The following is a 72089-nucleotide window of genomic DNA, read 5'->3' as shown; positions in this document are numbered from 1 at the left end:
AAATTTTCTCATAATAGAAATGAGCCAGTCCCCAAGGGTGCGATTATCAAAAGATAATCTCACCCCAATCTGATTAGAGGCATAAGGCTCATGCCTCAAAATACTCTAGGGTGTGATTATCTTATAATAACCTTACCCTGTATCATGTCTTATTGATTAACTAATAAAGCTTCAGTATTATTATTCAGAGGAGGAACTAAGATCAACAAGAGATCTGATTCTGGAATGAGAAAGGTTCTTTGAAGCTCTCCAAATAACCTCTCTTGTTCTGATTATAGCATCTCTGAAATTATGGGGTTACCAGATGCCATTTTTTCTTAATTGATGATTATATCAATGGTATATTAAAACTGAACCATACCCAGGTATATACTTATGTAAAGACACATTTACGCTAAACTGTTCTCTTTGTATTTATATTGCAGATTTAGGTTACACGGAAGAATATAATTATGTTCTCTGGAGAGGATTTTGTAGTCCAGACACTAACTGAGCACTTCATTCAGGGCAGCTCTAAGTTTTGTGTATGGTTATGGTGTGGATGGATCTCTTTTACTAGGGGATCGCTCCCTCCATGCTCACACACTATATGAAAAAGGACAATAAAGCCAGCCCTACCAGTCCTTGGGCTCCCAAATCTCCCTGAGTCATCCAGAGCTACATGCTTAGCACAGGTGTTTATCCCTTAAATCTCCTAAACAGTAGCACAAAGAGGCCTTAAACCAGTGCTGGAGCTTTAACTACAAAGCTACACCCCCCTCTCAGCAGTGTAGTTCTGTATAAAAAACTGCTTAATGATGCTTGAACAGGCAATCTGAAGGCTAATGTCATAGCCAGCAGATTCTGATCTCCTCTGCATCAGTGAAAAGCTGGAATTATTTCACTTACTTCAGTGGAGCAAAACCACATTAATAGATAAATTAAGAAGAAAACATGGCTGGTATATACAAAAAGAACCTCACTAAGAATTCACTTGCAGTGCAACTTCTACATATTGATGGCAAGGGAGGCAATACGTCCCCCTTCTTTTAGAGTTAAATGCTTTTTTGGAAACAAAGTCAGTATTTACAACTGTATTGCAATTTCATCTTTAGATGAAAATCTAAAATGATGAAACATTTGAACATTTGATCAAGCCTCTCATGTAGGGATGTGCAGCTTACACCTAACAAAGGGTTCATTACACAGCAGTGCAATCCATGCCACAGTAATCCACTGTAATGAATTCTTTGGCAAATGTGCTGTCTGTTGTGTTGTCATCTGCTCTGTTAATGGAGAATATTAATTTCTGAAGCTAGCTGGAGAGCTGTCATCCTGCCCTTTCATGCTGTATGGCAAAAATAGCTTGCTGTTCCTGCTACCAGCACAGCTCCCTTTCGGCTAGTTACAGAGAGAATGTGGGTATAGATCAGTCTCTGAAGACCACAGGCATTTTCAGTATCACGTTACCTACAACTTCCTGAAGCAGGTTCACATGACTAGTAGCCAAAAAAAAAGGTTGTTTTCCTTCAGTATTCTTGCAGATGCTTCCACCCCTGTGGTAGTGCTGCCATTTTTAATTGGGAATTGCTAAAATCTATTGAGGAGACAAGGTGTTAAGACTGTAACTTGTCTCTATTCAAAATTCCTTTCATAATGTGAATGACATTGTTCTAAGGCAGGGGTCCTCAAACTATGGCCCCCCAGGGTCCTCAATCCTGCCCCTGGTATTTACAGACACCCCCCCGCCAGGGGTTGGGGGGTTTGGGGGGGGGAACCAAGCAGCCACAGATGACTTCCTACCACTTAATCCGCGCACCGGCCCCCTGTTTAAAAAGTTTGAGGACCCCTGTTCTAGGGCATGCACCCATAAAAGGAAGGATAAATCACCCTCTTGAGTGTGTCTCTCACCACTGACAATAGGGAGAGTGCCAAGATTACTAGTTTGGATGGGATGCCTATTTTTTAATATAGACATGTGAGGTTGAGGGGATTCCTGCCTTTATTATAACCAAGTCTTAAATGGACCTTGGGTTATTAGTATACAGTCTTCACTGTTGCACCTCCTTTCCTGATCCACATAGTAAATGCTGTTTTGCCAAGCTGCACACTGTGGAGCTCTGAGCAGCAGAACTGCCAATCTTCTGCATCTAAGGTTTAGGACAAGATGCCAGGCTCGCTTTCAAGTTTCATCTTTCCCTGTACAGTGGTTCTCCTGAAGAGAAACATACAGTTCCTGCCAAAGACATATCCTAGCAAGGAGAGAGAGAGAGAGAGAGTGTGTGTGTGGGGGTGTGTAGGATGGGGGGTGGGGTGTGGGGGTGTGTGGGTGTGTGTGGGTGTGTGTGGGTGTGTGGGTGTGTGTGTGGGGGGGTGGGGTGTGTGTGTGTGTGTGTGTGTGGCTGTATCCAGCCCGCGGGCTGTAGTTTGAGGACCCTGTTCTACGTAGAATGAAAAGCACACCTTCAGGACAGAGCAAATGGGTGACTACTAAAGCAAGGGTCTCCCATGCTTCTCACTGTACATTGCACTTTTTACTCATCTTAAGCAAAAGCCTGCTGGCTGAAATACATGTAGTAAGCACTCCTGCTCCCTGTAGTGAGATGGGCAAGGAACCTGACTTGTACTTGAAGAGCTTTGTAATAGTCCCAAAGTCCTTTTGAAATTTAAGAACTGATCATCTGTTTCCAACAGAATTACTTTACATGCAGAAAAATTTTAGTTGAATATAAAATCTTCACTCCTTCAAAATCTGAAGCATATCATGAATGAATAAAAGTCTTGGGGCACTCCTTGTCAAATTCAGGATTATATTCAGTGGCTGGGCTGTTTTTTTTCCAAGCTGGTCACAGATATACAAGCCAAAGGAGATGCTGTAAGAATGTCCATTTGCCTTCCTTTCTCTGCATATTACTTCCCTCCCCTTGCTCTTGTTGCTTAATTGCCCTGGCCCTCGCTGTGGGTTCCTGTGTGGTATCTGCTACAGCAAGGCCAGGGATGCCTCCGCCATCATCTGCTTCCTCTGAAGACTGAGCGACTCATATTCTTTTCTATGATTTTCAAGTCTAGATTATGATTGTTATATTGATACAGAAAACCATGTATTAAGATTTGACTCGATCTGCAGAGGGTCCAGGTGATTAGAAATCATAAGTTAAATTAGGATCTAGGTGATTAGAAATAATAAATTAAGCTGTATTATAAATTCTGTATTATGCTGCTTATAAATTGTACTATATTGATTCTGCTTGTAGAAATCCTGTGCCATTCTAATCATAAATTCTGTGCTATACTAATTATAATATCCTGTTAAGAAAATAAAGCTTTAACTATGATTTAGTGCCACCATCATTCTGCCAAGGATTCCTAAAAGAACCTGTCTGTCCCCTTAGTGTTGGGTGACAGGAGTTCAGAACCCTGTGCAACCTGTGGAGCATTTCTAGTAGCTACTTAAGATTGCTGATCTTCTAGCCCCCTTCATCATCAGCAACCAAAAATGTCATTTCAATGAGTCAAGGATAATACATCTGAACCATGGTGATGCCCTAGAACAAGCCATTCTACATTATCACGAGCCTAAATGTGTGTGTCTGTGTGTGTATGCAATCTTCAGAAACTGGTAAAACCTCATTTTAAACTTCAAATTTCCCTGACTTCTTGACCCATTTCCCCAAAATGTTAACGATATTTTAAGCATCTTGGAATAGCAGAGCATGTAAACAGACTTTAATTTTCTGCATAATATTTTTTTTTAAATTAATCATTTCATTAAATCTTTGTATAAAATAAAAAAATAAAAGATGTCATGTTTGGAAAATATTAATCCAGGAATTCATGTATAGTTTGTTACTCATTTAAAAGTATAAGCATGCAGTTAATCATGAGGGAGAAATTACTGTTTTTTTGCGAATTTGTTTAGGGTTCTTTGTTAGCATTGTCCTAGGCAATGTATTGGGTTTGGTACATGGCTACAGTTACAGAGGCGCTGTTGTAATGAAGGGTTAAAAGTCAGTATCCCAGTATTCCCAAATGGTGCATTATTCCACAGATAGTTTTACTGATTTCAGTAGGAAAACTTGCACAGTAAATATTCTTCAATACCAGAAAAGGAATGAGAACTTCGTCCTGTGCCATTTGGGACACAGTTTTGTTCACTGGAAGTTGGAGAGTAGTTTTAAAAAATATATGTCTTATTTTCATCCCTGCAACAGGAAATGCAACTACCTAAATCAACACATAAAAAGGCATCCCATGGAGTTAAGCGTGATGCCTAAAAGCAGTAATGCAAGAAAAATGATATTTTAAATGCTGTACAGTGCTATTTTAAGCAGAGGTTTTGGGCAGATATTAATTTTTTGTAAAGACTACGAAAGTGTTGTTATTGTCAGATAAAAATAACAGCTGCAAGGGACAATGACATTCTTTCTGAGATAACAAAGAACAAAGAAAAGACTTTGCATCAGAATTTGTGTCAGCTTTAACAGTTAAATTGTGCGCTTGGCTTGGTGGGCAGGATCACCACTGAAGTAATTTTGTGACCACGTTAGGCCATGCCCAAGGGGCATTTGGCCCAAATGAATGACCAGATCCAGGGCTGAGTACCTATATTTCTTCTGAAGAAGTGGGATATACCTGAATGCCATTTTCAGAATGCAGATTGTTTTTGCTACTGCTCAGAATATGAATAATATCTCTAATTGAAGCTTTTGTTTTCAGATCTAGGACAAAACAAAACACAGTACAGTCCCTGGTCCCCTTAGCCAGAAATGGGCCTTTGTGTATGATGTGAATCAATCTGGAATGTTTATTCTGTGCAAACCAAAGAACATCAGGATAAAGCAGATTTTGCTCATTCCTGAATAAGTTAGTACATGTGCCCTGAAGAGGTTCTCATCTTGCAGACTTTGGTCTACTGGCTCTTTGGTCTACGGCTTTGGAAAATTATATACTTTTCTAAGTCTTTAACATCCATTTTTAACAGATAGGGCTGGCTCTGCACATTTTGGCAGTGCAATGTGGAATGAAAAATGCAGATATGAATGCTCCAAGAATTTATTTTTTAAATTATTTGTATTGGATCTGACTGAGCTACATAGCAGCCCTCATAGTGCTGCGCTTTTATTGGTAGCTAGAAAGGTGTTGATAACACACCAGTGTTTTCACTACTGCTGAGCAGTGCTCACACAGCATCAAGTCTGTCTCTCCAACCTTCCCGTCCCCCTCTCACCAGTAGGCTGGGGATGGGCAAGATCTTGGGAGGGGACATAGCCAGGACAGCTGACCCAAACTGACCAAAGGGATATTCCATACCATATGGCATCTGCTCAGCAATCAAAGCTAAGAGAAAGGAGGGGAAGAAGGGGGGGGCAGCATTCGTTATTTACTACATTTGTCTTCTGGAACAACCGCTATGCATACTGAAGCCCTGCTTCCCGGGAAGTGGCTTAACATTGCCTGCTGATGGGAAGTAAAGAATAACATCTTTTGCTTTCCTTCACTTCTGCACACATGATTTGCTTTTGCTTCATTAAACTGCCTTTACCTTGACCCGCAAATTTTTTTCACCTTATTTTCTTCCCCCCCCAACCCCCCCCAAAAACAAAAGACAGAAGGGACTAAGCAATGTGGAATACCCTCAGAGGCTGAGGCTAAGATACAATACATCATATTCTGCCCTTGAACAGTGGCCCTGGGTCCCACTGCACAGAGGCAGTGGCCAATTAAGCACCACTTTTACTGGGTGTTAGGCTGAGTCAGAAGGATGCAACTCCCATCAGGGACAGCCAGTGCCAGCAGCCACTCACATGTCACCAAAGTCCTAAATATCAAACTTATTTGGGACCTAGATTACTGCATGGGCCTGTGCATTATGGTTCTCTTGAAAACATGTTTTCTCATTTTAGGAACTCATAATATAATTTGCTTCCAGTTACAGTGGATGTACAATGGCTTTGCTTGATTTAAAAGCTTTTCTCCATTTGGGAATGAAGGACAGGATAGAATAACTTAATGTTGGACTCTTTCCCATTCTGTGGGTGACTTACAAGTTATATTTTAAGCACAGCCTCATGTTTTCCTGACTTTTGCCTTGAGCTGGCCAATATGGACCCCTGTGAGATATAAATCCAAGCATGTAAATAAATAAATAAATAAATTACAGCTAGATGTTACCACTGAGCAATGCACACCTAAAGACAGGATAAAGGGAATGGGGAGATGTACAAATATTCATTTGAACATGAAAGAAATGTTTGTGGTCTTTTTGTTTGCTGCTTACAAATATTTCCATGCTCTCTGATTACTGCAAAAAGATTGAATAGTAAGCTAGACCTGAAGGAAATAAACCCTTGCACCAAGTCTGTAAAAAGTGTATGAGCCCCTCATGATTCACTAACACCTCGCTCCTGTTCCTCCAGTCTGAGCCACCAATGCTACCAGGCCATGGATGACAGGAGGCAAGCAGGTAGGGCTAATGAGGTAGGGTAATGAGCTACAGTTTTTCCCCACCCTGCCGCAAGTATGGGCTAATGGAAAGCAGCCAGGCTAGTCCTAATGCCTTTCCTCTCCAAACCTAAACTGCACTGTTTCAGTTGTGGTCTCCTGTAAGGGAGTCCTCCAGGATCCCATTGCACTCAGCAGTATGGCTCATTTGAATTCTGTATACCTTTGGCCCTTGTTCTTAATGTAGCACCTGGCCTATGGATCTTGTAAAACTGAAATCTTTTTTTATTTCCTTTATAAAGATGTGGACTTAGTATTCAGTGTGCTACAGATTGGAAACTGGCAGGTCATGATCTGAGGCAGCCTAGAAAGAAATGTCCTATTGCTATCTAAAACATATGTTAACAGCCTCTCTATTTCTCTTTCTTATAAGACTCTTCAGTGTTTTCAGTCTATAGCCAAAAAGAGACTTGGACATTTTAATAGGTCATAGTTCCTGAGTTGTAGGCACTCAATGGCATTTCTAACATTCAAATCTGATCCATGTGTATGCTGGAAATTTGGCACCTTGGAGTGGGATTTGTGGAAGGCAGTTGAATGGGGAGCTGCCAAAGCTGGAAAATATCACTGCCAAGGAGAGAAGGATATGTTTTAAATTCTGTCCTTTACAAAGAATTGAAAGTCTTACTCTGGGCAACAAAATATGCCATTTTGGAATCAGTCTGCTGAACCTTCTCCTTCTTTCTCTGAAGGAGTAGAGAACTTCATGTTTGGCTTTGAGAAAGCCCATGTTGGCCTGGTGTTCTGGAGCCCACTGCAGGCCTCTGCAGAAAGCCAGCTTGTCTTCATCAAGCTCTTTTCTTCCATGACGTTTGCAGAGGCCTGAGTAAGCCAGGCTGCAGATGTGCAATGTGTACTACCTGACAAGCTGTCCGTTACTGCCATTTTTCTTGTACTCCCTGCTTATTGTCTCTTTTTTATATTAAGATTGTAAGGTGTTTAGGGAAGGATATGTCATTTTGTTCTTTGTTTTGCTTTTTGGTCTTTGTATGACATTAGTTCATTGTGGTCCTAAACCAGGAAAGAAATGCAGATCTTACTTTGTGTGTGTTCTTGCATCTATTCAGGGAATAGATGCAGTGTCACCTGATGTGTAACCAAGAGAGCAGAAATTAGGACTATTGGCAGTGAGCTTTTTGCAAACAGTTTGTTGGTAAGGAATTACTTGCTGACTACCATCACAGATAAGTAATTTGGAAATCTGGAGTTGTGGGTACGTTCAGACAGTCTATATACTATGCACTGTATATTTACGTAAGGCCAGCCACCTTTACATCTGAGCAACTCCGCTGTCTGCTTAAGCAGCAAGGAGTGGAAGAGAGAAATCTTTGAGAGTCTTCCTCTGGGATGTTGTGGGCTCTATGGTATCTGTGATCGACTGATTAAAAAGCTACCATGGCACAATATGAGAATGGTGTATCAGTTGTCTTATGAGGTAACAAAACTACTGCTAATCAACAGGCATATCTATAATAGCTGGTTTGACCTGTTTAGTAAATAAATAAATATTTGACTTCAAATAAGAGTTAACATTAAAAAAGAAAAAATCAACATTAACTTTGTAGAAGAACAGCTGGGGGTGGTATCCAAAGGAAACTCTTATGCCCTATGTTTATTTTTATCTATATTGCATTGAACTAATCTCATCTTATTTTTGCCATCTGAAGGTTAGACACCCAGTTGTGTGGAGTGGCTAGAAGACAACAGACATATTATGAGCAATCCAGACCAAGTAACTTTGTTGTAATAGCAGGCTGAGCAGGCCGAAGCTGTAATGAGCTGCAGCTGTTGTGAAGGACATATGCAAGGCCAAGAGAGACAAAGAAACTGTGTACTGGCAGAGAGATAAGAAAGTTGGACTATTAAGGAACTATACGTGGGAAAGAGATGAAGGAGTTGGACTGAAAAATAAGAAAATAGAATGTCGAAACAGCATATAGGTGAGGAGCATGGATACCACGCCGTGACCAATCATAGAGTGCAGGAGAGTGAATAGACAAGCAGCTTTAGCCTATTAGCAATCTAGAAGCAATGTGTGTGCTTTGCACTAGTGTATAAATTGCTGTGTATCCCTTAATAAAGTGGCACTAACTTGATCACATTGGTCATATAAGTTGTGTTCAAACCTTCTGCGTCAACACAGTTGTCTAGACTCCCTCTCTAGTCTGTGGAGAAAGTGCCAGATGGGATGAATTGCCTGCCAGAGGTGCTCTCTTTAGATATCTGTCTCAGATATCATGAATGTGTCTCTGGAAGTTCCTGTTTGTCTGTAGGTGGAGGGTTATAAGTACCCCAGCTAAATGCTTAAGTTTTAAATAGACACAACTAAGAGCAACCCCACACTTCCTTGTATGTGCTACTCACTTTTTCATCTGCACTCTCACTGGAAACAGAAAAGCTTTTTAAGTCAGGAATTGTCTTCCATGCTAAAGTGATGGGGTAGCACTATACTACCCCATCTCTTGCCAGCTCATTGTAATCACCAAGTCTGGGCAGGGAAAGGAATAATGAGACACCTCATTTCCCATGAGAATCACTGGGAAGTGCCAGGGCTCCTAGCTGTGCTGGGTGAACCAGCACCTCACTGACTCATAGGGCTCAAGGTGGAATCAGCAGGGGTTCTGCAGGTTACTTGTGGCTATGGTGCCAGCTATATATGCATGTGCCACAAGAGCTGAATGGGCTAGAGGAACACATGCCAGATTTACCTAGGGAGTAGGAAACAGATTTCCATGTGTAAACAGTGAGACAGACATGGAATAGATGTGGTTTTTCATAGGAAAGAAAGACTAGCAGAACTGCAGCTATGTCCCCTCCTGGAGAGCTCTTCCTTTGCCCTAAGTCCATCTGAAGCAGACGCCTAACTTGGGTCCCTTGTAGGAGGTGTAGAAAGGAATCAGATTGTGGCTGCCTCCTGCTTCTGCTGATAAAACAAGAGTTGTTCAAGTAATTCATGCTTGTGCTCCATACAATAACAATCGATTGTGGGCAAGCTGAGATGTAAAGGGCCCTTTCTGAGAAAAGGCTTTGTTCATTGTCTGGGTGCCAGGTTGCAGAGTGATTATGCCTTAAAATGTAGTGAGGAAACACTAAATCTGGCTCTCTGAACTCACCTGCAAATTAATTCTGTGCACACCTGTCTAAAATGAGGGGTGTGCCCATAATTCTGTACACACCTGTCTGCAATGAGGAGTGTGCCCAAAGCCTCCCACATCTTAAGTATCGGGGAAGAAGGCATCTCCTCAGGTAAGTATGGAGGAATCAAACAGTTTGGTGGTGTGTGAAATGGTTGTAAGGGTGCTTTGCTGCATTGTATATAGGTGCATTTTGGGGCAGAACTTGGGTGGATAAACAATTGTATGTAACCTAACCAGCACTTATGTATGCAATAAAGGATCTCACATGGGGTCTGTGCCTTCATATGCCACAAATGCTGCCTGAATAGGTGCTTGAGGGGACAAAAAAAAAAAATGAAAAAAAAATGGTGGCATAGCCTAGCCGAACCAGGGAAGATGGATATGCAAGCACTTTCATCACCACTGCAGGATGGTAGGTGAGTAGCTGGGAACTATGAGACAGTTGTTAATACAGGAATAGAAAATTTGGGAACAGAAAGATCATATGGATGTTTTGGACTGAAACAGCTGAAATTGCCCCCACCCACAGATTCTGCATTTTTGGGCAAAACTGGCTGAGTCAATGCATTCCGGTGAGTCATCTGAAGTATACTACAGTGCCTTAGGTCAGTGCAGAAAGGAGGCTATGTGAAAGGGAGATGTGGAATTACTCAGTGTGTTCCCTGTCTGGTACTAGGTGGGGTGACTAGCTGTGTAGGAGCAACTCCTGTATGAAGCTGTAAAAGAACTCAGATGCTCAGTTAAAGATTTTGGACTCTGATTAGTATTTACTATGAACTTGTACACTGCTATTGCAGAAAACCCCCACAAAACTAATTTTTAATCCAAAGGCACCCACACCCAGTCATTCTGACAAAATGATACTCCCTCAAAAAGCAAAGCTCTCATGACTTGTGATATTAACGCAGCCTTGGAATGTGTGCACAGCCTTATTTGCAGCATTACTGGGTTTTTTTCATAATTGTATTAAATAGTTGATGGATCACATGCTATCATAACAAGAAAAACAGGTTTGATAAATATGCCGGTGAATGGAATGTGTATTCATAATTATTTCTAAGAGATAAATTAGGCAAGCATGAGATTTAGGGCCAGAATAAGACTAAATGTGCTATGGTTTCTTTAATTCTGTGGACACAGTTTCATGTTCCTCAAAGGTGGTACAAAGAATACACACAACCCTGTCCTGGTTTCAGCTGGGATAGTGTGAGAGACCATATCTCAAACTGACTGCCTCAAAGCTTGTTAGCTGAGCTCCTGCAAGACTTAACAGTTGTGAACAGATAAGGAGCCAACAGCTGCCTGACATCAGTTTTCGGCCAGGGTCAAGGAAAGGCCACACCACTGTGAGGGATGTGCCTAGAAATGGATGATCACCCCTACCTATGCAGTAATCATGTGTGCCCCATGGAGGAATGCGGTATGTGCCATTGTCTGGGAAACAATGCCCCTGAACACCCTATAAAAGACTGTGCCACCAAACAACAAGTGGCAATCTGGAGACCCCCACCACCGATGTGAACAGAGACTACAGACCAATGAGACACCTCTGGATCCATGGTGGTGACTCTCTTGCAACTCTATACTGACTGCTTGCTAGATTTCCTTCTTTTGCTATATTTCCCTCTCTTTCCTATTGCTATTTTCTCACCATGACATGTGAATGTTTTGTTTATATAAGTGCACAATAAATTACCTTGGTTAGTGGCATTTGACCTTGTTGCTGTCTTAATCTCACTCTGGGTATAACAAAGAATCTTCCTGGACCAGAAGAGATAGAGTTAATTTTCTTCTTAGTAGCTGGTACAGTGTTGTGGTTTGGATTTGGTGTGAGAACAATGTTGATAGGACACTAATGTTTTCAGCTGCTGCTAGGTAATGTTTATACTAAGTTAAGGGCTTTTCAGTTTCTTGGGCTTTGCCAGTGAGAGGGCTGGAGGGGCATGGGAAATTGGGAGGAGACACAGCCAGGTCAGATGACCTGAACTAGCCAAAGAGGTATTCCATACCATATGATGTCATGCTGAATATGTAAAGTGGGGGAAGAAGGAAGGGAGGGAAGTCTGGCTTTATGGCTTTTGTCTTCCCAAGTAACCATTACACATGATGGAGCCCTGCTTTCCTGGGGATGGCCGAACACCTGCCTGCCCATGGGAAGTAGTGAATGAATTCCTTGTTTTGCTTTGCTTGCGTGGCTTTTGCTTTCCCTATTAAATTGTTCTTATCTCAACCCTTGAGTTTTACATTCCTTTCTAATTCTTCTCCTCATCCCTCTGGGTGAGGGGGAGCGAGCAAGCGGCTGTGTGGTGCTTGGTTGCTGGCCACAGTTAAACCATGACATTCTCAAAGCAGTTTTTCTTTGCTGCATGTTGGGCAAAGCAATGCTCATGGTTCTAACCCAGGCTGCAAAGGGAGCTCTGACTCTGGTGGGCCAGAGAGCCCTGCAATATGCATTTATTCCCTTCTATAAGCTCCCCATCACTTTCAGTGCAACCTGAATTGTCCTTTTTGTATCAGGAAGAGGAGACCATCTGAGAAACTGAGATATTCCTTTAAGGGTAATAACCAATAGAGCTGTCTTGCCTGGGCAATACAGGGTACCAGCTGCAGATTACTGATAACTCTTGGTGAGGAAGGAGAATGGCAACACCCAGTAAAGGAGAAGGTGTTCTCACTATGACCAGACTGGAAGAGTGAGCAGGAAGAGTTATGCTGCCTAGGTGTGCTGAGGATCCAAAAAAAGACATTATTTTTTGCTCAGCTCTTAGCTCTCTTGGGTTTTACCTATGAGTGAAATGGGTGGCTGCACAGTAAAAAGTTTGTTTGTGAAGGCTGTAAATGCTCTATATCTATCATGCAGTTCTCAAAGTTAAACTGGGAACTGGCACAGCTATGTTGTTGACTGCATAATCTCCAGAGAGGGCACCTTTGCCTGAGGAAGGTCTGTGAAGGCATATGAAGGCTTCCAGGGGTCCTCAAACTACGGCCCGTGGGCCAGATACGGTCCCCCAGGGTCCTCAATCTGGCCCCCGGTATTTACAGACACACACACACACCTGCCGCCGGGGGTTGGGGGGGGGAAACCAAGCAGCTGCAGATGACCTCCTGCCACTTCATCTGCGTGCCATCCCCTGTTTAAAAAGTTTGAGGACCCCTGCCTTAGACACTCTGTTGGTGCAATACCAGCTGAGTTGGCTTGAAAGCAAATAAGGTCTGAAAGGTGGTTCCAATACATCAGTCCTGTGACTACTCACAGAGGGGAACTCAACTATGGCTATAACAAGCTCCTATGGGTAAAGGACTGTGGCTGAAGGTGTCAGATGGTACCAAAGGTAAGCCATTCCAAGTTTTGTGGGTTTTCTTTTTGGTTTAATTATCTTCATAGATTAAGTTTTTGGGAGGTATGGTTTAGATATCAGAGGTCATACATCAGCAATTATACACTTGATTAAAGTTTATTTTTATGTAAAAAAAATGTGTATGTAAAATTATGTTTTACCACATAATTTAATGAACTGTCAGATACTGAGGGTTTTCTCCTGTTTGGTTGGTGCTGGTAGCCATAACTTTGGGCTAACATGGTGAAGGGACTGGAGGGATCCAGCAGGATTGGAGGCTGGGTAGAAGCATTGTTATCACCACGTGAGGTATCCACTTTGCACAGAGTTATATCTGTAACTAGCTATTTAAAGAAGAAAAGAGAATAGACTGTTCCTGGTCAAGAGGTCTTGCTTTAGTGGCTAATCAGAGTCTTTCTGCCAAACTCATGAAGAGGATAATATATTTACCCTCTTACCTGGGGAATTATGCAGAAGGTGGATTCCAAGAATAGGATCTGCTCAGGATTGCTGAGGAAGATCTGAGTTTGTAGATTTGCCTCCTAAAGACAGTGGTGCTGAGTTGACTGGGCCAGGAAGCTGAATTCCTTTAATGTGTGGACTTTGCTTTGATATTTCTTGGTCAATAGTTGACCTTCTTGCCTGACACTCAAAGGAGGTTTTACAGGAACAGCTCTGCTGAAGGTATAGGTTTTAATGTGGAAGACTCTGGATTTCCTTGTTTGCATCTGTAACTAATAAAGGAAGGGGAGTCACTTTGAAACCTATGTGCTTTACACTCTGTTGCTTATTATTTATGGAGAGACCTGGGATAACAAATGACACACTGAGCAGAGCCAGCCTAACTATTTGGAAGAACATTCACAGTAGGAAAAGCAGGGGGAGTGTGGGAGAGCATGGGATGAAAGAACAGCCTCACTCCTCAAAACTGCTTTTGTAAAAAACACTGATTTGTTTGTTTTTTCTGAAGGGAAGTAAGCTACAGCAGAGCATACTGACTACCAGTGATTGCTAATTATGCCAAGCAATGGGATATAAAAGAAACACATTTAAAAGACATTTTTAAAAAAGAAAAAATTTAAAAGATATCATGTTTGTTATTTTCATGTGAACAGATCAATCTGAGGTTTGTCCTTTAAAACAGGAATACTGTATCTAATTAAGTCCAAATGCATTTTTAACACATTTCTAGTTTTCTGAGTCAAAGATTTAACATGGCACTCTGATGACAACCTGAGAATATGGCTTTTCAGTAATTTGTAGTAGTTTTACTTAAGCTTCCTTAGATGTGTTAGAATGTATACACACATGAAGTAAGAGTAACGTTGGGATTGAGAGACCAAATACTAGAAGTCAGAAAATTCTCCAGTGCAATATTAATTTTTCAGTGCACATCTTGTATGTTTTACAGGAACAAGCTAATAACAAACTGCCCTAGGCTTTTATTAGGAGTGTGTGCACCATATGGTAAGAGTACCTTGGGCCTTCCCAGGTGTATAGTCAGCCATCTGAACCATTCTGCTTATCTTAGGGGGAACGTCGGAGCACACTTGAGACCGAATGGTTTGTAGATCTCCCTGCTTGATGTTACCTCTTTCTCCTCTTCATTGCTCCCCACCCAACTCCTTGGCTATGATTTCCCTGCTGGAATTTTTCTCATTGCTCCTTCCTCAGCTGCTCCACTAGACCCCACGGCTCCTCAGCCTTCCTCCCTCGCCTGCATACCTGCTCTAGTCACTTCCCCAGTTTCTGTGACAACCTCACAGCTCCTGTGGGCTCCCCCATTCCCACCTTTAAGTTTCATTGCCAAATCAAGAAAATAAAAATATAAATTGAGAATCAATAAATGAAATAAAATGTGAAACTTGGGGCAGAATTGTGAATGTTTTGATGCTGATCATGCAAAAGATCTCAGCATGAGTACAACTGTTATCGATTTGTTAATAAGTTAAGATTGATTGACTTTATTTGATTGATTAATTGATTTTATAAAATCATTTTATAAAATTGAAAAATAGAAGGATAAGAAATATTTTTAATGAAACTTATAGTTGCACAGTAAAAGCTGCTATGAGATCTTCTGTACATCCTGTACCAAGGCTAGAAGAAGGGGCTAGAACCATTGTTAAAACTTAGGTAATAACTTTAGGGTTTGAAAGGTTTCTTTGTATTTGACCAGTCTTCTGTATGTAGAAGTGTATTGAAATGTCAGAATATGAGATTAATGGAAACTGGGGAGAGTCGACTGGAACAGCTGCCAAGAAATCGTGGACTTTAGTAAAAGGTAATTCCGGCAGGGGGAGATCGCGACCACTGACTCATATACCACCTACCCAAATCGTACCCCAGACCCATTTCTAGACCTTTCTAAGCTCTACTGTGCAGAATCGGATATAGGAGGAGAATATGATAATGATTTACGGGAAATATCATGGTTATGCATGAATATTTAATGAATATGTATGAACAAGTTCTATATATGGTGTCTGATTTTGAGACCTGGCGTGCGTTGATCGTGAGAGGACTCGCTCACGCACCCGGCCGTTAATAAAGAAGTGTCTGCTTATCTACATCACATTGGTGTCGATAAGTTCTTCATTCTGAGATTTCGGTAACACAACCACATAAGCTGCCTTCTGCAGTGTGACTGGGTATGTGTGTATCTGCTAATCCTGTCTTTGCCTGCATCCAAGGCTGTGTCTATTTTCACTACAGAGCTATTATTCCTTCCCTTAGTCTTTTTTTATCTGTCCCTGCACAGTAAAGTAGCAGGCACACCTTAAGCTTCATAACAGAACAGTGTCAAGAGAGTAACAGAGATTAATGTTGACTGGAGTGAGAGTGAAGCAGTGACAAGAGAGCATTAAAAATTCACTATTTGTGATGCATATTATGTTTTTTTCAATATCTGAGAGACATTTGGAGAGGTAGAACATTAGGTCTTTATTGATGCAGCTCTAGAGAGATGTAAAATAGTGCACTCAAGCAGGTAAAATGCTGCTGAAAATAATGTGAAAAATTTGTAAGGGGATCAAGACCTCTTTTCTGTGATATGGACGTTGCTGCCATTATCAGTGACACTTAGTATTGGCCAACATGACTTACAGTGGCATAAACCTTGGTGTTAAAATAAGCTGCAAGTCTTTTTTGAGATGTCCCCCAACTGAAGCTATTTTCTGGGAGTGTTACCCACCTTCAGCTGTATCCCCAGACCTGTTGTTATTGCTACAAAACTCAGCAATGACCAAGTGGCAGTGGAAGAACTGAAGCATTCTGCATAGCTCCAATCTCTCTTCCCCAAGCCTCCCTTCCCAACTCTTCTGCTCCTTGCCCAATAACAGAGGTGATTTGAAGACTTATTTTTAGGTAGGACATATTCTCATCTCTGCTTAAGAAATTAGTAGTCCTAATGGTTTCTTTACCTCTGTTCTCACAGTTATAAGCACTGGGAGGAGAAGGCTGTGAATTCAACCCTCATAGGCTGAGATAAGAATGCATAGGGAACAGTTGGAAATGGACAGAGCTGGTGTTTTCAGCCACACATGCAGTCAGCTGCTTCTTGACTTCAAGTGCTTCCCCCACAACCAGTGATGTGGGGACCTCAACAAATTGATAGTGCCAAATAATTCAGTGTCATGCTATTGGGTCAAGTTCCATTCTAAAGAAAGCACAGGGATACATACATGTTACACAGGCAATGAAAAACTTTAATCCAGGTGGGGAGTCCTCTCTCCATTCCCCTTCTGCTTACTCGTGCACTGTAATTTGCTTAGGTAATTACCATGCAAATATAAACCAGTGCTGCAACATGTATGGCACCTGATATTTGTATTTATGCAAAGAAATGTGACACTAGGAAAAATGTAGCTGCTTATTCTAATAGCATATTATGCAATAACATTAGGGTTTAAATTCCCTGTAAGAGACAGGACAAGGAAGTCCAATCTTGTTCTCCCCTGACTAATTACAGTGTGTGCCAGGATGCAGCCAGACACTGTACACCCTGCAAGCCACAGCAGACCACCAGAGGGGGTGAACTCAGATCCTTGGCTTGCCACTGCAGGTAGGTGCTTTCTGTTTCTCCAAAATGAACCACTTGTGTACTTGGTCTTTAGGAGAAGACCCTGGTCTCTGGACACCTCTCTCTGTATCCCACCATGTTTCTGGAGAAGCAGGACTCCAGAAGGGTAACACCAAGTGATGGAGTGAGAAATATGTGGCGTATGACGCACGGACTCCAAGAGTGGATCAAAGACACCTCAAAGACACTTTATTAAAATCAAGCAAGCCTTTTATACTTTTACAGGGGGCTGACGTGTCAGCCTGTAACTATGCTGAGTAATTTTCCACTCTTAGCTCTTTTTTTCCATTGCAGACACAGCAACTTAGCAATTCCCTTTATCTACAAGGCCACAAGCTCTGCAGACTACTCCATATCTTAAAGTTTCTCTTCTTGCTCCCATGGCTTCCTTCCAACAAGCATAACTGTGTCTCTCTCCCAAGGTCGGTTTTCGCTCACTGATGCTGTCAAGCTAGCTCGAGAAATACCCACAGAAATATATTATTAAAATATTTGTTTGGGGCAATAGAGTACTTGTTTCTCATATACACCAAACATCAATCTCACTTAATTTACTACTGTGATTGCACAGCTAGGTGAATGTTGGTGATTTTCAAACTTGAGAAAAGGAGCATAAAACTGTTTCTTAAATATATATATATGTAAGAAAGAAAGACAAAAGACACTGAGACACCACTGTAAGGTATAGAACAGTGGGGTAGCCCTGTATGTTAGGGAGCATTATGACTGTCTAGAGCAGGAGTCCTCAAACTACGGCCTGTGGGCCGGATATGGCCTCCCAGGGTCCTCAGTCCGGCCCCTAGTATTTACAGAACACCTCCGCCGGGGGTTGGGGGGGGGAAACCAAGCAGCCACAGATAACTGCCTGCCACTTCATCTGCGCGCCGGCCCCTGTTTAAAAAATTTGAGGACCCCTGGTCTAGAGCTTGATGATGGTGATGAAGGGTTGAGTGTTTATGGGTAAGAATCAGGGAGAAGGCCAACAAGGCAGATATCATGGTGGGAGTCTGTTATAGACCACCCAACCAGGATGAAGAGGCAGACAAAATATTCTTTAAGCAGCTTTAAGCAGATTCTTTAAGTCTGACAATTTCTAGCCCTTGTTCTTGTGGGGGACTTCAACTTACCACATGTGTGCTGGAAATACAATACAGCAGAGAAGAAACAGTCTAGGAGGACCCTGGGAGGGTGTGGAATATAACTTCCTGACACAGTTAGTGAGTGAGACAACTAGGGAAGGCACCCCGCTGGACCTGTTTGAAAACAGAGAAAGACTTGTGGGTGATGTGATGGTTGGAGGCCATCTTGGGCATATCAATCATGAAATGATAGAGGTTTTGATTCTTGGAGAAGTAAGGAGGGGGGTCAGCAGAACTGCTACCTTGGATGTCTGGAGGGCAGACCTTGGCCTGTTTAGGAACCTGGTTGACAGAGTCACTTGGGAGGCAGTGTTGAAGGGGAAAGGAGTCCAGGAAGGCTGGACATTCTTCAAGAAGGAAATCTTAATGTCACAGGAGCAGGCCGTCCCTATGTGCCGAAAGACAAGCCAGCGGGGAGGAAGACTGGCCTGGCTGAACAGATTGCTTTGGCTGGAACTCAGGGGGAAAAAAGAGAGTTTATGATGTTTGGAAGAAGGGGCAGACAGTTCAGGAGGACTACTGCTGCGGGCATTTCGGGCGAGCGGGAGTCAGATTCAAATACTCACAGAGTTCAAGATCTGATCCGTTTATTGTACAAACCAGGTAGACTTTTATAAGGCATTCTATAAGCGTGCAATAATGTGGTTGGCTATTTTACAAGCGTATAATAATATGATTGGTTAACAATTGTTTACTGGGAAGATTTCTGTTTCTGCTTGTTCTGGCATGTAGGCTCCTTTCTGCGGTTTCCCAGCTCCTCTTATCACGTCCCGTTGGCCTTGCTTTTGAGCAAACATCTGCAATTTGCTCCTTTTTCTTCATCCCACTGTTCTGGCCGTAACCTCGTCTTATTTCTTCAGTATTTTTCCACTTGCTTCAGAGTTCAGTATAATCATTCAATACAGCAAGAGCCCCAACACCTCCCCCTTTCTTTTTAAATACAGCATTAATACTGCGTTCCACACAGCTCTGAAAACATTGTAAAAGACAAGGCACTAAAAGTAACAAAAGAGTAACAAACAACAATATAGACAGACCTTGTTTCAATAAATCCCTCAACCACCCTCAATTCTTGTTGAGGTAAATAAATTGATACATTTAAACGGTAAATCAACTGTTGCAAAAAATACATATTTTTAACAAGTGTAGTATTCCACCAGGTACAGTTATCACTAAAGCCAAAATTCGTGTCATTATACTTCTTATCTAACCAACCCCAATATGATTGATTTATAGCCGTATAGTTTACTCCCAAAGGCTCAAAAGCTAGTTCAAAGCAGAAACGCATTTCTTGTAGGTGACATCTGAAGCACTTTTTTTCCTTTTTTTTTTTCTTTTTTTTTTTTTCCTTTTTTTTTTTCTTTTTTTTTTCTTTTTTTTTCTTTCTTTTTTTTTTCTTTTTTCTTTCTTTTTTTTCTTTTTTCTTTCTTTTTTTTCTCTTTTTTTTTCTTTCTTTTTTTTTTCTTTTTTCTTTTTTTTTTTTTCCTTTCTTTTTTTCTTTTTTCTTTCTTTTTTTTTTCTTTTTTCTTTTTTTTTTTTTTTCTCTTTTTTTCTTTTTTTTTTCTTTCCTTTTTTTTTTTCTTTCTTTTTTTTTTTTTTTTTTTTTTTTTTTTTTGGGGGGGGGGGAGGGGTTTGTAATCAAGTCCGTATTTTTCCTTGAGAAGCTTAAGCTGTTCCTCTTGTTTCAGGAGAGTTTCCAACTCTGATTTGTCGAATAGGTCCGTATTTCCCAAATAAATCATACATTTCCTCCGCTGTGATTTTATACGGCAGGTTCCGAATATAAAGGATCCGATTGACCTCTGGGGGCAGCCAGATGTTAGCTCGCTTGGCCGCTTGCACTGCCATGGCGCCGATCGGAGCGGGGGGGGGGGGTGGAGGGGGGGTGCCGCCTTGGAGAGAAACCGCAGCCGGGACGGGGCCTGCCGGGCCGCACGCCGCCGCTCGCCGCTTGTTCCTTTTCAGGACACCAGGGTGGTAATTGCGCGACCATACCCCGTACAGCTCGATACGTGCGAGCCAAAGTCTTTACCCCCTTAGTCCCAACTTGCACAGATTCCCATAAGTCCTCTCCTACTTTCTTCCATGTTTCATTATTATATATATCTTGCGTAGAAGCAAGGTAACCACGGCGGCGACTCCAACATAGCAGATCAACTACTGCCTGCCGTGAGACTGGCGTTTCAGTTTTTTCTGCCAGTTTCATCAAACTGTCTACAGTTGCTTTTTCCACCACTGATGCAGTGATTCCCATCCTGCTTAAATTTCCTGACTCACCGGTCAGCCGTGCACGTTCCGCCTTTCTTCGGGCGCCCAGCTCTCTCTCCGCTGGCAGCAGGATCCTCGCCGGCTCCGCAGCTTGTAACACGATCCTTAATGAATCTTCCTGACTTTTAACCGATCCTGTCGACCCTCATCGGATCGTCGGGGTCACCAGATGCTGCGGGCATTTCGGGCGAGCGGGAGTCAGATTCAAATACTCACAGAGTTCAAGATCTGATCCGTTTATTGTACAAACCAGGTAGACTTTTATAAGGCATTCTATAAGCGTGCAATAATGTGGTTGGCTATTTTACAAGCGTATAATAATATGATTGGTTAACAATTGTTTACTGGGAAGATTTCTGTTTCTGCTTGTTCTGGCATGTAGGCTCCTTTCTGCGGTTTCCCAGCTCCTCTTATCACGTCCCGTTGGCCTTGCTTTTGAGCAAACATCTGCAATTTGCTCCTTTTTCTTCATCCCACTGTTCTGGCCGTAACCTCGTCTTATTTCTTCAGTATTTTTCCACTTGCTTCAGAGTTCAGTATAATCATTCAATACAGCAAGAGCCCCAACAGACTACAAAGGTGTTGTGAAGTTATGTGGGGAGAAAATTAGAAGGGCCAAAGCCCAACTAGAAATTAATTTAGCTACTGTAGTAAAAGACAATAAAAAATATTTCTATAAATACATTAGCAACAAAAGGAGGGCTAAGGATAATGTCCATGATTTATCGGATGTGGGGGGAAACACAGTGCCAAAGGATGAAGAAAAGGCTGAGGTACTTAATGCCACCTTTGCCTCAATCTTTAATAGTAAGACCAATTGTTCTTGGGGTACCCAGCTCGCTGAGCTGGAAGACAGGGACGGGGAGCAGAATGAAGCCTCTGTAATCCCAGGGGAAATGGTTATCAACCTGCTACACCTCTTAGACACACACAAGTCTATGGGGATGGATGGGATCCACCCAAAGGTACTGAGGGAGCTGGCAGAAGTGCTCACCAAGCCACTCTCCATCACTTATCAGCAGCCCTGGCTAACAGGGGAGGTCCCAGAAGACTGGAGGTTAGCAAATGTGACACCCATCTACAAGAAGGGCCAGGAGGATCTGGGGAACTACAGGCCTGTCAGCCTGACCTCGGTGCCAGGGAAGTTTACAGAGTAGATCATCCTGAGTGCCATCACACTGCACATACAAGACAACCAGGTGATGAGGCCCAGTCAGCATGGGTTTATGAAAGGCAAGTCCTGATTGACTAATCTGATCTCCTTCTATGACAAGATGACTTGCTTAGTGGATGAGGGAAAGGTTGTGGATGTTGTTTACCTGGACTTTAGTAAAGCCTTTGACACCATCTCCCAGAGCATTCTCCTGGAGAAACTGGCTGCTCATGGCTTGGATGAGCATACTGTTTTCTGGGTAAAAAACTGGCTGGATGGCCAGGCCCAAAGAGTGATGGTGAATGGAGTTACATTCAATTGGCAGCCATCCACAAGTGGTGTTTTGCAGGGCTCAGTATTGGGGCCAGTCCTGTTTAATATCTTTATCAATAATCTGGATGAGGGGATTGAGTGCACCCTCAGTAAATTTGTAGATGTAACCAAGGGGGGGGGGGAGGGGGGAGTTTTGATCTGCTTGAGGGTAGAAAGGCTCTACAGAGGGATCTGGACAGGCTGGATCGATGGGATGAGGCCAATTGTATGAGATTCAACAGTGCTAAGGGCCAGGTCCTGCACTTGGGTCACAAAAACCCCATGCAATGCTACAGGCTTGGGGAAGAGTGACTGGAAAGCTGCCTGGTAGAAAAGAACCTTTGGGGTGTTGCTCAACAGCCAGCTGAATATGAGCCAGCAGTGTGCCCAGGTGGCCAAGAAGGCCGATAGCATCCTGGCTTGTATCAGAAATAGTGTGGCCAGGAGGACTAGGGAAGTGATTGTCCCCCTGTACTCAGCACTGTGTTCAGTTTTTGGCCCCTCACTAGAAGAAAGACATTGAAGTGCTGGAGCGTGTCCAATGAAGGGCAACAAAGCTGGTGAAGGGTCTGGAGCACAGATCTTATGAGGAGCGTCTGAGGGAACTGGGGTTGTTTAGTCTAGAGAGGAGGAGGCTCAGGATGGACTTTATCACTCTCTACAATTACCTGAAAGGAGGTTGTAGACAGGTAGGTGTTAGTCTCTTTTCCCAGGTAAAAAGCAATAGGATGAGAGGAAATAGCCTCAAGTTGTGCCAGGGGAGGTTTAGATTGAAGATTAGGAAATTTTTTTCACTGAAAGGGTAGCCAAATGTTGGAACAGGCTTCCCAGGGAAGTGGTTGAGTCACCATCCCTGGAGATATTTAAAAGATGTGTAGATGTGGTGCTTAGCAACATGGTTTAGTGGTGGTCTTGGCAGTGTTAGGTTAATGGTTGGACTCGATCTTAAAGATCCTTTCCAACCTAAATGATTCTATGATTCTGTGATCCTACATGACTTGATATCCACATTGTTTCAACATCCAAAGATGAAGTGGGCCTGGAATCTAGCACAAACCAGCCACTACCTGTTCATTAAATAGGAAACCTTTGAAATGACAGTGGGTCATAGGAAGCATGCCAACACTTGCTTCTGCATTGATTCAAAACTAGCTTGATGCACAATCAGCTTGTGCATCTTTTTAAAATATTTTATTACCAAGAGATCCAATTGTGGTAGAATGACCTTGGCTGGATGCCAGGTGCCCACCAAGCCTCTCTAATACACCACCTCCTCAGCAGGGCAAAGGGGAGAAAATAAGATGAAAAAGAACTTGTGGGTCAAGATAAAGGCATTTTAATAAAGAAAAGTAAAGGCTGCATGCAGAAACGAAGGAAAAAAAAATGTTATTCTCTGCTTCCCATCAGCAGGTGATGTCTGGCCACTTGCTGGGAAGTAGGGTATCAGTACCCATAGCAGTTGCTCTGAAGACAAACACCTTATTAATGAATGCCCCCCCTTGCTCCTCCTTTCTCTTAGCTTTTCTGAGCAGACATCATATGGTATGGAATATCCCTTTGGTCACTTTGGGTCAGCTGTCCTGGCTATGTCCCCTCCCAAGAGCTTGCCCACCCCCAGCCTAATGGTGAGGTGGGGAATGTTGGAGAGACAGACTTGATGCTGTGTGAGCACTGCTCAGCAGTAGCCAAAACACTGGTGTGTTATCACCACTTTTCTAGCCATGAATACAAAGCACAGCACTATGAGGGCTGCTATCAGAAAAAATAATTCCATCTCAGCCAGAGCCAATACAAAGCATAATACCTTTCATCTTCTGATAACTCATTATGTGGTGGTGCCTCTTAGGCATGAGCCACCTCCTCAGGCAATGCTCCAAAATCTCTGCCTTCTGGCCAGTCTATGATCTCTTCCAGGATTCCTGGGCGGTTGGGTTTCCCCAGTTGAGCTCATTACATGATCAACACTACCCACTTACTCCATGTAGCGCTCGTTGCATGATATGTAGAGGGGGTGTTTCCTTTGAACAACCAGTGTAGCATGGGCAATTGTGGTGCCAAAAAGAAGATATACTTTAGTCAGGGTGTAGTGGGCTTCTGATCCTCAGTACCCCTGGCTCCAAAACCCTAATGGTCGACCTCAGGTTTCTCCTGATGTTTTCTGCCAGAGGCTCCAGGTGAGACCATGCTCCCCAGCTGCAGTGGAGAGTACATTTTGTACAGCTGGGCCTGTCTGGACAGGCCCAAGAGCTACCACATGAGCTATTTCCTGTGTGATCTGCTCAAAGGCTTGTTGTTGCTCAAGGCCCCACTCAAAATAGTTCTTTCGGGTTGCTCGATAGACAGGGCTCAGAAGCTGACTATAACCTGGAATATGCATTATCCAGAACCCCACAAGGCCTAGGAAAGCTTGTTTTTCCTTCCTGTTAGCTGGTGGAGACATAGTTGCTATCTTGTTGACCGCAACCATAGGCTCATGATGGTGTCCATCCTGCCACTTTATTCCCAAGAACTGAATCTCCTGTGCAGGTCCCTTAACCTTGCTTTTCTTTATGGCAAAACCAGCTTTCAGAAGAATCTGAATTACTCCTTTTCCTTTCTCAAATACTTTTTCTGCCTTGTTGCCCCACAAGATGATATCATCGATGTATTGTAGATGTTCAGGGGCATCACCCTTTTCCAGTGCAGTTTGGATTAATCCATGACAAATGGCTGTGCTTCCACCCCTGGGGCAGTTGACTCCAGATGTACTGGACACCCCTCCATGTGAAAGCAAACTGCAGCCTGCACTCTGCTGCCAAAGGGATTGAGAAAAATGCATCGGCAATGTCAATTGTAGCATACCACTTGGCTGCCTTTGATTCCAGTTCATATTGGAGCTCTAACATGTCTGGTACAGCTTCACTCAGTGGTGGCGTCACTACATTCAAGCAACAATAGTCTACTGTTAACTTCCACCCTCTGTTAGATTTTTGCACTGGCCATATGGGACTATTAAAAGGCAAGTGAATCTTGCTGATCACTCCTTTGCTCTCGAGTTGATGAATCGGCTGATGGATGGGAGCCAGGGAGTGTTGGTTGGTGAGATACTGCTGCTGGTGCACCGTCCTGGTAGCAATTGGCACCTGCTGTTCTTCAACTACGAGCAATCCCAAAATGAAGGGATCTTCCAGGAAGCCAGGTGGGGGTAGATAGCTGTTTGATGTTCTCTGTATTCACAGTGGCTACACCAAAAGCCCGTTGGTACACCTTTGGGTCCTTGAAGTACCCTCTCCTGAGGTAGTCTATGCCAAGGATATGAGGGGCCTCTGAGCCGGTCACAATGGAGTGCTTCTCCCACTTGTCCCCTGTTAAGCTCACCTCAGCCTCCAATACAGACAATTCTTGGCATCCCCCTGTCACTCCAGAGATCCAGATTGGTTCTGTGCCCCTATACCCTGATGGCAGTGTAAACCAAAGCCTTATACTTCTGTGGGTATGATGTGCCAGGCCATCTGTAAGAGACTGTGTCAGTGAGAACCACCATCGCCACAACAGATGTTTGTCTCAACATTGTTAAGGCAGGAAACCCACCGACTGACACCATGGAACAACAGGGGGAGCTAATCCTGAGAAACTTAACCCAACCCCTGTGCATGTGCCCAGACCCAGGGTCAGAGGGATCAAGGGGCCTGGAGACCTCTGAGGACCACCTGACGGTATTGGGCATGCACACCACCGCCAGGTGGAAGGTGTGGTTAAGCAGAACAGCTCATGACAACACTATAAAAGAATGGAACCAACCAACATCAGACGGAACATTCCCCCACTAGACTTGGAAACAAATTGGACTGTTGGGACACCACAGCGCCGGGCTGGTAGCTATTGCTGTGAACTCTTTCATTCTTTCCTTCTTTCTTTCCTTCCTTTCTCTCTTTATCTCTCACTCTCTCCTTTGCATTTGCAAATCTGTTGTCGGGCAAACAAAGTTCCTTGGCTCTTGACTCCGTTTTGAGTCTTAATTCTGTTCCCGAGAATGAATACAAGCAAAACCTTGCTCTGGTCTTGGACCAGCATGTGACACCATCGAATCCACACAGTCCAGTATACCTGGTCATTCCTTTCCTCCTCCTGGCCGAAGGTTAGGACCCTTTATTCCCATTCCTCGTAAGAGTATTCACTGTCTGACCCTTGCAGTGCCAGACCAGAATTCTCCTCACGAGGATCAAGGGAGGTGATTTCAGTTCTTCTATGTCTGGGAGATCATTGATTGCCGCCTTGGGTTTCTACAGCCACTATGCTGACAGCCTTCTTGGGTGGCCCCTTCTTAACAGCTGTCTTCCTTCTCAGTTCATGTACATGGGTGTAGAGAGCTTTCTGGCAAGTGCTGGAGGCCACGATGCCTGTGAAGTACCTTGAAGGCTAAAGAAGAAAGAAAGTAAGATAAAGTTGACTGAACGCCTGGAAGAAAAATGGGATATGAAGCAAGGCTGGAGCGGATGCACGATGCCACATTGGTGGCTGGCTAGAGAACATGAAACTCACATAGATAAGAAGGAAGAGAGGAAAAAAAATATGCAAGAAGATCAGTGTGTTTGTAGCTTAGTAATTAACCAATTATATGTAGCCAAGAAGTGTGTGAACAGTATTGATTAACCAATGATATTTTAGTATGTTGCGGGTGAACAGCAAACGAGGATATATAAGCATGGGCTTTGGACTAATAAAAAGTCTTCTGGTCAGATTCAGGAGTCCGTGTCTTAATATCCTCAAATGTTGACCCCTGTGGTGGAGTTCTGAGACCTTGGAAGGATAAGGATGGAACTAGGCAAAAAGTAACAGCTTGTGAAGAGGGCTGAGTTCTGGAGGAGACGTCTTGGCTGATCGATCGTCCTGCTGGCTGGACCAGGTGGACAACCCAGACCCCCGGGGCTAAGGAAACTAAGAAAACAACGCCTGTACACATCGAGACAGGTGAGCAGCCAAGAAACTTTAGAAACTTCAAGAAATTTTAAGAAGCTTTAAAAATGGTTTCAAATATGTCTGCAGAAGAAAAAGGTATATTAAGAATGTTTCAGCATATTTTGCAAAAAATAGGAGTTGTATATGAAAAAAGTAATCTGGGACTGTTGCTGGCCTGGTTAAAGAGCCAAGGCACCCCAGCAACCTCTACACAAATATTTGATGTTAAAATGTGGGAGTCAGCAGGAGAGCAAATTTGGGAAAAGACATCTCGAGGAGACTTGAATGCTAGCCAAATTATGACTACTTGGAGATTAGACTTTGAAAGAGATGCGTGCAGAAAAACAGCTTGCAGGAATTGCTAAGGAGGCTTGGTCGGAGACTGAGAAGGGGCAGGAAGCTAATGTAACAACAAAACAAGATGCTGCTCAGCAGATGGAGCCGAAAGAGAGCAAGGCTGAAACTGAGCATGTTACTGATGAACTAGAAGGAACAGAGTCGGAGGATTCAGATGAGGACGGACAAGGTGAAAATCTGTTAAATTTACAATTGGAGGATTTGCGGTTAAAAAAGGAACAGTCAAAAGTTAGGAAGAAGCGAGTGGTGCCACAGAGTGGCAATAAGGGAAGCAGTAGCGATGATGAAAATGATATCGGGAGAAAGATTAAAGAAGGATGGAGGAGAGTGCACTTGGAAAGTATGAAAGAGGGAGTGCACGCGTTTACTGTGATATTACAATATAGACACCCAGGCCAATATCAGGTGTTTCACTGGGAAATGATTAAGGAACTACGGAAAACTGTAATGCAAAATGGACTGTATTCTCCTTTTACAAAAACTTTATTAGAGAATGTGATGATGGGTCCGCAGCTAGTGACTCTGTTAGAATGGATCCGTGACAAAGTGCCGGACTTTCCACCTGATGGCACTTTGCAAATTCCTGCCTGGCAAGCGGTCAGCAGATGATGCTTCCGTGGAGGGGGACTCCGTGTTGGGAATGCATTTAGCACCTTGGTGGCAAATTCTGGCTACTCTTCACCAAGTGTGGACTAATACTAACAGTGCTAAACCAGGGGAAGCTAAATTCCAACAGCAGCGCGAGTGCTAAACCAGGGGAGGCTGTAAATTCCACCGACAGAGCGACCCTTCTCAACACCTCATCAACGATGGTGACTCCATCCACACCTCCTCTGCCCCCAAAGCTCCTGTCACTGATTGCAGCAACCCTCACAACACAGGACCAAGCACGGGAACAGGACAACTCGGACAATGATTCCATTGACACTGATAAACATTTTGATCCAGGTCCTATAGATCCAGAAAAGGAGCTAGACATTTTTCCTCTCTTCCCCCCCCCCCGGATGTTTATTCTGGGAGGGTGAAAGGGTGTCTGAGGGATAGGTGGCAGGAATACAAGTGGGAAGCGCTTAAACAAGGGGATTTGGGAGTCGCTATGGCATGTTCAGTATTTTGTCAGCCAAATCAACATCCAGAGTTGCAGCCTGTGCAATACGAGGCTGTTAAAAAGTTAAGAAAAGCAGTGCAGAAGGGAGGATTCATAGTACATTTGCTATGTCCCTTCTTAAAGTGATGGCAGAGCCTTATACACTCACACTGCATGATTGGAAGTTACTGCTTTGTATGGTACTAACTGATACAGTATATGATGTGGTTATCTGATTTTTGTGAGCTATGTGTAGTGGCCTTGACTGAAAACCTTAATCGGGGAATTGCTGTTAACTATGAGCAGTTAGCTGGAGCAATTAACTGTGCCGATTCTGTGACTCAGGCAAGGTATCCCAGGGACAACTATTTGCAATTGAAGGAGATGGCTATTAAGGCAGTCAGGATGTGGGAGTCTTGCCACAGTCTTGCAGGGTCCTAGAGAGTCATATACTAACTTTATTGATTGGCTTCAGAATATTTTTCAACAACAAGTCAATCATGAGGAAGCTCGAGGGTTGCTTTTAAAACAACTAGCTATGATAATGCCAGTGAAAATTGCACACAGGCATTGCAGCCCTTCCTTTCGCAATCGCAACCCCAACATGTGTCAAATGATTATAACGCAGAACTCACAGCAGACTATAACTCTCAGGTTGAGTTCTGGAATGCAGCGTAACACATTTTTGCTTCTCTAATCTCTTATGTAAGAATAGTACACGCTCTTAACTTGCTTATAAATTAGGCTGCTAGCTTTGTAAAGAAAGTAATACTACAAATACTATTAGTTTTATTTTTCTGACTTATTAACAGATGTCGATTCTGTCCGTCATATGTTGCTAAAGAACCGAGCTGCTGTTGATTTTTTATTGTTAGCACAGGGACATGGATGTGAAGACTTTGATGGGATGCATTGCGTGAATCTGAGTGACCACTCTGAATCAATCCACAAAAGCATACAAAACTTAAAAGCCTTAAACAAAGATCTGCAGCAGAGCCAGGGGTGGGATGCCTTTGGTCTCTTCTCACGGCTGGGAAACTTTGGGCCGTGGGTCAAAAGTATTACAGGATTTATTATAATTATCTTAACCACCTTATTGATGTTTGCCTTATGTTTCCCATGCCTTTTTTCCTGTATTCAGCGTTTAGTTGATTGTAACATAAATCAGGTCATGGTCACCCAGCTACACACAACCTTTGCCTCGTCGCAATTAACAAGCAAAAAAGAGGAGGTTACAGAATGTCTGAAGAGAGATATAGGAGAGGAAGTCGGAGAATATTTGACCTAACAAGAGATGAGAGAACAACTAGGTATTGTGAAGGAGAGTAGGAAAGATGAACATGGTTATCTAGTGATAAATAGGTGTCTGCATGCTTGTAGTGATATATAGCTATGTAACTGCATGAATGGTTTCTGCCCTGAGCCTGGTGGTGCATGCAGCTGCGGTTTGTGTCTGGGCTCAGAGATGTAAATACAGGCTTCTCTGTTACAGTAAAGTGTCTCTGGTTGCATAAAAAAAAAAGAAAGAAAAAAAAAAAGGTGACTAATAAGACTTAGAAAAACAATTGTGAACATAAGAATTTTTTTCAATTACTCTTCTGTTTCTATAAATATGCTTTTTCATCATGTGTGTTTTTCAGTTAAGGGGTAAAATATGGAAAGTAGTTGTTAGGATGACAACTGCAACCTAATCTAATTCCAAGCAATTTGAGATAAAATGAACTTCTGAATTTTGTTCATAAATTGTAATGGAGTGCTACATATATATAAATGCTAGAACATAACCCTATTTCAGTGTGACCAGGATTTAACATACAACTGCATCGACATATTGACAGAATACCTTTTGAATTATTTCTTTTTTTCTTAACCTCTACATTGGGAACAGCTCAAGGTGAAAAGACTGTTCAAATCCTCAGCTGTTGCTTCAGAAGGAATAAGTGTTCTTTGTGTATTGGTGAATTTAACACAGCTGAAATTTTGTTTTGGGTTAAAAGTCAAATATCTGTCACACCTTCATCACTACCACCACAACCTTTAAGGTCAGCGGGAAAAGTATTCTGTACTCCGTTGCAGCGGTGAAACTTCAGTTGAGCTGCATTAGTCTGTGTACTTAACTTGTCATAGAAGTTAGACTTTAACTTGAGTAACATACCATTTGATGCCTTGTAAGTGAGAAAGATTGTGTCCCGACAGCATGCCGTTTCCCACACTTGTGCCTAGAGTTATACTTGAAATCAGTTTGCGTGTTAAGTTTAAATGTAATCACACAGATATCTCAAAGTCCACAAAGATACATTAGTGCTTAGGGTATTCTTGCAGTATAGCAGGTGCAAAACCAGTTCTAAAGTAATGATCTAAAGAAGTGTTTTCTTTCAGGAACAACATTTTTTCACTTCTAATAGATCATACACAATGCAACATAATATCTCTCCATAAAGTGTCTTGTGGATAGAATGCATTCTGCAAATTTGTATTAGAAATAAATGTTTGCATTTTCACCTGGTGAAGTTCCCTAAGCTAAAGGATAGTGACCTAGGCATTGTTACGAAGCTCAAAGATAGTGACAACAGTGACGGAGAAGACTGATTTAACATGTAGTTGATTTATGGTTCATATAGGACTATATCATACTACAAAAAAGGTATTAATTCAGAGTTGTGGATGTACTGCATGTTCATGTAACAGTTTATCTACAATTAAAAAAAAAGGGGGGGGGGGTAACCAAGCTATAAATACTGTATACTATTTTCTTTCCTTTTTCTTAAGCAATTTTTTTATTTCCCTGTTTGTGTATAGTTTTATATATATATAAAACAACCAACACAAAGCAACCAGAACATTTTGAGAAACTTTTATAGTTAACTTCTATATTTAATTCCAGTAACAATCTAAAGGTGTCCATTCAGCTGTGAACAGTATTGATTAACCAATGATATTGATTATGAACAGTATTGATTAACCAATGATATTTTAGTATGGTGCGTGTGAACAATGAACGAGGATATATAAGCATGAGTTTTGGACTAATAAAGGATCTTCTGGTCGGATTCAGGAGTCCGTGTCTTCATCTCCTCACATGGGCTTCCAACTTAAAAGTGGGTTCACCATCCCACTTCCTCATCTCCTCCCCAGGTCATGCAGGAAGAACCACAGTGCACCACACATCATGTGCCTGGGCCTCCCTTTCCCTCTGACCAGGGCAGGAAAGGACTGATTTCTTGGGACACCCCTGACAGCCAAGTTGCTGACCTGTGGGGATGAGGAGAGACAGAGATTTTCTTCAAAGTTTTGGAGCCAAGAAGACACTCTCTCCACAGTTGGTCTGTCTATATCTGGGCAATACATCGCTGCCAAGCTGTTAGAATATGATGTTGGGGCACTTTGAATCACCTTCCTCCACATGGACCATGTGCACAGGACATCCTCTGGATCTTTGGAGATCTCATCATCATCTAGATCACTGTAGATGATTTTTAGCACCGCTAGTTCTCTCAGGTACTGGATGCCTTCATCTGTGGTAGTCCACTTTCCTGGGGAGTTCACAAGAACTTCCTTGAATGGATATCTTGCCCTAACACTTGATAGGAGCTCTCTCCAGAGGCTGCAAATTGCAGCCTCTTTTCCAGTTCCTCTCTCAATTCCCTGGTCTCTAGCAAGGGATCCCAGGTGTTTGTCTTCCTTGCCTTCCAATTGCTGACTGTTGGCCTTGTTATCTCATCACTGGATCAGCCAGGCAGCAATCCACTCACCTGGCTGGGGACTGTAATCTTTCCACATGTGTTGCAGTTCTGATGAGGTCAGGGATCGGGTACTTTCTGCTTCCTGCGTGAATTCTCTACCTCCTTCCTCCAGTTTCTTTGTCAAAGGACCAGCTTCTTGATCAAACCTTTCCTTTTCTTCCTCCTCCCTTATTAATCAATAATATGGCCTCGTTGTTCTTGTCCAGTTTTTCTTTTTCACTACTGGGACAATTATTGTAGTTGTTGTTGTTTGGGTCCCTATCTCAACCATGGTGTCCTCAGATGCATTTTGGGTCCCTGCCTTAACCGCGGTCTTCTGAGAGTACTGAACTGTGGCTCAATAGGCACAGGCCAGGCCCCAGTACAGTGCTAGAAGCTGCTGGTTTTCATTGGGGCAGGCAAAGCACCCTTCTATCAGGTGGTGTGTGAGTTCGCCAGGGTTGCTTGCCTGTTCAGGTGTCAAGTCCTAGGCTATGGGAGGTGATAACTGTCCTAGGAATCTGCCCAAATCCTTCCACACACCCTGCCAGCCAGGGACCAGCTGCCTCAGGGCACATTTCAGTATTGCCTCACCCAAAAGTTGTCTTCTCTTACACCAGGATGAAAGCAGATTCCACAAAATGCATAATATGCCAACAGTATTAATTACTAGTATTAACTCACATAAGGGTGAACAAAGACCTCGGGATCCTGCATAATAAAACCATCTACATCAGTCTGGGGTAGGGAGGTGTATTCCCTCATCTCCACAAGATAGCTCCCCCAGCACATCAAGGCCATCAATGCCAGGGCAAAGCAAATAGCCATTGTTTGTACTAGCATGTTCCCAAGCTCAGCAAAATAAAGAGATAAGCAGTGCAGCCAAAAAATTCTATGACCTGCATAGAGGCTTGCCACTTAACTACTATAGCTACAGTACACAGTACAAAAATGCCATTGTCTCAAGCCCCATGTTGGGTGCCAAAAAAGTACTGTGGTGGTTTGACCTTGGCTGAATGCCAGGTGCCCATCAAGCCACTCTATCACTCCTCTCCTCAGTCAGAGACTGGGAGGAGAAAATAAGATGAATAAAACCTAATGGGTCAAGATAAAGGGAGTTTAATAAAGAAAAAGCAAAGGTCATGAACAGAAGCAAAGGAAAACAAAGGATTTATTCTCTACTTTCCATCAGCAGGCAATGTCCAGCTACTTCCAGGGAAGCAGAGCTTCATTATGCATAGTGCTTGCTCCTGAAGATAAATGTCTCAAATAATGAATGCTCATCCCCCCACCCCCCACCCCCTCCTTTCTCTTAGCTTTGATTGCTGAGCAGACATCATATGGTATGGAATATCCCTTTGGTCAGTTTGGGTCAGCTGTCCTGGCTATGTCCCCTCCCAAGAGCTTGCCTGCCCCCAGCTTAATGGTGAGGGGGGGATGTTAGAGAGACAGCCTTGATGCTGTGGGAGCACTGCTCAGCAGTAGCCAAAACACTGGTGTGTTATCACCACCTTTCTAGCCATGAATACAAAGCACAGCACTATGAAGGCTGCTATGGGGAAAATTAATTCCATCTCAGCTAGACCCAATACAATGACAAGGTGCAACAGTTTTTAGTGAGAGTGAAGGGGGAAACTTAACAGAATACAATATGAGCAGGGTTTGCATGGCAGACAGGAGCTTTCTCACTTGCTTAGTTGCTATCAGCTGGCACAGTTATGTAGTATCAGATGCACGATGCCATGTCTCGGTGGCTGGCTGAGAACATGAAACTCACAGAGATAACAAAGAAGAGAGAAAAAAAGATGCAAGAAGTTCAGTGCATTTGTTGCTTAGTAATTAACCAATTATATGTAGCCAAGAAGTGTGTGAACAGTATTGATTTAACCAATGATATTTTAGTATGTTGCGGGTGAACAGCAAACGAGGATATATAAGCATGGGCTTTGGACTAATAAAAGGTCTTCTGGTCGGATTCAGGAGTCCGTGTCTTAATCTCCTCAGGTCTGCTCTGCTATTTGTGCTCAGGTACTGTGGGACTGCACCCTTATCCTGGTTTCAGCTGGGATAGGGTTAATTTTCTTCTTGGGAGCTGGTGCAGTGCTGTGTTTTGGATTTGGTGGGAGAACAATGTTGATAGGACACTGATGTTTTCAGTTGTTGTTAGGTAATGTTTATACTCAGTCAAGGACCTTTCAGTTTCTTGGGCCCTGCCAGTGAGAGGGCTGGAGTGGCACAGGAAACTGGGAGGGTGTCCTGGTTTCAGCTGGGATAGAGTTAATTTTCTTCTAAGTAGCTAGTACAGTGCTGTGTTTTGGCTATGATGTGAGAACAATGTGATAACTGCACTGATGTTCTTAGTTGTTGCTGGGTAATGTTTATACTGAGTCAAAGACTTCAGTTCCTTGGGCCCTGCCAGTGAGAGGGCTGGAGGGCCACGGGAAATTGGGAGGGGACACAGCCAGGACAGGTGACCCAAGCTAGCCAAAGAGGTATTCCATACCATATGATGTCATGCTGAGTATATATAAGCTGGGGGAAGAAGAAGGAAGGGGGGGACATTCGGAATTATGGCATTTGTCTTCCTGAGTAACCATTACACATGATGGAGCCCTGCTTTCCTGGGGATGGCTGAACACCTGCCTGCCCATGGGAAGTAGTGAATGAATTCCTTGCTTTGCTTTGCTTGCATGCATGGCTTTTGCTTTACTTATTAAATTGTTCTTATCTCAACCCTTGAGTTTTACATTCCTTTCTGATTCTCCTCCCCATCCCTCTGGGTGAGGGGGGAGTGAGTGAGTGGCTACATGGTACTTAGTTACCAACCAGGGTTAAATCACGACAGTTGTCAGTGATGCCGCTGTCCTGCCTGCCTTGGCTCCTGGCTCACCTTCCAGAGTGGCCTGCCCTTGCTGCTTCCTGCCAAGTATGACTGTGAACCTTTGGAGGGTACAAAATAAATTCTTATGCTAATTCTGTGGATAGAGCTCTTAAAAAGCATGCATACAGGAAGGAATATTTCCACATTTTAAAACATCTCTTCTATAAAGGCTACAGAGAGAAAGGAAAGTCAGATGAGTGATCGAATCTACCGCTGTTGTATGCCTCAGAATAGAGAAACTTAAGGAAAAAGCACTTGATTTTCTTGTAGGGATGAAACATCCTGACAGCAATTTTCTGAGCTTGACTGTCTGAGCTGTACTAGCTAGACTACCAAAGTGCTCCTCAAACAAATCCGATGTATACTACTGTATTCAGTAACAATCTAGATTTGCACAATTTTAGTTGGTTGTTTTTGCTAACTGATGTCTGTTCTAAATGCATACTCCATATGCTCAAAAATTAGGAGCAGACCTGGCATTGGCAAGGATAGGCAAGCTGACAGTTACCCACATTGATATACATGTAATTAACGATTCAAATTCAAGAACATATATTTATATGTTTTACAAAGCTGACTGCTGCTGTTACAGTAAAGGTAAATTCGTGTCAATGAGATATCACAGTTGTGAGGGCATTTCATAGAATCATAGAATGGTTTGGGTTAGAAAGGACCTTTAAAGGTCACCTAGACCAATCCCCCTGCAATAAGCAGGGATGTCTTCAACTACATCAGGTTGCTCAGAGCCCTGTCCAACCTGACCTTGAACATTTCCATGAATGGGGCACCTACAACCTCTCTGAGCAACCTGTTCCAGTGTTTCGCCACTCTCGTTGTAAAAAATTTCTTCCTTATATCTAGTCTAAATCTACCGTCTTTTAGTTTAAAACCATTACCCCTTGTCCTATCACTACAGGCCCTACTAAAAAGTCTGTCCCCATCTTTCTTATAAGCCCCCTTTAAGTACTGAAAGTCCCCAATAAGGTCTCCCCAGAACCTTCTCTTCTCCAGGCTGAACAGCCCCAGCTCTCTCAGCCTTTCCTCATAGGAGAGGTGCTCCATGCCTCTGATCATTTTTGTGACCCTCCTCTGGATCCATTCCAACAGGTCCATGTCCTTCTTATGTTGGGGGCCCCACAGCATGAGAGCGGAGTAGAGGGGCAGAATCACCTCCCTCTACCTGCTAGCCATGCCTCTTTTGATGCAACCCTGGATGCAATTGGCTTTCTGGGCTGCAAGTGTACATTGCAGACTCACGTCCAGCTTTTCATCCACCAGTACCCCCAAGTTCTTCTCAGCAGGACTGCTCTCAATCCCTTCACCCCCCAGCCTGTACTGATAACCAGGCGTTATTGCCCGGTATAAGTTTTTCCTCTTATTCACTTTAACTTTGTCCTCAGGTGCTTGTCAGCCTCCACAGAAGAGTATTGAGACACTAAGTTGTCCCATTACTTCCAGTTTGCCTATGCTGCAGATCCCAAGGCTGTAGGGGAGAGAGCTGCTGCCACTCTGCTACTCCTTTCTGTGTGGGAGGGAATTCATGGAACATTGGCTCTGTCTCCTAATTCACCGTCAGCACAGCTGAATGAGGGTGGAGGGAGAAGTAACATGTACCACGAAAAGGGCTGGTACAGATTACATCATATGTAGAATAAGGGGAAAGCAAACATCAAGCTGGGACTAGTCACAGCTACAGTTCCTTGTTTGCTCTGTTGGCATCAAGGCTATGCATTGCCATTTATTCAGGGCAGAGTGCAATGGTTCCAGGCTAGTTTGTGTTTTTTGGTGCTTCTACACAGTTTCATCTGTGGTCTTGAACATACATTTAGTTCTGTACAAAAATATTTGCAATATTATAAAAATAATTCAGTAGCAAACCCTTACTGACTCCATGTGTTGCTGACATGCTTTACATCCTGGTGTCTGTGTCTTTTCCTTTTGCTTCTCATTACAACATGTTCTTGCCAAATACGTGTACTACACTGTGGTGCTCTAGAGACTACTTCAGCTCATTCCAGAGATTCTATAGCTCAGAAGTAGCAATACAGTAATTCAGTAATAGTTAGAATTGCTTCTCTGTGGATTTGATTTAAACAAAAGTTGCTGTGAGTTAGAATTAGTATTTAACTGATTTAGTGTTGTGGTTTACTCCCATCCAGCAACCAAGCACCACGCAGCCACTTGCTCACTCCCCCCTCAACCAGAGGGACGAGGGATGGGGAGGAGAATCGGAAAGGAATGTAAAACTCGAGGGTTGAGATAAGAACAATTCAATAATTTAAGCAGAACAAAAAGGTAAGAACAGCAATAACAACAACAACAATAATAATAATAACAACAACAGCTATAATGGAAAGGTGGGAGAAAGGATAAAATCCAAAGGGAAAGGGAGAAAAGAAAACAAGTGATGCACAGTTCAACTGCTCACCATTCGCTGACCGATGCCCAGCCAGTCCCTGAGCAACGATCCCCCAGGCCCTGGCCAACTCCCCAAGTTTATATACCAAGCATGACATCCCATGGTATGGAATACCTCTTTGGGCTAGTTTGGCTCAGCTGACCTGGCTGTGTCCCCTCCCAATTTCTTGTGCCCCTCCAGCCTTCTTTCTGGCAAGGCCTGAGAAACCCAAAAAGTCCTTGACTTAGTATAAACATTACCCAGCAAAAACTAAAAACATCAGTGGGTTATCAACATTGTTCTCACACCAAATCTAAAACACAGCACTGTACTAGCTACTAAGAAGAAAGTTAACTCCATCCCAGCCAAAACCAGGACATTTAGCTTAGTAGTAAATGTAGTACTAGCACTGCATTTGAAACTAAATATTGGACTGTCATCAAAGCATATATTTGTACATATATTTGTAATTAATATATTGGTTTAACACACATTAATTGTGGGGTGTTTTAAACCCTAACTGTAATTTTTGTACTGTTCCTGATTGATCCCAAAGAATTAGTGCACCTCTCATTTACAGGATTAGGAACCCAAAATGCACAAACAGCCTTCATCTAGAGTGAACTGTAACAGATGATCCTAAGGAGTTACCTTTCTCTTACAATAGAATGGGAGTCAGAGTTCACCCTTTCAAAAACCTGTGGTACCATTAGAGGTCTGTTTCTGTATCTATGTTTAAGAGGTTGATGCAGACTGTAAGCAAAACTGTTCTAAAACAGCAGCTAGGTTAGTTTAGTAATTTGCTTGGCAAATTTATCTGATTTCTGTTCAAAGGTCAAAAAAGCTGTTCTACAAAGCCTAGACAATGAAAGATGCCATAAATTATTATGTATCCAACAAAGATAATTCAGATCAGTTTACTTTTGAATTATGCAATGTGTATCCTTCTAAAAAAAACACATCAAGTGCACAGAACACAGTCTATATTTTAATATTGCAACTGGTCAGAGATTTGCTCTAAACCAAAACCTGAATAAAGCAAATCTTGCATTGATTTGACTAATGTTGATTGACTAAAGATGTTCAGTAAGCATGTTCTTTACAAAATTAGCAGTCAGCTGGCTCGGTATTTGATTTAAATAAGTATTTTATCAAAGCCAGATATGTCTTTCTAATTCAAACTGCTCTTCTGTTTTTGCCATGCACTGACACAGCCCTTCATTTACCACATTATTTCTTATTCCCAACCTGCTCATGCTCAGCTGCTGATTTAACAACACCTGCCCTGGGTCAGAACATTCAGTGCTTCCCAGTGATGAAGTCCTCTCTCTGCCTCCTACTCTTTAAATATGATGTAATATCCTATCATGTCATCTTTCTATTTAACTTGTGGAACTGGAAAATAGAATTTAGTTAAGCAGTTTGGCGATATTATAAAAACAGGTGATTTGGCTTAGCTTCTAGCATTTTGCTGGACGTCTAGTTAATTTGTCAGTGAAGAAAAACATCTGATGTTAAATTGTCTTATAACAACTTTTTGAATACTGTTTCAAAACAGATTTTCCTTCCTATTTGTATTTTTTAATTTTTATTTTACAAGAGGATTTTTGCTAACTTGTATATATGTATTTTTAACAGGCAGAGTTGAAAGTTCAAGTTCACTCATGATTAAACATAAAATATTCAAACTAGACATCAAAATGCAAGTATTCTATGAATATGTAGTGCATGTACAGTTCAAACAAAGAACATTAATCTGTGCAAATGTTTTTCAGTTCTGGCATCAAATAATAGTTAGCTAACCCTATTCAAATCAAGAGAAATCAGGAGCATTTCAAATAACTTAGGAAGTTATCGCAGATGGAGTGACATACCACTCGTAAGACAGAAGCAGCAACATACTTTATTGATATAAACCAGCAATCTAAAAAAATTAAATGGTAAACGCGACAGTGGTTTATCAAGATTCAATGGCAAGGTACACAGAGGACAGGGTCAGACAAAACTGTCAGGGAGACCCTCCCATTGAGTCATGAGGTTCAGAAAGGACCCCCTTGCGTTCTAAACTCTTTCTCAGTGCGAAAGGAGCAGTGTTGGTTCCATCTTAATCATATGGGATGTGAGATCCAACCTGTCTTTGCCTTTGCTGGACAGCTTGTGTAAATTCACACTACCCTAAGCATTTCTGCTCATGCTCTTCTTTCCCAGTGTGCTTGTTTCTCCTTGGTGCCCACCCTACTGCAGGGCCAGGGGTGGGTTATGTTGCAGTCGGCACTTTTTCCTCTACACTACATTTAGCTTTCTCATGTTTGTTGGGCAAGGCCCTTGACTAGTGCTTGGACTTTTCCCGCTTCTTTCTGTTAAAACTGAATGGATTCTTTAAATATTAATGCTGTGCTTTGGGTTTCCCAAGTTCTAAAAGGGACACTAAAATGTTGTTAAACTTGCCTTGCTGCTATTCCTAAACAATCTGCTGTGTCCTATCTCTGTCTGGTTTGAATAACAAGTGCAAACTGGTTTCACTTGCAGGTTCTCACTGATGAACACAGCATTATTCTTCTTTCCAGAACAGCAGTATTTTTTTAATCATTACAATTGTTAGATTTGCCTCATCTTCCTTCTTTCACCCTTTCTAACATTAAAAATAGCAATAAACCTGAAATGCATCAATGAAGCAGTCTGTTCCTATGTTGTCTCATTGGAGAACTGTGACACTGTTTAGTCCTTGATATCAAAAGTAAGGAAAAACACTAATTGATTTGATGCTTTAAATGATCTCCTGTTTTTAATAAATATTTTTCTCCATTCACTTATACAAGACAATTTTGATTTTTTTCATGTCTGTCACAGGTACTGTAACATCATTTTCCACACTTTTACATATTTACTGGGCCTTAAGGCTATTGCTTTATTAACATGACAGATACTGATGGAATAGAAATGTGGAACTTGTGCATGGTATAAAACCAGAAGTGGTAAACAAAACTGGCATAGAGATATTGTAGATTTATTTAATGATTTTTTGTTTTGATTCTGATAACATCTTGTAGAAATCAGGACTAATGCAGTTCTCATGAAATTTTCCACAAATTATCTTGAGGCAAGTATGGAGTAATTGGGTCTTGAAAACATGTACAGCAGAAAATATTTTAGACAAATACAGTCTGCATTACTGAGGAAGTTATAACATGTAAATACTTAAAGTGCATCTTTGAAATGTAATAATACATAAATTCTTAGTCTAAGTATTATCAGCACAAGGATTTATTGGAGTGGGTGGAAACATTTTTGGGGATAGGGAGCTTGTTTCTTTTTCTCTTTGATTTGTTAAAGTGAAATATACCACTAAAAATGTGATGGGAAGCTGGTCTCTGTCTTGGAGAATTCCAGAAAATCCTCAGCTTTGTCAATGGCCTGTCAATATTTTTGTCCTATTGAGTCTGGCTGGAAAACAACTTTGCCTAAATACATACCACTCCTGTGAAGAAAGTGGTGCATTATTTAGCCCTAAATGAATTAGACTATACTAAGCAGATTGGCAAGTGAGGAGACCATTAAAAGATGAAAAGGCTCAGCTGACCTGGCTGTGTCCCCTCCCAATTTCTTATGGGAGCCCTTATGGGTTTGGGTATAGTCTCTTTAGAAAATCATCTGGAAAGCACAAAATCAAAATAAGTACCAGTCTGTTAAAATAACCTTTAAACGATCTCTCTTGGACATTGTTACATTGGTACTGTATGTCTAGCCATCTGCATCCTTTAGAGCTACTTGTTCACCTACTCTGGGTTGCCATTTGCCTTCAGGAGGCTGAAAATGCTCCATGAGAGGCAAGTGGTGTTATAACCTATGGATGGCTTGAGGACCTAGAGGGAAACAGTAAGGAAGTAAGAGGAAGGGGAGGAGGAGTTCCTCAGATTGTGGGGTTCAGGAGTGCTGCAGGATAGAAAGGGTTAAGTACAGACATTTGCCTGTGGAGAAGACTATCAAGAAGTGTTCAGCAAAGACTAGTCTCTTTTGAGCAAGACCCCCAGCTGTGGGAATAAGCAAGTCTAGAGAAACCTCCTTTGTATTTATGGCATTTTCCTACCAAAAAGAACTAATTGTATTTATTCTGTAAGGCTGCTAGTTTATTCAGAAAAGGGAAATCAGCAACAATATAAGATCCTTTAAGAGTGAAAGAATTCCCCACTCCAAATCTTTAGCCTAAAAAGTGGGTCTTCCATGTACAGCCCAGTAGCCACCGAAAGTCCTTTGACTGGAGACAGACTTCTAGATTTTTCTCCTTCTATGGAGTACAGGTTAATAGAGTTTCCAAGCAGTGGATACTTGGTGATCCATCTCAGCTGCCGGAGTTAAGCAAGAGCTTTAAACAAAAATATAGTTTGCAACAGTTTGCAAGAAAAGCAGAAATTACAGAAGATCCCTCATTAGCCTACTCAGATGTAGCAGCTGAAACAGGCACACTGAGGGTTACATGCCAGTGGCATGAAATACAGTCTGATCCCTTTTGCAGAAATGCATTTGGAAGGCAGCAACAGGTCTTGGGCTGCATTGCCCCCATGAGCAGGCCATCTTTCATTCTTTGTTCATGCAGCTAATACCACTACTAAGATGTCAAAATATGCAGAAATCATCAGTTTCAGGACGAAAAACAGCTGCCACAAATGCCACATAGGGCCACTTTGGCATTTCCTTATTAATAATGCTAGGTTCTTCAAGAAAAATTTGAGATCACTTTCTTAAACCCTGCCTTTCTAAGGAAGGAAGGTATGCAGGTCCAATCATTAGAAGGATTAAAAACCTCATAGGGCTTACAATAATCACCAAAGCTGGACAAGTAGTTACCTGCAATGAATAAAATTTCTCCTTTTACCTCTTAAAAGTCAACTGTAGAACTTGTAGTTGGACCTAGTTCTGGCCACATTGTGTATATCTTCTTCTGAATGCGGGGAGTTGATGCATTTCAAGGTGAACATCTACATGTAGAGATTTCAACTGGTATAAAACATGACTGGATGTGTTCAGGCATTTTTCATTTTTTATTTTTGCAGCATAATCCCAATGCTTAGATTTCTCTTTTAATAAGTACAATAAAGGGCATTTCTGATACTCTTAAGATACTGTGTGCCTCCTGAGAATTGCAGGTTCAAAGGAATTTGTGGTGGGTTAACCTTGGCTGAATGCCAGGTGCTCACCAAACTGCTCTATCACTCCCCTCCTTAGAAGGATGGGAGGTAGAAAATAAGATGGAAAAAAACTCATGAGTCAAGATAAAGGCAGTTTAATAAAGAAAAAGCAAAGGTCGTGCATGGAAGCAAAGGAAAACAAAAGATTTATTCTCTACTTCCCATCAGCAGGCAATATCCAGCCACTTCCCAGGAAGCAGAGCTTCAGTACAGGTAGTGGTTGCTCTGGAAGACAAACGTCATAAGAACAAATGCCCCCTTACCCACCCCCACCCCCACCCCACCTCCCTCCTCTCTCCTCCTTTCTCTTAGCTTTTATTGCTGAGCAGACATCATACAGTATGGAATATCCCTTTGGTCAGTTTAGGTCAGCTGTCCTGGCTATGTCCCCTCCCAAGATCTTGCTCAATCCCCATCCTACTGGTGAGGGGGGGAATCTTGGAGAGACAGCCTTGATGCTGTACCAGCACTGCTCAGCAGTAGCCAAAACACTGGTGTGTTATCAACACCTTTCTAGCCATGAATACAAAGCACAGCACTATGAGGGCTGCTATGGGGAAAATTAACTCCATCATCTCAGCCAGACCCAATACAGACTTATAACATTTATTTGTATAGAGTGTTGGAAGAACAAGCTAACCCTTAGAAAACTGCAGTTACCTGGTAGATACCATGTTCTCTGTGTTGAGTGGAATGATTTCGTATTTCCCCTAAAGGTCAGAGCACATAACATATTCATGTTCTTATATTTCAGCAGAAAACTTAAATGGGGCAGCTGATAGTGAAGGTAGCCATTTTATAAAATATTTCAGTTCATCTTGGAGGAGGAGAGAAGATAAATAACTGTTCTGAACCTGCCAATGTAATTGTAGCAGGAATTATGCACCTAGTCCATGGTAGAAATTATATCACCTCCACTTAGACCATGGTAGGAATTATGTGGGTGCCACCTCAACAGGGCTCAACCCTAGGTTCCTGCTTGAAGAAGAAGTTTTGCCAATCCTCTGAGTAAATAAGTGGTTTATTTATCTGACATGCAGAGCAGCTTGGGCTGGGTAACTCCAAAAAGGGACCCTTACCTCAGATCATGCCCCCCAATTATACCCATACCACCCTGTTGTGGTTTAACCCAAGTCAGCAACTAAGTACCACAGAGCCACTCACTCACTCCCCCTGCATGTGGATGGGGGAGAGGATCAGAAGAGTAAAAGTGAGAAAACTCGTGGGTTGAGATAAAGACAGTTTAATAGGTAAAGCAAAAGACATGCACGCAAGCAAAGCAAAATGAGGAATTCATTCACCTCTTCCCATGGGCAGGCAGGAGTTCAGCCATCCCCAGGAAAGCAGGGCTCCATCACATATGATGGCTACTTGGGAAGACAAACACCATAACTCGGAATGTTCCCCCTTCTTCTGCCAGCTTTATATGCATGATATTCTATGGTATGGAATACGTCTTTGGCTGGTTCAGGTCAGCTGTCCAGGCTGTGTGCCCTCCAAATTTCCTGTGCCCCTCCAGCCCTCTCGCTGGCAGGGCCTAAGAAACTGAAAAGTCCTTGACTTAGTATAAACATTACCCAGGAACAACTAAAAACATCAGTGTCCTATCAACATTATTTTCACACCAAAACCAAAACACAGCACTGTACCAGCTACTAAGAAGAAAATTAACTCTATCACATCCAAAACTAGGACACACCCAGCATCCAATCCCCAAGTCCAATCACTTAATTCTGGTCTCTTGATTTCTTATTCATTTTCTTTGTTGCTGGGCTGGCCTTCTTCTGAAGTTAACTCATTGTCTTGGATTTGTTTCCCTGGTCCTTATCTATTTCAATTCTGCTTGCATCTGCTGGATTCAGCTAGTTCTGTGTTAGCAGCATTAGTTTATCAAAACGTTTACTCTTGGTCAGCTCTTGCAGCCTAAGGCTTCATCTACTTTAACTTCTAGTGCTAAGCAAGGCTATTAATCCTAACAATTCTCAACAGTAATTAATAAAATAAAATAAAAAAAGGGTTTTATCTCCCAGTCACTGTATACAGCATATCAAACAGTAAGGGGTTGGGTAGCAACGAAGCCTCAACGTAAAAATGTAGCTGTGTGCAGGTGAGTTGGAAAGCCTGTGGTGCCATGCAGTTTTACAGACTACTTGTCATGGGTAGAAGAGCCCAGCCAATGTCAGCTTCTCTACTGCTGTTCAGCAGGTGATAGGAAGCCCTGCAGAACCAGGATGGTGTCTGGGGAGGAACCTTTCTAACACTTGCTGTATTTAATTGCAGTGACCACATAGATAAACTGAAGCCAAATTTAGAAGATTAGTTACAAAAATCCTGTACATTTCTAGTATGTTTTAAGGATAACTCCTTCTATAAATAGGCATGCAGTAGTTTCATTAAAATTTACATTTTGAACCAAGTTATTATTCTATTCAAATTTGGAACTACTGGGATCTCTTATTTAAATGTCTGTAATGGCAGGGAAACTTCAGTCTCATAAGTGCTTCAAACTGCAGTAGCTATGGTAATTGAACCAATAGTATTCAGAAATACAATAACAATGTTTTAAAAAAAGTATATGTTCTAGTGAGAACTGAGAATGAAGTATTTGCTGGTGATAATATTGGAAACAGGAAGGACTTAGTGCCCATGAAGTACTTCCAACTTCCACAGAAAAAACTTACCAGTATCAAAGGACAAGATATTATGTTAAGAAAGCTCATCTATTTGACCCAGTTTTTCTAACATGTCAATTGACACAAGATTCCTGATTCATATTTTCTTTAGTTTGAGCACAGGAACCCTGATTTCATTGTACATGTTAGTGACATGAATTTAACGTGTAAAATAGATGCGTGCAGACACTTTGAACTTGAAAATTTTTTGTTCTGGTCTGGACTGTATAGAAGATTCTGAACAAATCACTTCAGTATATTTTTGTGTGTTGACTAATGACGATCATTCCTCACACTTTTTTCAAGATCAACATGGTTATTTTACTAGATCACAACTATACTTCAGCCAGTGAAAGCTGATTAAAAGACCATTAGTTGAGACTGAAAACTAGATGATAATTATACATCAACATTTTAAATGGACTTGGAGCATTTGGAATTTAGTTACAGCTGCTATTACCTGACTAAGATTACTTTGTTAGTCACCAGAAAAGATTTGAAGTTAGTAAGTAGCTGTTCACAGTAAGTGAATTACATTTGTATTTTAATAAATAATTTCCAGCTGTTTTAGCAGAGACTATGATGCAGTCTTCAGATATCACAAAGGTATATGCCCTTGTTTCTTAGGAGTAGAGTAATACAAGCACCATAGGAGTAATTCCCTTGAAATCAATAAGGTCATGGTAGATTTATACAGGCATGTGGTAAACAAGGACAGAATTGAGAGATGTTATAATGAGGTTTTGCTATACTGACTGTTGAAAATTTGACCTCATTACACTTGGCAATATTTTTACTGAGAATGGGAAAATTTCCCTCCCCTCCCCCTTCAGTTTGCAGTCATTTATGTGCTGCTTGTGTATTTTCATGCTATATAGGTATGTGAAGTGTTGTGTCTGTGCTCTGTGCATCTGTGAAGTATAGAGGCAATTAAGGACTAAGAAAAAGATGTTAGTTTTCATATCTCTAAGATAAGGTTTTCTTTAAATACTACCTTTTTAAACGTTCTTATGTGGATAACTGACTAGCTGAAAAGGGTCACATAGACATAGTCCAGCTGGCTGGACAAAAATGCACATCGCTCTCAGCTTATCTGAAGTAAAGCAAAATACACTGTCTTTGGCTGTCCTTGTTACACAATAACAGGAAGATTTTGGTGGGAAAAGAATGTTGCAGGTGGGAACAGAAAACTACAGAAGAGAAACTAGGGGTGGGCTTGGTATTTAGGCAACTAACCAATAATGAGCTTAACTTTTGTAATATGTATGAGCTAATTATAACAAGGCATAAAAGGTGACTGTAAGGCACAATAAACGAAGTCTGCTGATCACTCATATTGAGCGACTGCGTCTTCCCTCCGTCGCAACATTCTTAAATGTTGCATGCACTTGCTATGTCAACTCTTGGCAATATTACATTTATTTTAATGCCATTCCTAAAATAATGCCATGGTCTGTTGCAGAATGGCTGTGTGATCATGGCCATGACTCCCTTAAAGATCTTTGTGAAACAAAGTTAGCGTAAGTTAGCTGAAGCAGGCCTTGCAGCTATGCTGAGGCATGCAGATAAGGAAGCTGAGAAAAACACTGACCTTGTGCCTAATGTTGTAAATAACTTTGAGGAATTCGCGTAGACAAGAGAGGAAAAAACAATATGTAGCTAGCTATCCGCAGAAACCGCAAGTAGGAGGACGTATGAAAATGTAACCCTTTAGAGCTTAGCCAATCAGCAGATGACTAGTAGGCATAATTAACTGGAACTGTATATAAGACATAATCGCGCCGTAATAAATCGAAGCTTGCTTTATCACTCATATTGAGTCGGCCGCGTGCTTCCCCTCGCTCGTCGCAAGTGGCGCCTGAACAGGGACCCCTAACCTTGTTCTTCACCGGACAGCGAGGACGGAGAAGCACTGGTAGCAGCGACCAGAGAGCAGAAGATCGGCTGATGCTGGCATCGTACCCGATCCGTGCTTGAGCCCAGGATAATTAAAGAAGGGGTTCGCCGTCCGTGAGCTGCTATCCAAGGGAAAAGGCTGCAACAAAGAGGACTTTAACGAGTGCACAATGGAAAAAGAGGTAGCGCTAGCACTTTTACAATGCTTTTTAGAAAAGCGGGGGAGTAGGCCCTTTAAAAGATCTGGCCGGGTTAATTGTATTAGGTAAAGCAAAAGGATATTTTGCAGATCCTGAGCATATGTTTGAAGTAGAAGAATGGCGTAATTATGGGGATTGTTTATGGGATTTAGTGATAGATGATGATAAGGCAGCAAAAAGATTGATGAAATCATGGCATGAAGTTATTAATTGTATAAAAAGATATCAAGCAGAAAAGCGCCTTGCTGCAGCAGTAACAAGCCGACTTGCAAGCGCAGATCCTAATGCAGGAAAAATTATGCCATGTGAAAATTACATTCCAATACCCCCTTTATCACAAACAGTGCTCTCTGTACCACCTATAGACCCTTTGTGTCCTCTGCCCCCCCCTCCGGCGAAGTAGCCTCGGGGGGGGCCAGAGGGCAGGGACACATCTGACGAAAGTGCTGCTGAGGAAGAAAATAGCAGTGGGCAGTCAATACAAAATTAAAAAAAAAAAAAAAATAAAAGGAACAAAAAATACAGTAAACAAACTGGTGCGTTCTACGTGCATTAATTGGCAAAAAATAGCACAAGAAGCAGCTGCTCAGGGAATATTTGATATTGCTGAGCAAGTCAACCCCCCACAAGCTTTCCCTGTAACGTATCCGATGAATGCCGCTAACCAAAGACAGGGAACCTGGGAGGCTTTGATTGGAAAATATTAAGTCAGTTACGTAGTACAGCGAATGAGTCAGGCCTCCACAGTGAGCCCACCAGATATACCTAACTTTATGAAAGGGCCGTTATTGTGCCAGTGTATTCTGGAGAATAGTAACAGTTACACCAAAGGCATTTTAGTAATCCTGCCCTTAGATTCTTCTGTAGAAACAATGCTAGAGCGAATGAGTCGGGTGCCAGTAGGTCAGCAAGCCTTGCTAGTGGAAGCAATCCAAGCAGTAGGGAGAGATTTAGTGCAAGCCCAAAGTCAGGCTTTTGCAGCGCTTGCGCCTCTGCGCCCCCCTGGGGCTACCGCGCCCCCAAAGCCAGCGACCACCACGCGCCGAGACTTCCCCTGCTATCGATGCGGGAAGCCAGGACATACCCGTGACCGATGTCGACAGCATCAAGTGTGGTGCCAAAATTGTCAGCGAGGGACCCACAGTACCAATGTCTGTCGGCAGACGGGAAACCGAGCGCGAGGAGCCGCAGCGCGTCAACCCTAATCGTGACTCCTGTCACCTTCACGACACCCCCTCCAGGAGACATGACCAACTCTTATTGGCAGACACCGTGTTACAACCTGCCACCCGAAGGAGCCTCGGCCTGGACCTGGCAACAGCAGTAGATACAACATTAATTGACAACCGACCACAAAAAATCGCAACTCGTGTCCGAGGACCTCTGATAATTAATGGACAAAGCTATGGTGCTCTATTATTAGGGCGGTCTTCTGGTAGTTTAAAAGGGCTGTTGTAAAGTGTGTTGCTTATAGTAATAATTGTTATCATTGCACTCGCATGTTTAAGCTGTGCTCTCTCTTGTATTCAAAAATTACTCGAGCGTGTAACTGCACAAGTTTTGCTTGCGCAAAGAGAAAAAGGGGGAAATGTTGCAGAATGGCTGTGTGATCATGGCCATGACTCCCTTAAAGATCTTTGTGAAACAAAGTTAGCGTAAGTTAGCTGAAGCAGGCCTTGCAGCTATGCTGAGGCATGCAGATAAGGAAGCTGAGAAAAACACTGACCTTGTGCCTAATGTTGTAAATAACTTTGAGGAATTCGCGTAGACAAGAGAGGAAAAAACAATATGTAGCTAGCTATCCGCAGAAACCGCAAGTAGGAGGACGTATGAAAATGTAACCCTTTAGAGCTTAGCCAATCAGCAGATGACTAGTAGGCATAATTAACTGGAACTGTATATAAGACATAATCGCGCCGTAATAAATCGAAGCTTGCTTTATCACTCATATTGAGTCGGCCGCGTGCTTCCCCTCGCTCGTCGCAATGGTCTTCTCAGAGAACTATACTGGTCTACTTTCTCCTTAGCTCTGCCATATACTTGTAACCTGGAGAAAGCTGATCAGCCTTTTTCCTCCTGTATCACAGTCTAAATGTGGATATTAGCAGCTTCCTTGTTACGTGGTATTGGTTACAGTTGAGTTGTATTTGGGTTCAAGGTATTATAAAAATTTGAATTGCCTTTCTGTGTTTTTTTTTTTTAATACTCTTCACTATCTGCCCTAATAAAAGCACAGAGAAGTCTTGTTAGCAGAATTTACTTCTAATAGGAAATGTACTAACAGATAAAACCCAAACTTCAATATTTTTCAGGGCTTGTTTCTTTGTGTTTTCCTCTGAACAAGATGGCAAGATCTACTAATAGCTGTTTTTCTATTATGCCTGTGGACAAATCAGCAATTGCACTTGCTTCAACTAAGAGCCTCAGTATTTCTCAGTGGAAACAGCCAAATTGCAGTTCAGGTCATGTTTATTAGTGAATTTCCAGCTTTAACATTTACCCAACCATGTTTCAGTACAGAGCTTCATAAAGTTGAATCAGCAAGATGTACAAGCTTTCTCTGAATACACTTCATGGGGTTTTTTTTTTTTTTTTACTTTGCAATAGGATCACGCATCAGATAGCTGCTTCAGTTTATCAGGGGTGGAGGTAAACCTCTCCTTCACTAGATCACTTTGATTTTTTTTTTACCTGTGTAGAGGCAGTAGGTATGATTTTAAACCCTTTATGAATGCAGTATATTTATTTTAGCTAATACACCTGGTAGATATCTAGTTAACACACAGCTAGTCTAAGCAGTGATGTGTTTGGTATCCTCATCACAACACCCAGTTTGCCTTTGCTGGCCAAGCAGTCACCAGCTGAGGATACGTCAGCCTCCCTTGTTTCTTGGACCACAATGGTCCTTGGCCTTACTGAGCTGTCTTCTGAACCTCTGGGCCAGGGCTCCCCTTGGGGAAGTTTTATGCCTTTCTTTTTGGCCAGTGTTTTTTCCTCCTGAGTTACTAGTACCATCTCAGTAATTTCAGTTCTGCCCTAGCTTTATTAAAATTATTGTTTTGTTTATTAATATTGCATTGCTTTAGCTTCTGTACTAGCAAAGTTGCACACTGATTCACAAAACTGCCCTGGGGCACAGATACCTGAAGTCATAGGCACAATAGGCACATTACAGGAGGAAATGCAAGTGATAAATAGCTATATAGTATAGCCATATAGTAGCAAGTCCTACATAGAAAACAATGTAAAAGATATCCAGATTCCTAACGCATTTTTACATTTGTTGATGACTCTATTTTTCCTTTTTGATCCAATAGAATAGTGAAACTAGGATTCCACAATAGTTTTTCTTCAACATGATCAAAACATTAGGAATGTTTTAGACTGGGGCTGAAATTGCAGTTATAGAAAAAACCTAATTAATTTTGCCACGTTTTATTTTACCTACATATCTGAAAATTCAGATTATAAAATTAAAGAAAAAAATATAATTGTTTAAAATATTTTATTCCAGCATTGTACATTGCATTTACTTCTACTATATGTCTTTCTACTGTGTTCTTAGGAGACTCTTAATGAAAATTATAGACATGAAACAGAAAATCAAAAATGTATCTGGAAAGGATAAGTGCCTTCAGGCAAATAAATACAAGGAGGGACTTCTTGTTGAACCAGTTCATACTCACATTAAAGGCCATGCATCAGCCCCTTACTATGGAAAGAGCGAGCCTCAACAAGATCCAACAAGCACTGTGAATACCTTTCAGCCAGGTTCCTGGATGCCACCAGGCAGCAGCAGTAGCCATAATAAATATTAATAATTGTAGCATACAGCTATTGCCAATGAATATTTTAAGAGACAATATAAACAGCTGTTATATATAGTGAGTGTGCAATAAAGTAATATTAAAGCAGTTTCGTTTATTTTTGCAGAACTATTCAAATAGGCTTAATCGTGACAAACTATTGTAAAACATTTGGATTTAGTGAAAAACAGGATATGTTACAATGGAATTTTGTTTTCAACAGTTACTGTTCAGTTGCTCTTGAAATCACTTTAGGCAGAAGGTTTTCTAGCTAACTTAATTTTCTTAAATAATTCTAAACATTTTCTCCTCGAAGATTGATTTATTTTTAAAATTATCTTTGATGTAATAGACTTTAATTAGTGCATTTATCTTCCCAAATCTAGGCATTTAAGATAGTTCTCCAGAATTCCTGTTAATTCTCTTGACAGCACCAGTGTGATTAAGTTGTAAGCTTTCCTCTAGCAATTGGATGAAAAAAATTGATTTAATCAACAGGAATCACTATGACACTACAGCAACTATGCACTATATTCAAATATGTTGATTCTTTTACTATAATAAGTTACAAGAATGTCTCCAAATATAATAATGTTTGATTTGCAGCCAGCAGTAAGCACAGGGTAAAATCAGGTTGAGTTAAACTACATATAACTACTATAATAGAGATTAGAAGCACTTGGTAAAGCCACTAGAAAATATAGAGGTTTTGGGACAAAAGACGGTCATTAATTTTTTTTAAATAAAATATTTTATTTCTGGTGTGTGCAGGGACTTCCCTAAATTATTAGATCTATTTGGTCATAGTTCAGATACATAAAGTTTGCAGATTATTTGTTTAGAGATGTTTGAGAACTTTGTGTCAAAATAAAACCCACACTTTTTTTAAAAAAAATTATTTATGCTTATCCTTGATCAGTTCTCTTACATGCATTTTAAGCTATGTAGGTATCAAAGGTGGAATGCATACACATTTGACAACATTTGAGACAAAACAGTAGAGACAATACCATGTATTATAAAATGCAGAAACATCATATTCTAATAACACTTGCTTTGACCAACAAAACTGAAGATGGTCAACAGTAATTGATTGAATACAAGTACTTTCAATTTACTTTGTTTCAGATGAACTCCCCACTTCTAATACCTCTTAGTGTCAGCCAGATCTATAGGTCTCATTTGAACAATGATATTATTTTAAAGCTTTATTTTTAAACTTATAATGAAAGACTAGTTGCTAGAAAGTACAACTGTGTGCTGCTGTTTAGAAATATGCTAAGTCTAAAAATCTGATGACTGCCACAAGCTCTTAAAACTAGACTATTAATAAAAATTAGACTTTGAAAAATGAATCACTTGTTAGAAAAAAACCCAAACAACATGAATTAGGTTAAATAATTTTGGAATATTTACAGCACATCCCCGACTTGGGCTTTTTCCCAGTACACCAGCATTTTGCAATCTGGAAGGCAGCAGTTTCAAGGGCCATGAGAACAGAGATCCCACCTAAAATCAGAAGGTCCTAGATCAAAGGTAGCCAGAAGGCTAGCAAGTAGGAAGAACTACTGTCACCAGTGTGCACATCCTCCTCCTGTACTCTTCCACAGCCACCTGCTATAGGTCACTAGGACACAGAACACTAGGCCACCTGGACCTTTGGTCTCACCCCATTTATTGCTATTCTTTTGAGCATAAAGAGTTTATGAAGGCAGAAACAAACAAGTTCCAGGTGGAACATTCATATGATCATTAAGGAAAACCAAACAACACAGTAGTGTATTATGTAGAACACGTGTGGCCCAAGACAAATGAAGGTATTAAGAACAAGTAATCAGTTTCCTGGAGTTTGGGCTGAATTTAAAGAGTCTTGATGGATGGTAGTTCAGGAAAAGCCAAGTTATGTTCTTAGTGCAGACAAGCCCCCCCCCCCAAGAAGCTACAGCAGCCCCCCCTATGGGCACGCAGCTGAATAAACCACACTGTGTCCCTAAAGGAAATCAGTAAGGTATGATAGCAAATGCTGAAGCTAGTTTATCTCTACAGCTCTACTGAAGGTATACCAAAGCATGCCTTTCTGTAATTCAGTTTACCAGGAATTACAAATACTTGTAATCACAACACAAACTACTGCTGCAGAGGGTTCCTACAGAAATGGAAACAAGGAGAATGGCTCACTGCACTAAGAAAACAATGGTCATACCATTAAGGAGTCATTCACAAGATCAAGTATCAGAAGGAAAGTTACAAAACAAAATGTTCAGCAGTGCTTCATTAAAAAGTGGATTCTTTGCACAAGCAAGGCCTTTTCTTGTCCATTTAATCCTTCTTTTTTTTGTTTGGCTTTTGCAACGTACTCCCAGCATTTCTCTTTCTTCTTTTGCTCTCACTCCCTGGTCTCAATTATTTTTGAAAGCTTCCATGAAAGTGCTACACTAATTATGAGCAATGGTATAAGGGCAAAGATCACTGAAGTAAGAAAGCCATATGGGCCCTTTGCAGCCCACTCCACGATGTATTCAGCCCAAGCTTTAATATCTAACATTTTCTGGTTTTCTATTGGGGAAACCCTATGGAATAATAAGAAAAAAACCTCTGAGCATTCAGAAAAATAAAAGCAATTACCATTTTAATATGCCATCATCTTTCTTTATTAAAGAGCAAGCTCATTTTTGCTAGAGGTTAAGAGTAGCGCATAGTATGTGAAACTAAGTGCAATACAAAGTGTCGACCCTACTTTAAGGTAAGATATTTACAAAGTAATTAAGCATTTCATCCAACAGAGCTTCAGACATTATCAAGAAAAAGTTGCTACGAGGGGGGGGGGGGGGGGGGAAGGGGGGGGAAGTGAGGTAACGTCCTTCTTTGGAAAAGTGTGGGAGGGAGCCCAGTTGGTTTATCTTTCTAAAGGTTTTACTAGGGAGGGGAGGAAGCCGGTACTTTAAATATAGCCGGCGAGTCAAAAACAACGTAAAAACTGTCTGAGGCGAGCATTAAGGTGCCAGTGTGCGTGAGCCCGTGCATAAACACACATGTAGAGGCCACCAGGCTGCCTCAGGCCAGTTGCTTGCAAGCGCCCGGGCAAGGGGACTCAGTCCCTTAGCAAGGAGCAGGAGCCAGGCAGCCGCCAGGCTTCACCCAGGATCAACCAGAACACCTTTACGGGGACTCACTCCCTCCCTCCCTCCTCCCAGCACAGTCGTTACGCACGCACGCTCACACTCATAAAGAACAGCCGCGGGCGCCCCACCCCCTCCTAACAGCCGCATAGTGGAGAAAACCACCCTGCTCTCAACCTGCAGCGGGGGAGTGAGTACATTGTCACCTTGGGTATCCTCTAGGCACATCAAGCGATGGAAGGGTGGCGCTGAAGCCCCTGTGGAGAAAAGACACCAGTCATAAAGGAAAGGCGCCTAGTGAAGCCCATACCCGGTAGCACTTGCCTTCGCCCGGCACAGATAGCGCTGCTCGTTGAGGGGGTGAAAAATTGCGGCGGCACGAAAGCGCCACCAGGGTTCAGGGCGAGGCGGGGCGGGCCGCGCCTCGCTTCACTTTCCTCCCGCCAGTCGCACCACCATCTCCTACATGCACCCTCCGCTACTGCTCCACGGTACCACTGCCTTGGAGGGTGGCGGCCTGTAGAACGGAAACAGGAAGGAGACACCAGCCCCGCCTATGCCGGCCAGGCACCGAAAAAACAAAACCCACCCACCGCGACTGACTAGAGACACCCCTACCGGCTGTCAACCCCCCTCCTTCAAGGCCACCCGCCTCACGTGACTGCAAGGGTGGGGCAGTGCCCCACACATACACACAGACTTGGGCGTGGGCATAGTGGCCCTGCCCTCCCACGGTCCCGGCGGTGCTTCCCATTCAAAGCCCTGGAGTGCTGTGCCGTGTCTCCTATAGCTGGTGAATACCACCTACATCCCACTGATGATCCCCTGTAACGTTGCAGCATTGAGATTTTAGTTATTCGTTTAAAAAAACTGTAGTCGGGGAAAAATGAGTTTCCTAAGGTATCTGACTGGATTTTTCACATTGTAAAATAACACTGTTGAAGATGGTGGCAGGATGCAACTCATACCCAGCGACAGTCTGGCAGTGATTGGCCACCTGCTCAGGCTCAGTGTAAGGTTGGGAATTGGTGCCTTGCATGCACAGTGGTGTCATTGGTCTGTCACTTCTCCATTTTCTCTTCAAGTGCATGGTACAATCTGAAGGTAGACCACAAGTAACTTTTGCCAGTAGCTCAGCAAGATTTCGCGTGTATCTCCTGCACCTTGGGAGATATCTTGACCCTCTCTGTTAGTCTTTCAGTGGCTGGCTGCAGTGCACCATGCAGTTCCCAGGGGTAAAAGTGCTGTGCAATAGCTGTGTGATGCTGTCAGAGCTTTGGTTGTTGCACTGCTCCCTACTGAACTGACCTCAGCAAGAATACTTAGCTGATCACAGTATAATCTGAGTGAATGTTACAGCCCTTAATTTTCTCATATTGAAAAATCAGGGTCTGAGTTTTTGCTTTATGTGTGTTACACCAAGCCTTTCCCTCTCTGTACACACGTGTGCACACACTCTGATGTGAATAAAAACTCTTCATTATGTTTCCAAAGCAAAGTGAAGCATAGATTGGGTTTTAGTTTAGTACGTGAAAAGATCTTGCAATCACTTAAATTATATTGATCAATTCAGGAGTTCCTTTCTCTGCAGCATAACAGCAAATACCATAAGGGCATTCTGCTTTTGTATGTCTGATTTCTTTCTGTGAATATTTATATTATTGAAAAGGTAGAAGACAGGCAAATAAGAAATATACTTTGTCAGAGAGAGTAATTGACAATAGGTCAAACATGCTTTAGACTGAATATGTTGAATGCAATTTTGTGCTATGTGCAAATTTTTATTATAGGCTACTTGTGCATTCTTATTCACAACCTGTCTGTAGTGTTCAGGTTCTTGTAACATCTTTTAAAAATAGTATCTCTGTATATATGTTATCCATTTACATAAGCATTTAAACTCTTAGAGGGGTTTTGGGTCCCTGTTTGATCTGTGATTTGCAATCATTAGCAAAATATAACAATATCAATTTATTGGAGCCTAGACAGTAGTTCTGAGGTGTTGTATTTATTAGTATCATTATAAGATGTTTTTGCATGCTATGTAGCCAAGAAAAGTAGATGGGCTATTACATAAGTATAGTCTATTTCTGGTAAAATTGTGTATTGGGCTGGAGTGGAAACAGTTATATTTTTTATGCTTGGATGTCAAATTCAGATACCTATGCCAAAATAAGCACTGACCTTAGTCAACAGCTATATACAAGCTGCTTAATATCACCACCTTTAGACCTACTGCAAAATTAATTTCCAGTATCAGTCTTTCCCATAATAGTAATAGTCTCACCTATCTGTCTTTCTATGTCTTCTTTGTCTTATTGATTTAAATAGAAAAGTGCCTGATTCATTGTGCCAGGGAAGAAATAAAAATTAGGGATTTTTAATTTTCTTTTCTAAGAAAACAGATCTTATGTAATTACCTTTTCTGTGTGTCTTTCTCCTCCTAATAGCTTCTGAAGTTGTTGGCTGGTTACATTGGCAAAGTAGTAGAAGTCTCATACATAAAAATTCTTCTCCTTTAAGATTTACAAAAATAGGTAGCTAGCTAGAGAAGAGAGGCCCAGGTTATAACCTTGATTGAAAGCTGTAGTGCATCTGTGTTAGGAACAAAGAAATGTTATGGGATTACCACCTGGTAGGAAGGCTTCATTTGGGGCTTGCACTCTACTGAATTCAGAATAACACAACCACAAGGCCATAGGAGATCAGGTCACTTGTTTTGCTTTTCTGAGTTACTCAGTTGTTATACTTTAAGTAGTTAAAGAGAGAACAGAAATTCCAGAGTTTACTGCAACTTGAACAAAGCAGCACAACCCTTAGCACACCATCAGAATACTTTAAAAGACCAAATTAAGCATATGTTTATATTCGCTATAATTTTGGCAGTTAACTGCTACTTTGTAAATATGCACTTTCTTTTACATCTCATATAGAAGTCCTTTAAATTATACTGTTCTGTTAATTTATACCTATGTGTGTGCCAGTGTGTGCTTTAAGCCAGACTATTTAATTTTCTATCTATCAGTTATAAGCAGATAAGTGAGAAAATTGGAGGGCCTAGGAAAGAGCAGGAAAGGATCCGCTGATTAACGATTGCATTGTTTAAAGCAGGGGTCCTCAAACTTTTTAACCAGGGGGCCGGCGTGCGGATGAAGTGGCAGGCAGTCATCTGCGGCTGCTTGGTTTCCCCCCCCAACCCCCGGCGGGAGGGTTCTGTAAATACTGGGGGGCCAGATTGAGGACCCTGGGGGGCCTTATCCAGCCCATGGGCCGTAGTTTGAGGATCCCTGGTTTAAAGTGTGGTTTGAAAGTCATGGTTTGTTGATTCATACTAAACATGATGTTTTACCTACATGTCATTCCAGATACCTGGGATAGGAAAGAACTTTACTTCAGATGGAATTAAGCTTTTCAGTAACTACATGACCTCAATGACAGCAGCTACAGAAGTAGCATAAAAATATAAAACGGTAAGAATGTATGAAACATCAACTTTGATAAAATTAAATCACAAGTTAATTTCTATCTATACACACACATATATATGAGAATGGCATTAAAAGTTCTGTTTCAATGGAATTTCATGAGAGCATGCTGGAGGGGACAAGCATTACTGTCCATTGTCACACTTTCAGAGGGGGAGTGGGAAGAGGAATGGAAACAGCACTGCAAAAATCCAGCAAAAATAAAGATACAGTGCAGAGAAATCTGCTGAGAATATAATACAGGCATGGAAAATGGGGGAGTTACTTGCATGAAAGCAAAGCATTTCTCATGCCAACAGTGACTGAAGAGTCTGAGTGTTTAAATGTGTGTGGTGAAGACAAGCTTTGAGTAAACTTATTCATTTCACTCAGATGTGTTTACATGTATCAGTGGTCCAGAATCAATATATAAGGAAGTTGCTAAATGTTTTATACAGTGTAATCTCTAACTACTCTTTTATAATTTGTAAATTCTGCGGATAAACTAGTTCCTTGAAGCTACTTTTTTCTACATACAGCATGAATTCTCCAATAATCTTTTTGTATACTTATTAATTTCCCAGACATGTTGTACTCCACCTGCTGAATGTCCCTGTTTCTAGGAGAGCTAGGTGGAATTCTTGTGTACAATGGTGCTTTTCTAAAGAGTTTTAAAAAAATTAAACAAACTTGACTATTTCTTTTTTCTCTCAGCCTGTAAAATGTCTAAGCTGTGAAAGCTTTATTGGTACTTTTTTGACTGTGCATAATACATCCACAGTATGTACCAGCCAATAAACGTTCTGGTTTTATAGCTTTACTTGAGCCAACAAAACTCCTTTGTGATACTGGGGATTAAGGATTCTTTTTCTGCTACAAATCTTTGTTTTTAAACATTGGTGGTTTATGTTTAAATGGATTTGCAGTATATCTTTATTCTGTAAATTGCATGAACAACCCCATATATTTGTAGTTTGGCTAACATTCAATGCAGCTAGGGCCTGAGTATACAAAAAAAAAGTAGTCAAAATCATGAGTAATACTGCTGCTCTACTGAATTAACTTCTAACCATCATTATAAATTGTTCTGTTACTCTGTACTTTCAAGGATAGAGCATGTGTTAGGACAGCGCATGACCCATAGGCCAAGTAATGTGCTGCACACTCTTCTATGTTGAGAAAGTGATAAAACATTTGCTGACGGCAAGGGAAGTCAAGCGGGCAAACTCAATATGAGTGATAAAGCAAGCTTCACTTTATTACGGCGCAATTATGTCTTATATACAGTTCCAGTTAATTATGCCTACTAGTCATCTGCTGATTGGTTAAGCTCTAAAGGGTTACATTTTCATACGTCCTCCTACTTGCGGTTTCTGCGGTTAGCTAGCTACATAATTTTTTTTCTCTCTTGTCTACGCGAATTCCTCAAAGTTATTTACAACATTAGGCACAAGGTCAGTGTGTTTTTCTCAGCTGCCTTATCAGCATGCCTCAGCACAGCTGCAAGGCCTGCTTCAGCTAACTTACGCTAACTTTGTTTCACAAAGATCTTTAAGGGAGTCATGGCCGTGATCACGCAGCCATTCTGCAACAAACATTGAAATATGTATATCTAAATGTGGTGGATTTACCTTGTCTGGATACCAGATGCTCACTAAACTGCTCTGTCACTCCCCTCCTCAGCAGGACAAGGGGGTAGAAAATAAGATGGAAAAAAACTTGTGAGTCAAGATAAAGGCAGTTTAATAAAGAAAAAGCAAAGGTCGTGCATGGAAGCAAAGGAAAAAAAAAAGATTTATTCTCTACTTCCCATCAACAGGCAATATCCAGCCACTTCCCAGGAAGTAGGGCTTCAGTATGCATAGTGGTTGCTCTGGAAGACAAACATCATAATAACAAATTCCCCCCTTCCTCCTCCTTTCTCTTAGCTTTTATTGCTGAGCAGACATCATACAGTATGGAATATCCCTTTGGTCAGTTAGGTTAGCTGTCCTGGCTATGTCCCCTCCCAAGATCTTGCCCAATCCCCAACCTACTGGTGAGGGGCAGGTATGTTGGAGAGACAGCCTTGATGCTGTGGGAGCACTGCTCAGCAGTAGGCAAAACACTGGTGTGTTATCACCACCTTTCTAGATACTAATACAAAGCACAGCACTATGAGGGCTGCTATGGGGAAAATTAACTCCATCTCAGCTAGACCCAATACACTAATATTCAGTTAGAGAATCATCAAATGCTTCTGTGCTCTAGGGGGACTCATTTATGTAATAACATTTTTTTATTACCCTTATAATGAATTATATAATTGAAGAACTGAAGTGTGTCAGGCCTTACTCCATCCTTCACTTGTTCCTGTAAGGTCTTTTTACAGTCCAAAAAGGGAAAGGTATTATCAAAGATACAAATTGAAGTTATACAAATAATAGAGATCTTTTCTTCTCCTAGATTTCTACTGCATTCTGATATGGTCATGTTTGATATGGGTATGAAGTCACTTCTGGATTTTCTTGGGATATTTTAAAGGGAAGGAGAGAAAAAAATCATTATTGATACAGCTTTATAAAAACCCAGAGGTAGCTTAGTATAGCAGTTCAGGTAAGAAACTGAGAATTATGGGGTCTTATACCAACTGTGACACTAGGCCTGGGCTCATTCTGAAAATTTTAGGTGTCTCCACAGAAGTCTGATCCCCCGGGAACAATGAAGAAAGGCAATAGAGAAAGATTGGTGCCTCTGAACCACTAGTGATTCAGGCCCGCCAGGATGTGAGTCACTCTCTGAAACTGCTTGTTTCCTTTCACCGACCATAGAGGGCACTAAGGACTGGAGATACTGTTCCCAACTTAAACACCTCAGTTAAATGCCAAATTGAAGTGCAAGGAACCCAAATCAAACAACATATCCTTCGGTGAATCAACTCCATGTCCTTATATGTATGATGTGTATGTAGGTGATAATATTTATCCACCTTCTTAAAATAATTTGAGGTTGTTTAGTAAAAGAAGCAGTGTCAATATGACTATTAGTTTAACTTTTGGGATTCAGATTTTCCTTGATTTTGCAGAAGCTTGAGTTTATCATTCAATTTATTCCTGTTATAAAGCCATATGCAAGTAATGGACTTAAACACAAACTTTTCAAATTCAGGGAGTACGAATGTGGTTCTAATACTTCTATTTGTGGCCTTACCTTATTTTCTATTGCAAAAACTTACTAGAGGTTGATATTTCTAGTGGGTAACTAGACGTCTCCCCAAAACTGTGTACAAGCAGGTTCATTTTGTGACTTCTTCAGCAGAGAAGCTGTATTGGGTTTGCATGGTAAGGTTTTGGTAGTTGGGGGCGGGGATACAGAGATGGCTTCTATGAGAAGATGCCAGAAGCTTCCCCCATGTCTGACAGAGCCAATGTCAGCTGCCTCCAAGACGGACTCACCGCTGGCCAAGGCTGAGCCAATCGGCGATGGTGATAGCACCTCTGTGATAACATATTTAAGAAGGGGAAAAAACCTGCTACGCAATGGCAGCTGGAACAGAGGAGTGATACTGTGAGAGAAACGGCTATGCAGACACCAAGGTCAGTGGAGGAGAGGGAGGACGTGCTCCAGGTGCCAGAGCAGAGATTCCTCTGCAGCCTGTGGTGAAGACCATGAAGAGGCAGGCTGTCCCCCTGCAGCCCATGGAGGACTCCATGCCAGAGCAGGTGGATGAGCCCTGAATGAGGCTGTGACCCCATGGGAAGCCTGTGCTGGAGTAGGCTCCTGGCAGGACCTATGACCCTGTGGAGAGAGGAGCCCATGCTGGGGCAGGTTTGCTGGCAGGACTTGTGACTCATGCTGGAGCAGTCCATTCCTGAAGGATTGCACCCCATGGAAAGGACCCACGCTGGAGCAGTTTGTGAAGAAAGACCCATGTTGGAGAAGTTCAAGGAGGATTGTCTCCTGTGGGAGGGACCCCATGCTGGAGCAGCAGAAGAGCATGAGGAGGAAAGAGCAGCAGAGACAACTTGTGATGAACTGACCACAACCCTCATTCCCCATCTCCCTGTGCCGCTTGAAGGGAGGAGGTAGAGAAAATCAGTAGTAATGTTGAGCCTGGGAAGAAGGGTGGTGTGGATAACTGGCTAGCTGAAAAAGTTCACATAGACATAGTCCAGCTGGCTGGACAAAAATGCACATCGCTCTCAGCTTATCTGAAGTAAAGCAAAAATACACTATCCCTGGCTGTTCTTGTTACACAGTAACAGGAAGATTGCGGTGGGAAAAGAATGTTGCAGGTGGGAACAGATAACTACAGAAGAGAAATTAGGGGCGGGCTTGGTATTTAGGCAACTAACCAATAATGAGCTTAACTTTTGTAATATGTATGAGCTAATTATAACAAGGCATAAAAGGTGACTGTAAGGCACAATAAACGAAGTCTGCTGATCACTCATATTGAGCGACTGTGTCTTCCCTCCGTCGCGACAAATGGCGCCCGAACAGGGACCCTAGAGAGGGCTGAACCTGCGAGCCACGGTTCGACGGAGATTCGGGTACCGGTCCTGAAAGCAGCGCAGGAGGCGGAAGGGCACAGTCCCCGCGCCCGGGAGCACCTACAGAGGGTCCCGCCGGCCACGCGTCGCCGAAGTCTCGCAAAGGCTGCAACAGCGCTGACGAAGGTATGGAGAGACAAGCGACGTACGATTCGCTCATATGCTTTTTAGAAAAGCGGAGCGTTCGGGACATAGATTGTAAAAAGGCATTACCCGGGTTATTAGCGTATGGGATAGCATCTGGGACCCCCGCGGCAGCGGCGAGCGGCGGCGCGCGGCCCGGCAGGCCCCTTCCCGGCCGCGGTTTCTCTCCAAGGCGGCACCATCCCCCCCCCCCCCTCCGATCGGCGCCATGGCGATGCAAGCGGCCAAGCGAGCTGACATCCGGCTGTCCCAAGGGATCAATCGGACCCTTTATATTCGGAACCTGCCGTATAAAATCACAGCGGAGGAAATGTATGATATTTTTGGGAAATACGGACCTATTCGACAAATCAGAGTTGGAGACACTCCTGAAACAAGAGGAACAGCTTAAGCTTCTCAAGGAAAAATACGGAATTCATTACAAACCCACCAAAAAAAGTGCTTCAGATGTCCCCTACAAGAAATGGGTTTCTGCCTTGACCTAGCAAACATCTCTGTGCTTAAAGAGAAGCCTTTTTGCCTTGATGGAGATAATTTATTCTGTATTCTGTATTTATGCTGTATTCTGAATGTGGAAATTGGTTGGGACTAGGAGGCTGGCTTAAAGGCATTTTGCAAACGGGATTATTATTTTTGATCATTATTGTAATAATAGTTTTTTGATCAAAACCAGCCAAAATTATTTGTAAGCATTAGGCATATCTGAAGAGAATGCCTTTATTTGAATCAGCAGTTAAGGCGTAGTTTAGTCTGAGGCTGTGGTTTTATCTGCTTCTGGTGAATTTTTGAAGTGATGAAATCAGAGATACAAGGTATACTAAGAGTTATGAGGTAATAAGATAATAATCTAAGTAAGGGTGCTGTCTTTTATATCTACAAGTGCAATATGCTTTTATGTAGCAGAGAGAAACTTTAACAATAATGTTGCTTGAGCGAGATGTGCATGTGACAACTTGGGAAAAGGGATATCACAACTGGAGTGCAACAGTGTTTCTACGTCTGGCAGAGTGAAATCTTTCAAGACCTGAGTTTAGACAGTCTATAATAAATTGTTAGTATTCAGAAAGCCCATCTTAAGCCTCTTTTGCTTACACAGTGTTATGGAAGTCAACTGCTATTGTAGAGAATTAATGATTTTTTAATACATATTAACAAATACTACTATTTTAACTTGAGGCAGTTGAGTGAGAAATACTCACGTGTAGCATTTGAGGGAATGTCAGCATAAATCGCACTTACAGTAAGACTGCATTTTTAATTACCGTACTCGTTAAGATTCGATGATGCCATAAGGCTAAGGCCTTTTATCACAGATTGGTTCTGAACTAAAAGGTGTGTGCACATGTAGATATGCACATTTGTGTTATTTTCCTTAATTGGCTACAAAATAATATAATTAGGTTGGGGAGACTAGATCTTGGGAATTTGTCTATTATACTTCTGTTTGTTAAGGAACGTGCATAACATACAGCACCCATGTAGGCTTGGCTTGTGGCATAGTTGTCAAATTTAGCATAGACATTCAGACAGATAAGCAACGTACTCTTCTTGTGTGTATCACCTACAAGCCATTATGGCTTAGTGTGTAAATCCACTTATGAATGTATATAGCTTAGAACTAATTTTTTCCCTTTGTTAATTCTTTGATATCAATGAGGTATTCTTCAGAAAATGTATGGACTGGTTGGTTGCATAAGGGCAGTTGTTATTTGGACAGAAAATTGTTAATGGTCAGGGATTTTCCACTAAAATATTTGCAAATATTCCTAGTCAAACATCAGTTTGGTTTCTTTTTGGGTTTTGAGCTTGCATTAGTCCATGTTCAGAACTTTAAAATTACCTTTGAAGTTTTTAAACTTTTTATATCACTGGAACAGAAAGAGCATCTAAATTAAAGCTTCAAGCTAACTTTATTTTTCAAGTATTTCAGGAATTATACTTCTGAACTGAGATTTTATAAGTTGGCTGTGTATTTTCCTGTGTTAAAACGCTGTTATTGAAAATGGTCAACCAAGCCTATGTCGCCCAAAATAAAAACGGGGGAATTGTGGATAACTGGCTAGCTGAAAAAGTTCACATAGACATAGTCCAGCTGGCTGGACAAAAATGCACATCGCTCTCAGCTTATCTGAAGTAAAGCAAAAATACACTATCCCTGGCTGTTCTTGTTACACAGTAACAGGAAGATTGCGGTGGGAAAAGAATGTTGCAGGTGGGAACAGATAACTACAGAAGAGAAACTAGGGGCGGGCTTGGTATTTAGGCAACTAACCAATAATGAGCTTAACTTTTGTAATATGTATGAGCTAATTATAACAAGGCATAAAAGGTGACTGTAAGAGACAATAAACGAAGTCTGCTGATCACTCATATTGAGTGACTGTGTCTTCCCTCCGTCGCGACAGGGTGGGGGGTGGGGGGAAGATGTTTTAAAATCTGATTTTATTTCTCATTATCCTACTCTGATTAGTAATAAATTAAATTAGCTTCCTCAAGTCGAGTCTGTTTTGCTTGTGATGGTAATTGCTGAGTGATCTCCCTGTCCTTATCTCAACCCACAAGCCTTTTGTTATATTTTCTCTTGCCTGTCCAGTTGATGAGAGGAAGTAATAGAGTGGCTTGGTGGGCACCTGGCATCCAGCCAAGGTGAACCCACCACAGAAGTCAAAGATGAGGAGACTGATTGACATTTAAGTCTTAAATGTTCTTTTTAGAACTTAACTGATGTACACTCTAAGGTAAAAAACTTAGTCTGCTACTAGAGAACCAGAGCCATACTTCTGTCTAATCCATCACATTTCATAGAAGAGCTGAGCATAGTTATTATCGATGGTTTCATTCCAAGAGCAGTAGGAAGTAATGATACTGCTTAACTGTCACAGCTGCTTCACTAAGTGTCACACTGTCCCTAATTGGAATTGAACAGATGTCCCAGGATGGTGCCTGTAAGAACCTCTTTACTTGAAGCATTGTGCTCTGCATATGGTGTAAGAAAGAGATCCTGATATTTGCAGTAATAATAATTGTAATGTATAGTATTTTAGTGCTCTGAAGTGTTTAGCACATAGCCAGGGAATATCTTTCACAACTGTTCTAGTGTCCTTGCTAAATCCTAGTTCAAGTAACACATATTCCTAAACAAAAATTCCTTTTCACAGCTCCTATGATTTTGATTTCCTTTTTACAGGGTACCACAAGGGTTCCTGGTGATCCAGGGTAAAACTGAAGTTTGAGACTCCTACTATAGGATATACTTTAATGAGTCAGGACTGCTGTCATAACAAAGGACCTTAATTCTAATTCCTAATTCCTCTTTGGGCAACTAGACCTATATGCTATGGTGCATTTTTCCTGTGTGTTATATGACTGCCATTTTCCATCTGAACATGGCAGTATCTTTTTTTGGTTATGTGCGTTTAGAAACACTTTATAAAGTATTGCGAGCTCTCTGTTTATTAAAGATGTTGTATAAATCTTCACTACCAATAATGAGTGCCCATTTCAATATTAAATTAACTTACAAGAGTAGTAAATATATGAGTCACTGAGATTGGAAAGACAGACAGCATTGTTGGCTACTTCCTGCTCTGTCATATAGAAACTTGTCAGTGGAAGTGGGAGTCTGTACCTTATTTGAATTCTTAGTCCTATGGAATGGAATGCTATTGCAGCCTGTAGCATTATGCATGCATCCCTCCTGTTTTCTGCTCAGCAGTGAAGTAGTCTTTAGCAAAAAAATAAAATTCTAATCTGTTCTCTTACCTAGTTTTCATGCTAGAGTTAAAACACCTCAACTTTAAAGCTTTTCAGTTCATTCTTAGCAAAGCAGTATGATCAAACACAAGGGAACATTGCCAAGACTAGAATATCTAAACCAACCAGACTTGACGCTGATTTTGTGATCTGAAACACCTCAGCTTCAGGATCACACGTTTAAATGATAGTGTATGTTCAAAAAGCAATCAGAAAATATATGTGACTCACTGCTATGGAACCTGTACTTATTTCCTTCTTCCTCAAATTATAGGAAATAATGTTCTTAGAAAGGCAGTAACTTAAAGGAAAGGAGTGAATGGTGGCAAATCCATGCTCAGAGTGGCAGGCAAAGCCCCTCCCCGCCTACCTCACCTTCCCAGGTGCCTCTGTACCACAGGTATGAAGCTCTGGATTTGGAAGGCCAGTCAATGGATGATGTGGATGATGGTCCATCTAAACCAAACCAAAGGTGTTGCCACGGTCAGAAAGGCCTACCCCCTGTATCACAACCACCTCCATGAGGAAAAAATGATGGGTTATAATTGTAGGTGACTCCCTTCTGATGGGACAGAGGGTCTGATGTGCTGGAAAGACCCTTCTCTTAGGGAAGTCTGCTGCCTCCCTGGGGCCCAGGTTAAGGACATCACTAGGAAACTTTCTAGCCTGGTACGGCCCTTGGACAGTTACCCATTATTGCTCTTCTATGTGGGTGGCAGTGAACCTGCAACATGTAGTCCAAGGGCAATCAAAAGAGACTTCAGGGCCTCAGGACAGTTGGTAAGGGGATCCAGGGCACAGGTAATTTTTTTTCTCTGTCCTTCCAGGTGCAGGCAACAATGTTAGAAGAAAGAGATAGACCCAGTCTATTAATAAATGGCTCCGTGGCTGGTGTCACTGTCACAGTTTTGGGTCTTTGATAACAGGATGGTCTACATGGCACCAAGCCTGCTGCATTGGTTTGGATTCATCTTACTCAAAGGAAGAGGAGTGTCTTTGCTCACAAGCTAGCAGGGCTGATTGACAGAGCTTTAAACTAGGCTTGATGGGGGAAGGGAATATGTCCTGTTTTCAGCTGGGATAGAGTTAATTTTCTTCTTAGTAGCTGGTGCAGTGCTGTGTTTTGGATTTAGTAGGAGAATAACGTTGATAACACACTGATGTTGTTATTTGTTGCTAAATAGTGTTTATACTAAGTCAAGGACTTTCCAACTTCTCAGGCCCTGCCAGTGAGAAGGCTTGAGGGGCACAAGAAATTGGGAGGGGACATAACTAGGACAGCCGACCCAAACTGGCCAAAGGGATATTCCATACCATAGATTGTCATGCTCAGTATATAAAATAGAGGAAGTTGGCTGGTGTGTGTGTTGCTGCTCAGGGATTGGCTGGGCATCGGTCAGCGGGTAATAAGCAATTGTATTGTTTTCATTTTTCTTGAGTTTTATTTCTCTTTTTGTTATCTCCCTTTTCATTACAGTTAGTAGTAGTAGTGATATATTTTACTTTATTTCACTTATTAAACTGTTCTTATCTCAACCCACAGGTTTTACCTTTTTCCAATTCTCCTCCCTATCCCACCAAAGAGAACAGCTGCGTGATACTTAGTTGCTGGCTGGGATTAAACCATGACAGGATAACATCAGGCTCACCCATAACAAGCCATGAGATGACATGCTAAGGTTTGAGGGATAGGGTGCTAGTGAGGACCCTCAGCCTGTTTCTCTGAGATGTGCTGGGTACACTGGAGCACACTTGAAGTCTTACAGAGATGCACCAGGGGCTCCTGAGGTAATAGGAAGCAACAGGGAAACACCAGTGAAATACCTCAAAGGAATTAAGGGTTGTCCCTCTAAAAAGGTGACATGGCTGACAGCCCAGCTGAAGTGCCTCTACACCAACACACGCAGCATGGGTAACAAACAGGAGGAGCTGGAAGCCATCACGTTGCTAGAAAGCTACGACCTAGTTGCCATTACTGAAACTTGGTGGGACAAATCCTGTGACTGGAGCACTGCTATCAATGACTACAAGCTGTTCAGAAGGGACAGGTGAGGAAAGAGGGGCAGAGGGGTTGCCCTCTACATCAAGAAATGGACAGATTGTGAAGAGCTGTCTCTGAAGAATAGCCATGAGCAGGTTGAAAGCATATGGGTAAGAATTAGAGACCAAGGCAGCAAAGGGAACCTTGTGGTTGGTGTTTACTACAGGCTGCCCAATCAAAGGGAGGCTATTGACAAAGCCTTCTTACTCCAGCTACAGGAGGCATCATGCTCGCAGGCTCTTATCCTGCTGGGAGACTTCAGTCACCCCGACATCTGCTGGAAAAGTAACACTGTGAGCTTCAGGCAATCCAGGAGACTCCTGGAGCGCACTGAGGATAACTTCTTAGGCCAGGTAATAGACAGCCCTACCAGAGGGGATGCGATACTGGACCTGATGGTCACCAACGCAAATGAGCTAATCAGAGGCATCAAGATTGGAAGCAGCCTGGGCTGCAGTGATCATGTACTGAAGGATTTGGGGCAGGTGAAGAGCAAAGTCAGGACCCTGAATTTTAGGAAAGCACACTTCCAACTCTTCAAGGAGTTACTCAGTGGGAAGCCCTGGGAAACTGCCCTCAGAGACAAGGGAGCAGAAGAGAGCTGGCAGATCTTTAAGGATGCTTTCCATAGAGTGCAAGACCTCTTGATCCCCACATGTAAGAAATGAGGCAAGGAAGGTGAAAGAGGGGCATGGATGAGTGGAGACCTGGTGGTCAAACTAAAGGGCAAGAAGGAAATTCACAGGCAGTGAAAGCAAGAACAGGTATCCTGGGAAGAGTATAGGGGCATTGCCTGGTTGCGTAGGGATGGGGTCAGGAAGGCCAAGGCGTGGCTAGAGCTGAACTTGGCAAGGGGCGCAAAGAATAATAAGGGATTCTATAAGTATGTCAGCCAGAAATGGAAGGTTAAAGAAAGCTTACCCCTCCTGATGAGCAACACTGGCAACCTGGTAATAACAGACAAGAAAACAGAAGTAGCCAACAACTTTTTGACCTCAGTCTTTGCTAGCATTCTCCTTTTCCACATCTCTTGTGGGGATGGACTGCAAGGCAGGAACTAAGAAAGCAAAGACCCTCCCACTATAAGAGAAGATCAGGTTTGTGACTGTAGAGATATGAAGGCAGTGGGTTGATTAGCATTGATAATATGCAGCTGTGGCCTTGCCTCAACGGCAGTGGGTTGATTGACATGGATGATGTGCAGCTGTAGCTCGTTCCTGCTAAGTAGTTAAATAGCCCTGAGGAGGGTGGGAGAGAGGGTTGGACAAAGGAAGAGTGGTATGGTTTGACCTCTGGAGGAAAGAGCAACAGTACAGACAATAGAATTTGATCAAAGGTAAAAGCCTTATTGCAGTCTACTAGTTTGTGCCACAATAATTAGCACTCTGTGTGAGGCTGAGTTGCATTCCAACTACAACAGCTGGTGCCCAATGTAGCCAAGACAAGTGGGAGGACTTGTGACCCATAACAAATGCTGTGAGTGGTTAGCAACTAATTGATATGGGTGTATTGCAATATTTTTTGTCTATCTTAACTCAAATTGCAACTCATAACCACCTGAGGAACCTGGATGTACATAAGTCTATGGGACCTGATGAGATGTATCCCAAGAGTCTTGAGAGAATTGGCTTCTATTTTTGTCAGGACAGTCTCCATGATATTTGAAATGTCACTCTAGTCGGGTGAAGTTCCCCAGTGACCGGAAAAAAGAAAACATTGCACCCATTTTTAAAAAGGGGAGAAAGGAGGACCCTGGGAACTACCGACCTGTCAGCCTCACCTCTGTGCCTAGGAAGATCGTGGGACGTCATGGAACAGATCCTTCTAGAAGTTATGCTAAGGCACATGGAGGACAGGGAGGTGATTTGAGACAGCCAGCATAGCTTCACCAAGGGCAAGTCTTCCCTGACCAACCTAGTGGCCTTCTATGATGGAGTGTCCACATCAGTGGACAAGGGAAGAGCTACGGATGTCATCTATCTGGCCTTCTGTAAGGCCTTTGACACAGTCTTCCCCCCCCAGCATTCTTCTCTCTAAACTGGAGAGAGATGGATTTGATGGGTAGACTGCTCATTGGATGAGGAATTGGTTGGATGGTCACATTCAGAGAGTAGTGGTGAACGGCTCAATGTGTGGATGGAAATCAGCGGCAAGTGGTGTCCCTCAGGGGTCTGTATTGGGACTAGTACTGTTTAATATCTTCATCAGTGACATGGACAGTGGGATTGAGTGCACCCTCAGCAAGTTTGAAGATGACATCAAGCTGAATGGTGTGTTTGACACACCTGAGGGACGGAATGCCACCCAGAAGGACCTGGACAAGCTCAAGAAGTGGGCCCATGTGAACCTCATGAGGTTCAGCAAGGCCAAGTGCAAGGTCCTGTACTTGGATCAGGGCAATCCCTAGTATCAATACAGGCTGAGAGATGGAAGGGATTGAGAGCAGTCCTGCTGAGAAGGACTTGGGGATACTGGTGGATGAGAAGCTGGACGCGAGTCGACAAATTGTATTTGCAGCCCAGAAAGCCAATAGCATCCAGGGCTGCATCAAAAGAGGAATGGCCAGCAGGTAGAGAGAGGTGATTCTGCCCCTCTACTCCACTCTGGTGAGACCCCATCTGGTGTACTGCGTTCAGCTGTGGGGCCCCCAACATAAGAAGGACATGGACCTGTTGGAATGGGTCCAGAGGAGGGCCACAAAAATGATCAGAGGCATGGAGCACCTCTCCTATGAGGAAAGGCTGAGAGAGCTGGAGCTGTTCAGCCTGGAGAAGAGAAGGTTCCGGGGAGACCTTATTGGGGACTTTCAGTACTTAAAGGGGGCTTATAAGAAAGATGGGGACGGACTTTTTAGTAGGGCCAGTAGTGATAGGACAAGGGGTAATGGTTTTAAACTAAAAGACGGTAGATTCAGACTAGATATAAGGAAGAAATTTTTTACGAGAGTGGTGAAACACTAGAACAGGTTGCCCAGAGAGGTTGTAGGTGCCCCATTCTTGGAAACGTTCAAGGTCAGGTTGGACAGGGCTCTGAGCAACCTGATGTAGTTGAAGACATCCCTGCTTATTGCAGGGGGATTGGTCTAGGTGACCTTTAAAGGTCCCTTCCAACCCAAACCATTCTGTGATTCTTCAAGCTCTTGTGTTTTTGTTTACTTCTCTGTTTAATCCCTTTGTAGTGTGCTGCGGGCATTTCGGGCGAGCGGGAGTCAGATTCAAATACTCACAGAGTTCAAGATCTGATCCGTTTATTGTACAAACCAGGTAGACTTTTATAAGGCATTCTATAAGCGTGCAATAATGTGGTTGGCTATTTTACAAGCGTATAATAATATGATTGGTTAACAATTGTTTACTGGGAAGATTTCTGTTTCTGCTTGTTCTGGCATGTAGGCTCCTTTCTGCGGTTTCCCAGCTCCTCTTATCACGTCCCGTTGGCCTTGGTTTTGAGCAAACATCTGCAATTTGCTCCTTTTTCTTCATCCCACTGTTCTGGCCGTAACCTCGTCTTATTTCTTCAGTATTTTTCCACTTGCTTCAGAGTTCAGTATAATCATTCAATACAGCAAGAGCCCCAACACCTCCCCCTTTCTTTTTAAATACAGCATTAATACTGCGTTCCACACAGCTCTGAAAACATTGTAAAAGACAAGGCACTAAAAGTAACAAAAGAATAACAAACAACAATATAGACAGACCTTGTTTCAATAAATCCCTCAACCACCCTCAATTCTTGTTGAGGTAAATAAATTGATACATTTAAACGGTAAATCAACTGTTGCAAAAAATACATATTTTTAACAAGTGTAGTATTCCACCAGGTACAGTTATCACTAAAGCCAAAATTCGTGTCATTATACTTCTTATCTAACCAACCCCAATATGATTGATTTATAGCCGTATAGTTTACTCCCAAAGGCTCAAAAGCTAGTTCAAAGCAGAAACGCATTTCTTGTAGGTGACATCTGAAGCACTTTTTTTCCTTT

General features: G+C 42.2%; 1 pseudogene; it reads right to left on the bottom strand.

Annotated features, from left to right (window-relative positions):
- Window positions 1–51119: 51119 nt before the first annotated feature.
- On the bottom strand, window positions 51120–54807 carry LOC130141993 (small integral membrane protein 15-like; annotated as a pseudogene).
- Between the last annotated feature and the right edge of the window lie 17282 nt (window positions 54808–72089).

Source organism: Falco biarmicus, chromosome W (genome assembly GCF_023638135.1).
Source record: "Falco biarmicus isolate bFalBia1 chromosome W, bFalBia1.pri, whole genome shotgun sequence".
NCBI lineage: Eukaryota > Metazoa > Chordata > Aves > Falconiformes > Falconidae > Falco > Falco biarmicus.
Note: the sequence above shows the minus strand (reverse complement) of the source record. Positions and strands in the feature narration are given on the sequence as shown.